This window comes from Asparagus officinalis, chromosome 5, assembly GCF_001876935.1.
Source record: "Asparagus officinalis chromosome 5, Aspof.V1, whole genome shotgun sequence".
In the NCBI taxonomy this organism is placed as follows: Eukaryota; Viridiplantae; Streptophyta; class Magnoliopsida; order Asparagales; family Asparagaceae; genus Asparagus; species Asparagus officinalis.
The window spans coordinates 106,640,159-106,708,957 of NC_033798.1; the positions used below are offsets into that span (position 1 = coordinate 106,640,159).

Genomic DNA, 68,799 nt, shown 5'->3' on the forward strand with positions numbered 1-68,799 from the left:
CTAACCTAAATTCTCTGTTTGATAACTGACATCAACAGTGTTCTGAAAAGTTATAGTGTTGAATGATGATAATCTTTAATTTTTATGGTCTAGACACAGCTATGTGTCTTTATATCTTTATGGTCTAGACATAACTATGTGTTACTATTCTTGATACCATAAGTTCTGTGACACACCTATGTGTCACCACTTTCGACGTATATATGTGTCGTGAATCGTGTGATACATTCTCACATGTGTAAAAACATATTCTAACCACACTTTTAATATGTGTTGCGCTTTATTTGTGTGATACAAAAAAGATATCGCATATAGATAAAAAATATATCATAGTTTACGACTTTTGTTGCAGTGGAAGTAGTAGAAGTTAAATTAGAGCTTTATTTTGAACTTATTGTCTCTGATTAATCCAATCCCATCCTTTATGCATGCGACCGTGAAGCGCATATAGATACAAATCAGGACAATCAACTGTTTATATATGTCCCAGCACTTTTTTGATTATTATTATTATTATTATTATTTGAGTTACCATTCTCTTGTGTTCGTGGATGTTCTTATGTGATCTGCGCATGGTTTTTTTTCTTGTAGAGTAATTTAAGATATGTTAGTAACAAGTTGAATATTAATTATTATCAATTTTTTAATGATATAATATGCTATGACATATTTTATGCTACTTCCTAAAATTTATTTTTTTTCACTTGCTATCCAAATAGAAAAGGTGAAAGAAGAAATAAGCATAACTACTACTTCTTCTACTTCCATAAACATATATTAAAAAAAAAAACTTTGGCTAGCTATTTCATACATAATAATTATTAATTACGGACCTCACTTTTTTCATCTACTCTTTTTACTTTCACCTATTCAAAACGGTAAGCTGCACGCACAACTCCGTTGCCTATAAATACTCCGCGAATTGTACTCGCAAACTCATACCATCTCCCATTTCTCAACATGGAGCTCTTCCTCTACTTCCTTCTCCTCACCCTCACCTTCCTCCTCACAAAAGTCCTCCTCAAACGCGGAAACCCTAACCTCCCTCCGGGCCCATCGAAACTCCCAATCGTCGGAAGCCTCCATCACCTCCTCGGCGCTGAGCTCGCCCACCACGCGCTGCGCGACCTTGCCAAACTCCACGGCCCCATAATGCACCTCCAACTCGGCCAAATCCCCGCCGTGGTCGTCACCTCGGGCATCGTGGCCCGAGAATTCTTCAAGAACCACGACATAAGCATCGCGTCCCGGCCCGAAAACATCGTCGCCGCCAACGTCATCCTCTACGGCCCCATCGACATGCTCTTCGCCCCGTTCGGCGAGTACTACAAGAGGGTCCGTAAACTCTTCGTCATGGAGCTCATGAGCCCAAAACGAGTAAGGTCGTACCAATCCGCTCGAGAGGTCGAGACGATGGATCTGATGGACGTCGTCGAGAGCCATCATCGCCAATCGCTTGCCGTCAACTTCACCGAGCTGTTTCACGCTTACACCAACAATCTGATCGCGAGAGTTGCGTTCGGGAAGCGGAGCAAGGACGGTAAAGATTTTTTGGACGCGTTTAGGGAGAGTTTGCAGTTGGCGAGTGGGTTTAACGCGGTGGATTTGTTTCCGTCGGTGGCGGGAATTATTGGGTATTTGAATGGGATGACGGAGAAAATAGACAAGTGCCATAAGAAAGTGGATAGGATATTGCAGGGGGTGATTGATGATAGGAGAGAGCAGAGGGCTAAGGAGAGGGACGATGGGATTTTGGGGGAGAATAATGGAGTCGAGAATATTTTGGATGTTTTGTGTAAGATTAGAGATGAGGGTGGTTATGATTTGGAGCTCGATCATACTAGCATGAAGGCAGTCCTTTTTGTAAGTTTTCTTTATCATTTTCCCTCCTCCTCCTCTTCTTCTTTTATTTTTTATTTTTTTTAAAGTTTTTTGCTTTTCATTCATGGTTTAGATCTTGTCTTTTTTCCCAATGCTTAATAACCATCATAATTAACTCATGACGTCAACATGACCAATTATGATTTATTATTGGCGTCAATTTAATAAAACCTCCCTAAGATTGGTCGATTTTAAGATAAGCCCCTCTAAACTCTAAAAATATCAGTTAACCCACTTAAGTTTTGTGAGGCAACCTCCCTAACACTGTATATCTGATTGTAGACCTAAAAATCATACGGTGCGTCCAAATGAGTAAAATGCCTTCCGTTTGGCAAAGGGTTAAGGAAGAGGGATTAAGAGGAATGATTAACATAGTTAGTCCATTTGATAACCCGAATAACTAAATTATTAACCCGTTATAAAAGTTTTATTTTAGTCATTGTGATAATTTTTTAGTGTTTGGTAGTAAGAATGATTTTGAGTATTTTTTTTTATAATTAGAGGGGTTAACTCTTAATCACTTTGAATAGGAGTATTAGTAAACCTCTTATTTTGAGGGGTTAACTCAATTTAATTCCTTTAGAATGGTTAGCTTAACTCTTTTGTATTTTTTGTGTTTGACAAATTATGGAGGGTTAACTCACTTTAACCCCTGTACAAATTTTTTGTGTTTAGCGGGTTAAGAAAGGGTTAAGTCTTCTTAACCCCTCACTTATCCCTTTGCCAAAGGATTCAGATCCTCTCCACTACAAAAAAATTTGTAGTGATAATCACAGCCATTGATTATCTAGTTGATGGTTATGATTTTTTCTTTTAGTGCAAATTAGGAATGAGTGCAATACACGGGGGTATGGTAAGTGTTAGATTTAGATTGTATCATAACCGCCTACTAAATAATCAATGTTTGAGATTAAAAGTAGTGGTCTCTCCACTACTTTTTTGTAGTGGAGAGGATCCAAATCCTTTGCCAAACGGCACCTAAGAAAAGCTCCTTGTTTTAATATAAATTTGAACGTACTATTCATGAAAACTTTCTATTTCTCAAAGTAAATAAATAAATAAATAAAATCAAAACTTATTATGATTAATTATGCAACTTAGTTTCATTTACGAACATACGTAGAACTCTTAAACAAAAAGTTTTCCTTCATGATGTACGCAGGATATCTTTGCCGGGGGCAGCGGAACCTCAGCCTCCTCTATGACATGGACAATGTCCGAACTCATCCAAAACCCTAGAGTCATGAAAAAAGCTCAAGACGAAGTTCGACGAGTGGTCGGATCCAAACCCAAGATAACCGAATCCGACATAAAAGAACTCCACTACCTCCGACTAGTAATCAAAGAAGCACTTCGTCTCCACCCTCCTGCGCCTCTCTTAGTCCCTCGACTCACAACAGACTCCTTCCAAATCCAAGGCTACGACATCCCCAAAAAAACCCTAATCATCTTCAACGCCTACGCAATGGCAAGGGACCCTAACATGTGGGATGACCCCGAGGTTTTCAAGCCCGAGAGGTTCGAAGAGAACTCGGTGGATTTCATGGGGACTAATTATGAGTTCATACCGTTTGGAGCGGGGAGGAGACTTTGTCCCGGGATTATGTTTGGGCTTGTGGGGATGGAGATTGCGCTTGCCAACTTGCTTTATTATTTTGAATGGAGTTTGCCGGAGGGCATGAAGGAGTTGGACATGAGTGAGATTGGGGGGTTAGGGGCCAGGAGGAAGTATGATTTGTGCTTGTGCCCTTCTACCTTTCTTCCTTTGCCAGTGGATGTGTAGTTGAGTGCCGAGGTTGCATGCGTCAGTCTAGTGTGTAATATTGTTGACATATTGTAATGTATTTGGTACATTTCAAGTGTCACCGTATTAATTTCTCATGTTTTCAATAAATAAATGGCTTGTTTGCAAACATATATCTCTGCTATGTATGATCGATGTGAGCATGCCGGTTGTTATTTTTAAATTTTTTTAATTCGTATTTAGATTGTCCATGATGTTTTAATGGAATTATCTATCTTTTATCTTCAATTGAGATGCGGATTTGTCGTCTGACATGGATTTGCAGAGATTCACTAATATTTTAGTGTAATATTCTTATAGACGTTGAATATGCAACCTCTACAGTAATTTGGAGTGAATCCATTTTTATGTAGATCATCTTACTGTCACCCATACAAAATTCTCACATTTTACCAATAATAATTAGCTTTTTCCTCTGACATTAGCTTTTTCGTATATACACTAGGGTCCTGAAAACAAATCCTGTCTTTAGATACTTTGCCAGCATGATATCTGGAAATCACATTTCTCAAGATATGATGATTAATAATTACAATTGTTTTGCATCCCTAATTGATCCAACCCATGAAAGATAATGTTTTGTGGGCCAGGGAAAGCTCACACGAGCAACGTGACGTTAGTTAATTTTCAAGTGAGTGCCTAATATACCGTGATCTTTTCAGTAATTAATTAATGAATAATCCAGCTTGTTGAAAGATTCTTCTTTTTTTTTTCTTCTTGCTTTTGAATCTCTGTATAGTATATCTGAAGTGTTTGTTAATCAAGACGAACATCGGACAAGCTCATGGACAGTTGAGCATGTTAGCCAATGCTGTAGCGTACGTAGTAGGATAAGGAAATAACACTCATGAGAAGATAGTTGACATCCGCCATGCGAAGATCGCAGTGGGCTTAGGTCATGAGCTTCTTAGGCAGAAGGTTGCACTTCCGACTAAAGGCTGTTTTGTCTAATTTTCACGTTTTATGATAGTTTGGTGCAGAACTCCCAAAGTAATATCTAACCAACAATGTGAAAGATTCAAGGGTTAATTTCTCAAAACCCCTTGGAGATTTTGCACATAACCCTCTAAACTAGGTTATCTCACGTAACCCCCCAGTAACAGGAAACTAACCAATGTACTTTAAAAAAAAACCCTAGTCTAGTTACTACTTCTCTCGAAGAGATTTAGTTATTTGCTAATTGAGGATAGATGGTTCCAATGAGAAAAAGCTGAGGGTTTAGGATTTCCTGTGAGAAAAGCAGAAGGTTCATGACTTTGTGACATTGCGAAGTTAAAGGTTTAAAGGGTCATGTAATTAAAGTTTAGGATGCAAACCCCTAAATGTTAGGATCGTTTGTGAAATTAAACCAAAATTTAGGAATATATCTATATTTATACCAAAAGAAAGAGAAGGATCTGATACTTTCTCACTTGTAAAAAGGCTAAAATATCATATTAGCCTAAAAAGTGACGCTCATTTACAAATTTAGCCTAAAAATTGCAGTCGTCTATAGTTTAGCCTAAAAAGTAATAAACACGATAAAAAAAATAGGCATTTTCGATGCAGACGATAATTTTTAATCTAAAGGTAATTTTTGCATATAGGCCCCTAACTCTCTCATATTTTTCAGATTAACCCCCAAAAGGTTTTCTAAATTTTGTAAAAAAACTCTCCCTTCCCATCATTTCTCCCTTCTTCTTCTTACCATCTCCTCCATTCTCTTCTCCTAAAATCCCCAACTTTCCTTCCTCTCTCCCACTTCTTCTCCATCCTTTCCTATATCCATTCTTACCTTCCCCTTTCCAACATCTCCTTCATTCCCCTCATAATCCCCAACCTCCCCTCCTCTCTCCCACTTCGTCTTCACCCTTTAATCATTAAAAAAATCTAACATTCTCTTCCTCTCTTAGACACAATATCAAACATTTTATTAAACACCTAACCTCCTTCTCCTCTTCGTCTCTCCCATTCACTCTCCCTCTCCTTCCTTGCTCTACCCTCTCTCTATTCACCCTCCAATCATCAAAAACTAAACAAATCTCCTCATCCTCCTCTTTCTTTCTCATACCCAACATCAAAATTTTACTTGAAGCATTAGGATAGATGAAGAATAGGGGAAGAGAGAAAGAAGAAGAGAGATGACAAAGAAAAAAAGAGAAGCGAAAGATGTTAAGAAAAGATGAATTTAGAGAACGAGATAAAGACATAAATATCAGGAAGGATATGTGAAAGGAGGGAGAATAAGTGGGAGGTTGGGGATACATATAAGAAAAGAATGAAGGAGATGGTAGGAAGGAGGAGGGAGAAGATGATGGGAAGGAGGAGAGGGAGGGAGGAAGAGTGATTGAGAGAGGGAAGGAGAGAGGTTTTTTATATATATTTTAAAACTTGAGAAGATAAATTCGAAAATAAGAGAGTGAGGGGCTTGTCATAAAAATTAGTTAAATTTTCACTTAAAAATTGTTTGTCACCGAAAATACTTATTTGCCATCCAACTTTTCACTTTTTAACTAAGTGGCTGTTTGGTTGGTTTCCTAAAATCAAAGAAAAGGAAATAGGTCCTGGGAAATCAATAAAATTTAATTTTTATCCATTTTCATCCTTAAAAATCACCCACACCAACCAATAATATGGTAATAACTCATCTCATCTCATCTCCTTTTTTTACTTTTTAGGGCTGTTTGATTCGTTTCCTAAAAACCAAGAAAAGAAAAAAAAACATGGAAATCAATAAAATTTGGTTTCCATCATTTTCCACCCTTAGAAATCTCCCACATCAACCAATAATATGGTGACAACTCATCTCATCTTATCTTATTTCTTATTTTTAAAAATAAACTAAACACAAGAAATGAGTCACATCAATCATCTCATCCAACTCACCTCACCTCATCTTATCTCATCTACTATCATCTTTAAAAATTACTCACATCATCCAATAATATGGTGACAATTCATCTCATCTCATTAAAATTTTCCTTCCATCCATTTCCTCCAAAAACAAGGAAATTGATTTTCCTAAGTATGTGTCACATCATCCAATAATATAATGACAACTCATCTCATCTCATCTATTTTCTTAGCTTTAAGAATGAACCAAACACAAGAAAAGAATCTAAACAAGGAAAGTCTTTTCCTTACTTTTTTAGCCAACCAAACACAAGAAAAGAACCTCAAAATAAGTTTTTTTTTAAAATCATTCACATCATCCAATAATATGGTGACAACTCATCTCAACACATCTCTTTTTTACTTCTAAGAAGTGAACCAAACACAAAAAAACATCCAATTATGAAAAATATATTTCCTTTTCTTTAATTTCCATGTTTTTTTAGCGAACCAAACAGCCCCTTAAGAATGAACCAAACACAAAAAATGTGTCACATCATCAATCTTATCTCATCTTTAAAAATTACACACATCATCCAATAATATGGTGACAACTCATCTCATCTTATTAAAATTTTCTTTCCATCCATTTTCTCAAAAAAAAAAGGAAATTGGTTTCCTTAAGTATGAGTCACATCATCCAATAATATAATGATAACTCATCTCATCTCATTTATTTTCTTAGTTTTAAGAATGAACGAAACACAAGAAAAGAACCTATTATATGAAATAAGTTTCTTATAATTCTTTTCCTTATTTTTTTAGCCAACCAAACACCCTCAACACAAGTTTTATTAAAAAAATCACACACATCATTCAATAACATGGTAACAACTCATCTCATCTCATTCCTTTTTTTACTTTTAAAAATCAACCAAACACAAGAAAAAACCTATTATATGAAATATGTTTATTATTGGGGAAAATTGTGTCTAGGCCCCAAAGAAATAAAGGAGATGTGCCCCCCCCCCCATCTTTTTCCCTTACTCTTTAACCCTTAAGGCCCCAAAGAAATAAAGGAGATGTGCCCCCCCCCCCATCTTTTTCCCTTACTCTTTAACCCTTAAAATCCCAAAAAATTTGTTCAGCCCCTTTTTCACACACTCCCATGAATACATCCCAAAACATTCCTGTTTGGTGGAAAATTTGCAGTAAAAAGAAAATGAAGGAAAATTAATTTGTATTCCTTTAATCTCAATTACAATTGGATTTTCTAATTACAAAAGAGAGGAGAATTGATCTGAATTCTCCCATTTGTTTAGGTCTGGGTTCTTCACGGTGGCGATGGAGTGCCTCCCTCGAATGCTCGCATCGAGTTTGCTCTCCGTTGACGATCCGAACGTCTTGTTTCACTGAAACGTGATCTTCTCCTCACGATTTGACGTTATGGAGAACTTACGTGGCAAGTTTGAAAATAACTCTTAACGAGTTAATAACTCAGAACGAGTTTTAGAAGAACTTGCAGAGCAAGTTTTGAACTCTGATCGAGTTGATAACTCTGAACGAGTTTGAAACTCTATGAAAGAGTAGATTTAACCGAAATCGGTTTATAAGCCAAGGATGAAAGCTCTCTATTGTTGAACGATGCTGAAGGACGAAGTCGATCTTCCCCTCGCCACCAAGCCGAAGATCTCCTCTTCGCTGTCGAGTCTAAGATCCAAAAAGCCAGCCTCAACTCAATTGAGTTTCCCACTATTTATAGGGGATTTAAGGGTGTAACCGCCCCCTTAAATCTCTCCTTAATGAGGGTTTAATAGGGTGTAACTGCCCCCCATAAATCTCTCCATGATAGGATAGTGATCCCCTCAAATCGTGGGGAGAAAACGGTTCTGGAACCGTTTAAATCGTGCATGAACGAGTCAAACGTTGAAAACAGTGTTCTGGGTCCGAACTCTGCGTTTTAGACCTGAAACGCAGAGTTGGGCCTGTTTTAGGCTGAAAACGCATAGGTCGCGCTGCGCAGAGATGAACTCTGTGTTTTGGACTTGGGACGCAGAGTTAGGTTCTGCATGAACTGTGTGTTTTGGACCTGGGACGCAGAGTTGGGTTCTGCATGAACTGTGCGTTTTTTGGACCTGAGACGTAGAGTTGGGCTCCGCATGAACTGTATTTTTTTTTGGACCTGGGACGCAGAGTTAGGCTCCGCATGAACTGTGCGTTTTTGGACCTGGGACGTAGAGTTGGGCTCCGCATGAACTGTGCGTTTTTGGACCTGGGACGCAGAGTTGGGCTCTGCATGAACTGTGTGTTTTTGGACCTGGGACGTAGAGTTGGGCTCCGCATGAACTGTGTGTTTTTGGACCTGGGACGCAGAGTTGGGCTCCACATGAACTGTGCGCTTTTGGATCTGGGACGCAGAGTTGGGCTCCGCATGAACTGTGCGTTTTTGTCGTTGAACGCAGAGCTGGACTCTGTGTTTTAAGTCCACGAACTCTGCGTTTTGACTCTGTAATGCAGAGGCGAACCTTAGGCGGGCTTGGTGAGCTTCAGGCTAAGTCCAATGTTCTGACGAAGTCCAGTCTTGCAGACGGACTTCAGAACATAACTTGCTGCGAAGAACAGGTCATAACTTTCAAACCGTAAGTCGGAATTGGACGAATTATATATGAAAATCGGCTATCTCGACGAGACAGAGCCGACCAAACCAACCCCATTGGGTTCTATTTACTCCATTAGTTTTGCCAAATTCCTTACGGTTTGAGAGATATCTGCGTTTTGACTTGAAGAGACCGTCGATTTGTAGTCTCTTTTGCTAGAGCGTTGCAAAGATCGTCATCTTGTAATCTTCGTCTTGGCTCCTTGAAAATATGAGAGCCGTCAGATTGTAACTCCCGATGTTGATTATGAAGGCTGTTAATTAGAGCTTTCATCAATTGTTACGAAGGTCGTCAGATTGTAACCTTCATCGATCCACGTGAAAGTCTTCAAATTATAACCTTCTGGAAGTCGTCAGATTGTAACTTCCATCATCGGTGTTTCATGGGGATTGGCTATCTGTTATGATTTTTAGACAGCCTACAGAACCCCCTTCAAAGTTTTCGAAAGTTCGCGGTTGACTGGGATGAATTTTCGGAATACTTTGGATCTCAACTCTGATCGTGGGGCTTTTGATTCCTTGTCACAAAGGAGTTGTTCTCTGCACTCGCTTCGAAGGTAGCTTGGTTGAAGGGATTTGCTATGCAGGATCTGTATGAAGGTATGCGTCATAATCCTGCTTCTGGAATACGGGGGTAAACCAATGCATTTTGAACTTGAGACGCGGAGTTGGCTCTCATGTATTTTTGACTAAGTCTTTGAGACTCGTCTTTAGCTCATCTGTTTTAAGTTTCGGCTCACATCCATTAAGCTGATGGGCCTGCAAACATGCATAGGATTTTTGGCAAACCCTTAGCCATCAACGGATTTGATAAGCCTTTACCGACTGCCGTTTGAGTCGGGCTAGCATGTGAATTATTTAAATCTGTCTCACACGTAACGTTGTGCTAAGAGAATGAACCCTCTTAGACTTGATGCTATGATTTTGAATACATAGACTTTGTCATTTTCACGGGAAAAGACTAACCGGCAACGCGTGTTAGGCGTAGGCTTATCTCTAATTAGGGATCGAGATAAAGTCCTCCATGCGTGAAAGACATGGATTTTGGTGCTACGATGTTGAATACGTAGGCTTTGTCACTATTTCTTCCTGTGCTATAGTGCCAGAGGTGTAGTATTAACTTGGCATGAATTTTCACTTAGAGTGAAATTCAGAATTTTTCTTCACTATCACTAGGATAATTCCAGAAATCTTTAATCCGCTAGGGATTTTATAATGAAAACTTAATATCCTTATTGAAAAATGATTAACAAGTTCATTGGGGGGTTTGATTGTTAGAGGTGTGATGTTAACCTAACAGTATTTTTTGGACCTATTGCTCTTTTGAAAAGAGTCGATAAGTTAATTTGGTCGTCAGAGGTGTGATATTAACGTGACAAGAAGAATATTGCGATCGGGGTAATTTTGAGTACCTATCGCTCTATTGGAGAGAGTCGATAAGTGAATTTTGTCAGAGGTTTGGTGTTAACATGACGTGAATTTATGTTGCGATTGGAGCAACTTTGTAGACTTATCATCCTATTAGGGAGGATTGATAAGTTGATTTTGTCAGAGGTTTAGTGTTAACGTGACAGGATTTATGTTACGATTGGAGCAACTTTGTGGACTTATCATCCTATTGAAGAGGATTAATAAGTGAATTTGTCAGAGGTTTAGTGTTAACGTGACAGGATTTGTGTTACGATTGGAGCAACTTTGTGGACTTATCATCCTATTAAAGAGGATTGATAAGTTGATTGGTTGTCAGAGGTGTGATATTAACTTGACAGGATTTTTTACTTGTGACTTGCACAAGATTTTAGGAATTAGAGTCTCGCTGGGGAAACTTGCTAGGTGAGTTTATCACTAGAAGCGATAAATTTTGATACTTGTGATTTGAACAAGACTTTGAAGACTTAGTGTCTTGTTGGGAAAGATTACGATTTGAGCAATTTTGAGGACTTATCATCCTATTGATAAGGATTGATAAGTTGATTGTTGTCGGAGGTGTATTGTTAACGTGACAAATTGGGAGTGATGCAAGATGTATTCATACTCTGTAGTGGTGATGATTGTCAGAAGTGTAATGTTAACTCGACGATGTGAAAGATTCATTACTCTTAATCCAATGGATTCTAAGTAACCAACCCCCAGTCTTAATTAAGACTTAGTAGGGGAATAAAAAGAGGTAGACAAGGCACATCGCCCAGTGGGGCACTATCCATGAAGTCGGAATAGAAGCACATCACCTGGTAGGCCGTTATCTGATGGGTTTGACTATCAGAGGTAACGGTTAACGTGATAGTTTTGTAGACCTACCATCCTATTGAAGAAGATTGGCAAGTTGATGAACTATCAGAGGTAACTGTTAACGTGATAGTTTTGTGGATCTGCCATCCTATTGAAGAGGATTAGCAAATTGATGGACTATCAGAGATAAATGTTAACGTGATAGTTTTGGTGGACCTGTCATCCTATTGAAGAGGATTGGCAGATTGATTGACTATCAGAGGTAGATGTTAACGTGATAGTTTTAACGGATTTCGTGGTTGACAGATGTATTTTATTAAACGTGACAACTTAGAAAATTTATTATTCATAATCCAATGAACTATAAATAAACCAACCCCCAGTCTTAAACAAGTGTAGGGGAAAAAGGAGCAGACATGACACATCGCCTAATGGGCCACTATCTAACGAGTTTGACTATCAGAGGTAATTATTAACGTGATAGTTATTGGAGACCCTGACATCCTACTAAAGAGGATTAGCTTCAGTGGTCGTAGTATCTTCCCTTTCTGAGACTGAGAAGATTGGGCTAGGTCCGATTGCTCAGGCTGATCCTGCCTATTTTGTTCTTCAGCTTTAATCCTGACAATAATCTTTTGAGCCTGTTCGCCTTAAGAGATTAGTTGTCTCTAAGAACGGCATTCTGTAACTCCTATTCGGGCTAGGAGGTCGGTCTGCAAGTTGTGTCGACAGGTATCTACTAAGGTAGATTGTGTCATACCTGACGAACACCGGAGAGCCATGGTTCGGAACCTCTTGACGAAGGCTTTAACGGACTCCCTCTTCTTCTGATTAGTGGCGAGAAGGGTATGGATGGAGACTTCTGTATCCTCTTTAAAGAATCTCGACAGGAAAAGTCTCTCTAGATCCGCCCACTTTTGGATACATCCCGCAGGCAGTTTCTTGAACCATTCAAAGGCAACTCTCTTGAGGGTGCCAATGAACAATCGAGTCAGTATGGCATCGTTTGATATCACATTCCCAGTCTGTAATTTAAAATGATAGATATGTTGGTTCGGTGATCCCGTGTCGTCAAAAGTTTGTAGCGTCGGGACTTCGAATTTTGGAGGATAAGGGGCTGCTTCCCATTCGGCAGGATAGGGCATGGTAACTCCCTCATCTTGGAACTCGCTTCTGTTAGCAATGGTTTTGACGCGGGCTTCCAATTCTTCCATTTTGGCAGACTGAAGATTCTGCGCGTTCTCCGTCTCTCTTCCTTCATCAGAGGAAGATTTCAGGTTGTGGGCTTCTTAATCAGAAGCAGCACCATCAACCACTTTTTCCTTCCCTTTGCTTGTGTGAAGTTGGGATGAAGACGTTTTTCCTCTCCGGGAAGATTCTTGCCTAGGTGGCGAATCTATCTCCTGAGATTTGGCCTTGTCTGCGACGATTTGAGTCAACAGGGCCATGAGTTCATTGATGGCCTCCTGCTAAGATTTGAGTATGGCCTCCTGCTCGTCGAGTCTCTTCGCGAGATCTTTATGGTTTCCCGTCATATAAGCGGAGCTCTCATGTTCAACAAAAGAGCTTGATGATTAGGACTCTGCAATGGCTGAGTGTTCATCATCGAAATTGGTTCCTCTGGCTAACCTCCGATAGTTAACAGAAGGAATGGCTCCTGTTTGCATCCGAGTGCGTTGGTAGACTCCTTCAAACTCGTTAGCAATTTCTCCGATGGTCGGTGAACGACTTGTCTCAGAATCATCGGAACTAGGACCTGAGGCTTTCCCTCTGTCGATCACATTGATAGTGACCCCAGGATATTTGGTCTCTGGAGACTTCTTCCTGTGAGAACGTCGTTGTTGGTTGGGCAAAGAAACGTTCGTAAATTAGTCGAACACCAACTATTTGGCCGCATATGAGCAGCATTGACATCCTGAGAGGACCGCAGGAATCAGTCGTTCATATTGGAATGAACGAATGACTTATTACATCGATCTTTCTCTCGATATGAACTCTCTCAAGTCTGGCGAGAATTTCTCACTGATCGTGAGGTTTGAATTGGAACCCCCAGTCTATGATTGGACAGGACTGGCTCCTGGTGAACATGGATCTTGAATCCACGTTGATCTTTTTGAACACGACGAATCGCATCGTGTTCTGAAGAAGAAACACGAGGGTCGTGTTCTGTTTTACTAACGCTAGACCGAAGTCTGTGTTTTGTTGATGAAACGCACCTTTGCCGGTTCGTGTTCTGTTTTACTAACGCTAGACCGAAGTCTGTGTTTTGTTGATGAAACGCACCTTTGCCGGTTGCATTTTTGTCGGTTAACGCAGTTCGTAAGTCTGCGTTTTGGATCTTGAACGCACTCCTGAGAGTTACGTTTTGGTTCTGGGACGCACTCCTGAGAGTTGCGTTCTGCCAGATCAACACGGTTTTGAGGTCTGCGTTTTGATGTTGGAACGCACCTCTAAGGGTTGCGTTTTATTTGGGAAACGCACCCTTGAGGGCTGCATTTAGCTTGGCTTATGTAGAGCTCGTGTTGAGGCTCACAAACGCGGAGCTCGCGTTGATTGGAGGGTCGGCTTTTTTGGAATTGTGCCGAAGCTAAGTCTTCTCCTTTAGAGAGGGGACTGTATGAACAGTGCAACCCCCAGGGGAGATAGTCTTTAGATGAGTCGGCCACAACTGGAGCTTTAGTCTCATTAGAAACTTTATGGATCTTGCGCATAGCCTTGGGGCTAAGGGATCCAGAGGAGAGGGCCTTCTCAAACTCGGCTTGATCAAACTCCATGACGAGAGTCTCACCGTTGTTCCAGCGAGCTTGACGTCGGATTGCGCCACCACTTCTTCATCAGAAAAGCTTTTCCCCAGCTGATTCGCCATCTTTTGTTTGGTGGAAAATTTACAGTAATAAGAAAATGAAGGAAAATTGATTTGTATTCCTTTAATCTCAATTACAATTGGATTTTCTGATTACAAAAGAGAGGAGAATTGATCTGAATTCTGCCCTTTGTTTAGGTCTTGGTTCTTCACGGTGGGGATGGAGTGCCTCCCTCGAATGCTCGCGTCGAGTTTGCTCTCCGTTGACGATCCGAACGTCTTGTTTCACTGAAACGTGGTCTTCTCCTCACGATTTGACGCTATGGAGAACTTATGTGGCAAGTTTGAAAATAACTCTTAACGAGTTAATAACTCAGAGCGAGTTTTAGAAGAACTTGCAGAGCAAGTTTTGAACTCTGATCGAGTTGATAACTCTGAACGAGTTTGAAACTCTATGAAAGAGTTGATTTAACCAAAATCGGTTTATAAGCCAAGGATGAAAGCTCTCTATTGTTGAACGATGCTGAAGGACGAACGTCGATCTTCCCCTCGCTGCCAAGCCGAAGATCTCCTCTTCGCTGCCGAGTCTAAGATCTAAAAACCCAGCCTCAACTCAATTGAGTTTCCCACTATTTATAGGGGATTTAAGGGTGTAACCGTCCCCTTAAATCTCTCATTAATGAGGGTTTAATAGGGTATAACTGCCCCCCATAAATCTCTCCATGATAGGGTAGTGATCCCCTTAAATCGTGGGGAGAAAACGGTTCTGGAACCGTTCAAATCGTGCATGAACGAGTCAAACACTGAAAACAGCGTTCTGGGCCCGAACTCTGCGTTTTAGACCTGAAACGCAGAGTTGGGCCTGTTTTAGGCTGAAAACGCACAGGTCGCACTGCGCAGAGATGAACTCTGCGTTTTGGACCTGTGACGCAGAGTTAGGTTCTGCATGAACTATGCGTTTTGGACCTGGGACGCAGAGTTGGGTTCTGCATGAACTGTGCGTTTTTTGGACCTGAGACGCAGAGTTGGGCTTCGCATGAACTGTACGTTTTTTGGACCTGGGACGCAGAGTTGGGCTCCGCATGAACTGTGCGTTTTTGGACCTGGGACGCAGAGTTGGGCTCCTCATGAACTGTGCATTTTTGGACCTGAGACGCAAAGTTGGGCTCCGCATGAACTGTGCGTTTTTGGACCAAAGACGCAGAGTTGGCCTCCGCATGAACTGTGTGTTTTTGTCGTTGAACGCAAAGTTGGACTCTGCGTTTTAAGTCCACGAACTCTGCGTTTTGACTCTGTAATGCAGAGACGAACCTTAGGCGGGCTTGGCGAGCTTCAGGATAAGTCCAATGTTCTGACGAAGTCTAGTCTTGCAGACGGACTTCAGAACATAACTTGCTACGAAGAACAGGTTATAACTTTCAAACCGTAAGTCGGAATTGGACGAATTATATATAAAAATCGGCTATCTCGACGAGACAGAGCCGACCAAACCAACCCCATTGGGTTCGGTTTACTCCAACAGTTTTGCCAAATTCCTTACGGTTTGAGAGATATCTGCGTTTTGACTTGAAGAGACCGTCGATTTGTAGTCTCTTTTGCTAGAGCGTTGCAAAGATCGTCATCTTGTAATCTTCGTCTTGGCTCCTTAAAAATGTGAGAGTCGTCAGATTGTAACTCTCGATGTTGATTGTGAAGGCTGTTGATTAGAGCTTTCATCAATTGTTACGAAGGTCGTCAGATTGTAACCTTCATCGATCCACGTGAAAGTCTTCAAATTGTAACCTTCTGAAAGTTGTCAGATTGTAACTTCCATCATCGGTGTTTGATGTGGATTGGCTATCTGTTGTGATTTTTAGACAGCCTATAATTCCGAAAAATACCCCTCCCTTTTCTTCTTCTTCTTCTTCTTCTTCTTCTTCTCTGTGGTTTTCTCCTCCTCCTCTCAATCTCCTCCCCCTCCTCCTCCTCTCAATCTGGTTGCAACTCCTCCCCTCCTCCTCCTCTCAATCTCCTCTCAATTTCCACCTCCCCTCCTCCTCTCAATCTCTTCCCCCTCCCCCTCCTCCTCCTCTCAATCTCCTCCCCTCCCCCTCCCTCTCCTAGTGGTGGTCATCCACCACCGACCTCTACTTCGACCAGACCCTCTCCAATGTCACCCGGCCCTTCGCCATCCTCCTCTCAATCGTCGGGCAACGATCGCCCATCGTCTCCTACTCTACTCTCATCGTTGAACATCTCAAGCCTCTCGAGGAGAAGACCCTTCACACTATGATACGGCCGCTTTCGAGCTCTACCAGTGCGTCGAGGCGTTCTACAACGGAGTCTGGTGGAAGGGAGTGATGACCAAAGTGTCGGGGAGAGATGGAGACTTACTGTATTCAGTTTATTTTTCGGCTAGCAGGGAGGAGTTTCAGTTCAAGGCATCGGAGATTTGGAGGCAAATGAAGTGGGCGAAGGGGGAGTGTATTAACGTTGAAGATGATGATCAAGTGAGTGATTAATTATTTTAGTTTTTGAATTTTATTTTCCTTTGAGTGGTTTTATAAGTGCAGGTTCATGACGTAACCCACTTTCCTATGATTATATATGTGTGTTTGATTCTTGTGGCTCTTTTGTGCCCTGCACACCAGTTGTTTGTCATTTTGCTTCACTGAAGTAATAAGAATAGTATCACACATAAATATGTAAAATTTTGTTTGGGAGTCTTGACACTGTGGTATGACCAATGTAAGTCTACGTTCCCAGGACTACAACCCTCTAAGGAATTAACCACCATCTCTTCGTTATTCATTATATATGAGAAGAAAAAAACCATTTGTTTTGCTGTGCCCATTTGTTACTTTGAGAATTTGCTACTAGTTTTCTCTTTTGGGTGTGTTCTTAACTGTAAGATTGTGTTTCGCAATGGGTTAGAATTTTTATTTTACCAAGTTTTTTATTAGCTGACGTTACCTTTGTGAATCCAGTGCTGCAACATTTATAACATCTAAAAGCTCCAGCCGATAATTGTGCTATTTATCTAACCATACGGTTTGGTTGTCTCTTATTTGTGGCAAAATAAGTGAAATTTTGATTAATGTTAAATCTCATGAGAACATAGAATGTCTGTCAAATCTCATGATCAGCAAGAACATGATCAACAAGAACATGACATGTATCCTATGTTAACTTTAACTGGTACATGTTAATTGTCATCATTATATGTTAACTCTCCTTGTAACATGTTAACTTTCCAGCTAAACATGTTAACGTTCATCATAATATGTTAACTTTCACTGTTATATGTTAATTTTTGTAATAATATGTTAACTTTCTTCATAACATGCTAACTTTTTCTCAGAATGATTACTTTTTCTCATCTTATGAATGTGTTGTGTTTTGAGAGAAGCTTGTTTTTGTAATGGATAGACATACACCAATGAACTGGAGATCAAGGTCTCACGACTTGAAGAAGAGAACGATATTACATTCTGCGCCGTCACCAGAACCAAAGCATCAACTGCGAAGATCAAGCTCAGCTTCTTTCTAAAGATTGCCTGTATACTAAAATTTGTAGATTTGCATGGAGATTGGAGTGATTTTTGTAAGATATTTGTATAAGAAAACATATCTGAACTTGTGAGAACTTATGATCTGTTAGTTATTTTTTGTGGTTGTACTCGAAACTGAGTAGAAGAATGACCCATAATTGTCGGCTTGAACGATTTACATATGTTTAAGATATCATGAGAAGTTGTAGCAAGTTTTACTTTAGTGGGTTTTTTCTTATTCTTGAAGTTTCAATGCGTCGATTCTAATACACGTCTGTTGGTACAATGAGGCATATGTTTGTCTCCATTTTTGTATGTTGTTTTAACTTTGGATTAACATGTTACGAGGAGAGTTAACATATAATAATGAAAGTTAACATGTAACAACTAAAGTTAACATTCAAGAAAGTGGGTCTGCTGGGTCTAATCTCTGCTTTTCCTAAATTCACAGCTGAACATTTTTCTTTCCCTTTTCATTCACTGACATTCTGTATTCAAATGAAAGTTAACATGTTCATCTTAAAGTCAACATGTTAGAATAAAAGTTAATATATATAGCAGAAAGTTAACATGTAATAGTGAAGGTTAACATATTATGATGAAAGTTAACATGTTCAGCTGAAAATTAACATGTTACGAAGAAAATTAATATATTATGGTGAAAGTTAACATGTTACGAACAAAGTTAATATATTATGATGAAAGTTAAACATATGTAAATCGTTCAAGCCCACAAGTATGAGTCATTCTCCTACTCAGTTTCAAGTACAACCACATAAAATAGCAAACATATCATAAGTTCTCACAAGTCCAGACATGTTTTCTTATACAAATATCTTACAAAAACCACTCCAATCTCCATGCAAATCTACGCAATTTAGTATGCATGCATTCTTTAGAAAGAAGCTGAGCTTGATCTTCGCAGGTGATACTTTTGTTCTGGTGGCGGCGTAGAATGTAATATCGTGTCCAACTCTTGGAAAAAAAACAAATGAAAAAACTGAGTTACTTGGGCATTTCATCAAACACCTACAACCCTCATCTCCTCCTCGTAATGTTTCTAACAAAAGGAAGAACCTACAAGCTTTGTGAAGAGCATCAAAAAAGAAAAGATGCAGGGAAATAAGCAAGCAATCAAGGAGAAACAACTAAATTCATTTGAACATACTTGTAGACTTGCGTATTCATTTGAACATGCCCTTATCTTGCTCCGACTAATTCAACACATGATTTAATCTGTCTTTTCAAATACATATCTAACCAATTATTCAACAAATTAGCACAATCCATAGTCACACTGGATAGGCTCTGAGAATCTACTATTCTCTCCATATGCATTCTCAAATCCTCGGAATCGCACAATTCACCATTATCAAACCTACTAGTGATAGAGTCTGAGGTCAAAAGCCTTCGAGCTCCGCCAACACTTGGAGGGCAAAAAGGGATACCCCCGCCTCTGCTTCTTCCTCCACGACCGCGTCAACGACGGGGAGGACTCCCTCCACCCTGGCTCCGTCGCCCCGTCCACCCCAGCTAAACAACTCCTCCTCGAACAGAGAAGATGAATTATGAGCCTACTCTCATTTGTAAAACATGTGGCTAATGCAAGTGACACATGGCAACTCATGAAATTGGCGTTAGTCAAAAGCCAACCTTTTTAAATCATACTCTGAACTAGCCCCATGTCTAAAATGCCATGTGGAATTCTCACCATTGGTATGAGACTGAAAAGACAGCCTAACTCTACATTGAGTGTCATATATCAACCCAGCTTAAACTTCACACCAACATGGCGCTTGCAGCAATGGTAGACCAACTTTTGTTATTTTCTTCAACCTCGAATGCCTCAAACAGTCTCCAATTTGGACCCTACAACCATGGTAGACATTAAATTTGTTTGATAAAATGTATTGCAAATACTTGAACACCTGCCATAGCTAGGGCAAATCTGAAGATATTCATCTATTTGGTATATGACTATACCCCTTCTAAAGTAATCGAACCAAACATCAAGCTATTGAACAATATCATTTCCAACAAACCGCATCACAATTCCGAGTCCACCCCAACTAAACAACCTCCTCCTCCCCAGCACGCCAAGATCTTCACTGCCGCTGCCGGCCTCTGCTTCTTCCTCCACGGGGGGGAAAAATAACCTGCGTCGGCTGGGGCAGGACTCCCTCCACCCTGGGTCGAAGCCCCCTCCCCCCCTCTGCCCACCTGCCAACACGCCAAGAGCTTCGCCGCCGCTCCCGTCTGCGAGGATAGGAACGCTTCTCTGAGGTGATCTGCTTTTAGCGTGAGAAGAGAGAAGAGAGAAGGGAGAGAGGGCAGACAAGTTTTTGGAGGAAATGGTTAAGAGTATTTTAAGGATTTGACATATACTCTCTTCATGTGCTATCTTGGAAATATAAAAGAAGGCTGAAACATAACTACTTCTTAGGGCTGAGCATGGTTCGGTTCAAATCGAAAAAACCGACCGAACCGAACCGAACCGACCCGAAAAAAGCGGTTTTAAGAGTAAGGCGGTTCGGGTCGGGTTGACAACTTTTCAAACCGACCCGACCCGAACCGACCGAATATATTCCCAAAACTTTCAAACCCGTTCGCGTTTACCCGACCCGTCCCAAACCCTCAACCCTAACTTCATTTCCTCTCATTCCCAAACCCCCCCCGCCGCTACTCATTCCCAATTTCCCATTTCGCTCGGCCTCAATCCCTCTCTCTCGCTCTCTCTCTTCTTCCAAGACCCCGACCCTTACTCTCAAGGTACATAGTATTAATTTTTCTTCAATTTCCTCTGTTGTTGTCTTTGAATTAAACATGAAGTAGGTGGAATGAGCGCTTCTTGTTGGAGTATGTTAGTGCCATTTGAGTTGGATTTTCCCCATTTAATCACTCAATTCAGCACTTCTGTGTATGTTGTCCCTTGGGTTAGTTGTTGATTCAAGTGTGCACGACGCTTAAGTATCTTAGCCATGGCTCAAATGATTTGCATTTGGGCGCATATGAAAACAAATATATACAAATTATCTCTTGGGACAAGCAATATTTGTGCATTTCATTGTTATACTTGATGAAAGTTAGAACCGAACAAACCGAACCGAACCGCACCGAACCGATTTGCAACGGTTTGGTTCGGTTTTGAATTATAGGTGGTTCGGTTCGGTTGTTCAAATTTTAGTAAAAACCGACCCGAACCGAACCGTGCTCACCCCTACTACTTCTTAAGTAAGGGCTTTGTCACCCAAAAAATAATACGAGCGGCCTGACCACATTCTCTTTTTTTTTTCCTTTTTTTACCCAAACAAACAGCCCAAAACTATCATTTTAGGCGTGAAAAGGTCCGACCGGAACCCAGACCCCATACTCTCCGCTGACCTCCGATCATCTCACGGCTCTCGTAATGGCTGTCGCGTCCACAACCAGACGCGGAACTCCTCGACGTCCTCACCAAAACCGTGAAAAGACCGCGTCTTAAGCCTAGGTACCACACCCACACACTCTCTCTTCTCTCTCACTCCTTCATAAAAAAACCTATATTTCTCACAATCGATCACCAATTTCATCTCTTTTCTTTTGGCTTCGTCAGGGATTGGTCTCATAGGGACAGGAGATACATACTGAGCGGGGTTCACGTTGGATCTACTCGGAGAGCACGCAGGAGCTTCTGCTTCAGAGGAGGGCCGATTGCAAGGACTCGTGGCCGGGTCAATGGGATATTTCTAGCGCCGGCCATATCTCCGCCGGCGATAGCTCGCTTGTATCCGCGAGGTTCGTCAAAAATTTACCGGTTGTTTGCATTTGAACACCCTGAATTTTGGTACCCTGAACTTAATTTTGTTCTAGGATATCATATCAATATAAAAGAGTAAATGAGAAACAAATTTCCTTTAAAGTATTAAATTGCCTGAATAGGACTTCGGAGTATTAAAGTGTGAAATAAGCCATGCTTTTCTATATTTGACGCTAACGGATTATATGTATAGGACTTAGGTTCTTGATCTCTACATGAGAGGAAGTGTTTATGGCTAAAATTAGGCAGGTGTGCGATTTTTATTTTGTTTTCTAGGTTAGTATAACCTTGCATATGCTAAATTTTGTTGAGCTAGAAAGTTTTAAGCGGTGAAAGGTTTGTTTAACCTTTTGCATACTTTGTCTTTGCATTGTTGGTGTAATCTTGTTAAAAGTTGTTATATATGGGGTGATTTGAGTGATACAAATGAACTCAATGAAATATAACCTCAAACAGCCATTAACTATCAACTAAGGTTAGAAGTACTAAGTTGATGCTGAAATATTTTGTTATATTATAGGGTGACAATGTACATATTTTGGAGTTCTTCTCAGAATTAGACCATGTGAATATCATGCCACTGTTTTTGAATATTTAAACAGAATGCCCCCCTCGATTCTCTTTTACTTCTTTCTTCTATTTAAGAGAGAATGTATTCATGTCATCTTCTCCATCTGAGTTCTTCACCTAATTGGAACACACAAAAAATTAAATCTGGTAAGAAACTCTATGGGGAAGTTAACATGTGCAGGTATCTTTGTCAGGAGAGAAACTCTGTGGAGAAGGCTACATACGAGGTATCTAGCTACCTGCAACCAGTTATGTTCTATATGCTTCTTCAAAACAAATTTTGTATAGTCATCATCTTATGTTGTACCAGTAATATGTCACGAAAGAAATGGTATCTTCATTTCTGAACTTAAGTTGCATTAACAGCAACTTCTATGTTATATGATGCTCGAATTTATTTCCTTTCTCTTATACTTTTACTTAATAATTCAATGCTTTCTCAGGCGGGAGCTCCATGAAGAGCTTGGCATCAACCTTCCAAAAGATGCATTTGAGTTAATTTTTATTTTCCTTCAAGAATGGTGAGCAGGCTCTTTTTGCTACAGTCACTTCCAAGTTTAATTTTGTCTGAAATGCTGAATACATTACACCAAAGTATTTATCATATTGATCTGTAAACTTATTTTAATCTTGCTCGGAAGTCATTTCAAGATTCATGTTATTCGGTCTTTCCCAATAAGATGTACATTATTTAAGATTGACCATTGCTGTTGAGACAATTTCAGCTTTTGAAACTTCAAACTAATCACCATCAAAATAGTAGTATTAACTGTACATATAGACTTGCATTTCTTCACAAAGTGAATAATCCAATAACGTTGCCTGTCTTTCTAACTTTAAACTGAGTTTTACTTCTAATCTTGGTTGAACTATGAGCAGTCTATAATACTCAATAATCAAAAATGATTTCACAATAAGTCCCAACGAATATGTCATAAAAATTTTGTTAGCATGCAAATATTCCTTCTTAATGTTGTCTCTAATCAAATGATCACAGTAACTTATCTTTTTTTATATTTTCTTCATCCTCTTAGTACAAATGTGTGTAGAACAGCAAATTTTCTTCCCTCGGTATTAGTTATGTTCTGCTAATTCTTAGAGCATTTCTAGTTCCCTATTGTTGGTTGTAGAGTCAGACCATTATTCTTAAGATAGTTTCCCTTTTGTGAGAATCTGAATAATTCGTATATAAATGGACTCATCCCATTTTGTCTTGCAGTGTTATAAATGATGGAAAATATATAAACAATGAATTTAATGATGTATATCTAGTCACGACTTTGGCGCCAATTCCTTTTGAGGCATTCACTCTTCAGGTGAGAGATGAAATTTGTCTAATATGAAATTCAGTTTCTTAAATGTAGTATATTCATGTTTCTTTTCAGTCAATAAGGTATGCAACAGTCTCATTAATTCATATAAAGAATAAAGTTGTGTTTGAAGACAATCATTTCGCAAGTAAAACACGATCATGGATTCCATATGTCTAATTGCTAGTGTTACATAACTATGTCTTTAGAAAGAATCGTTGCACTATGATTGCCCTGGTGAATAATGGAGGAAGAAAGAAAAGAATTGAAACAGAAATTAGAGGGCACAAGGTGATTCAGTGGAGATTGAGCTACATCCTCTAAGATGTTGACTTTGTGCAAGTGGACTGGTGGTAAGTTAGGAAGTGGCCTGGGGTGGGTATGTTAGCATCCCCAAACAGATAAGAACACCTTTCCTCAGAAAAAGTAAGAAAACGAAAAAAGGGTATCCTTTTTGGCCACTAGAAAGATTATTCATACATCTAGGAGAAAAACTCGCTGAACTCAGCTTACATGCTCCACCCTTGTTTGGAGTATACCAAGGAGCTTTGAAAGAAGTAGGGAGAAGAACATTGACAGTGCTTTCCATGTGGAGGAATTTACCATTGAGAAATTCAGATTGGCAATACTAAAGGAAATAGGCGTGATAAAGCTTGTTTTCTATGCATATGTTTTCAGATGTCTATCTATATAATATACTTTCATATATAGTCTCCATCAAATGCATTAGCTATAAACCTCTAATACTATAATAATTGTGGTAACTGAAAAGAAAAGCAAAATAACAGGCTTCTTATTTGTAAAATTGTTCCTTATTGGAATTGGCTTGTCTGTGAGTCCTATAGACAACTTAGCTAACTAGTTTTGTGTTCTAATTTAGCGTGTAAATACTAATTTGATATGATATCATGTCATTTTACAGGAAACTGAAGTCTCTTCTGTTAAGTATGTAAATTGGGCAGATTATAGAAGTCTATTAGCCAGCGGCAACCAAGAATATGTTCCTTATGATGTTTGTGGGCAGTATGGTAAACTTTTCAACATTATCGAACAACGGTGAGCTAATCAATACAATAAGGGAGATGATTACAACTCTCTTCACATTTTTCCATGGAAATCAATGTTCCTACTTTCTGGTGTCTGGTATCCGTGTCTCTTCTGTTCCATTTTATCTGGATGTACTCTTTATTTAAATCTATTTGGTTGTTACTGATCATCGTAGTTCAAGCCTTTCCCATCTAAGTGTTAATATATTCAGCTGAGAAGTCATGTTGTCATGATTCATGTCTTTGTATACTTAGAAATAGATATTATAGTCAAATTTGGCTATCATAGGTTCGGATACGTGCTGCTCTGAGGAAATAACAAACTGATATAATTTTTATTATTGATACTTATGGAGGTGATGGGCTGATATTTGATGTTTAAAGGTTTATAGTAAGTTCAAGCAAACTATGTGTTGGCCTTTAGTAAGACAACTTAGGTCTTTTTGGTTTTAGATTGAAGAACATGGGGTATTTATAACTCCAAGATAATCCCAAACAATTTTGAGCTTGACAAGCCTACTATAATCCATATTAGAAAGTGAAAAACACTTGGAAGTAAGATCAGTGGACTGTATTAAGTAGACTAATTCAGTTAAAATAGAAAGCTTATAGGGATAGGATTCAGTGGGAGAAGTAGGGAGATTGGATATTTTAACGAAGGTGATAATTAAAAAATCAAAGGGAACAGATTTGGTTTAGCTACATTAAATCTTTTTTGGTCCATTCTTCTTCCAGATTAGCTACCAACATGATTTTTATGTCCTTGATACTTTTTTGTCCTCAGCCGCTGCTAGTCCAGATGCTCTTGCTGCAACTATGAAACTTCCAGTCCTATGTGGCATCCTCAGTAGGGATTTGAGTAACAAGCTTGCCTAATATATAACTCCGTAATGAACTTGGTGTAGTTTTGTCCAAGAATGAATGCATTATAACTAATTGTAGTATGAATCCAGTGCTTGTTTTTGGCTTATCATAATCAGCTGGACTTCAGTTACTCTGATTCTCTATTAATTGGCAACCTCTACTTAATCCGCAGTTTACCTTCTTGAGCCATTTGGTTATGACAATTTGTCATTGTTGCAGGTACAAAGAAAATATGGAGTCTCGCAGTCTTGCGTTGCAAAAGCAGCTTGGTCGATATGTTCCTGTTAATCTGGACACAGAGGTAATCCTTAACATCATTCATTCTGATTTTATGAGGTAACTTCTTCCGCTTAGAACTGCTCTGAGCTAGTTACTTAAGAAGTCACCTTAGAAACTCTTTAACCTACCATAGAGGCACTTGAACTGTTGAACATAAATTACATTCTTCCATTCATGTCTTGATTTTTTAAATTACTTTTGTAGTTGACTGCACTCTCAAAAGCGGACAGGGAAGCATTATCCTTCATAATTAAGGCATCAGCAGTTGTTGATGATATATTCTTTGATCAGGTAACGATCTATGAATTACCTCTTTAAAATCTAACATTATTCCAGAACCTTTTCTCCACGTTTAGTTAAATTGTATGACATGTTTCTCTTATTATAGTTTTCGATTTGGTTCTTTTTATCTTGCATAATTGTAGAATCATTAGTATCAGATCCATCACATGCACAGTTGTGATGAAACATATAAATTTTGTAATGGCTCTGTTTCTCATTGTATTTTCTCCCCCAGGTCTGGTATAGCAATCTTATGCTGAGAGATTGGTTGAAGAAGCATTCTGATGCCTCCAGCTTGGATAGACTAAAATGGATGTATTACGCTATCAATAAGAGCCCATGGTAAAATTTCTTTACGACTTTAAGTTACATATCTAGCCGAACAACACATTTTCCCAGTAAACTGTACATGGATTTGTTCCTTATAATTTGTATCATCCAATATTTTCATTCTTTTAGCTAAACTATGTTTTCAAGCTTCTTATTCTTTTTATTTTTCACTACGTATAAATAACAACATTATGCTTGGTGATTTCTTACTCATCAGTCTTTAGTTTTATAGCCTTCTTCTACATTTTTATTTCCTTCTCAGTTCAAAAGCATTCTGCATTGATGTGATTGGAGTATGTTCTGCATTGATGTTTCCTGTAATAATGTGCTGACGTTCTCCAAACAATTTAATTAAGTTCTTTTCAGCTTCTTACCATTAATACTTCTTCTTTTCTTAATGGACAATCTCGACCAAATAAGATTTACTGTTTAAAAATAATAATAGTTAGAAAGAACTCCAGAAAAAGTTTCAGTTGAACAAAAGTTGATCTTGGACATTTGGCCATTGAGTAGACCAGAGCGCCAAATTAACCAATTGATTCAAGCTTGTGACTCTTGTTTATGCATGTGCAGTTCTTTTTCTCTGGTTTGGTAAAGAGTTTTTTCGTTGTACTAAATGTTGCATTTTTATTGTCTTGTCATTTTTTCTTTATGGATTTATTTTTGTACTATAGTACTGTTCTACTTTCTTGTTTTGGCTCTGATTAGTTATTACTTATTAGCTATTACCATGTTGTATGTTACAACTTACATTGTTTTAAATATCCGTGACATGGCCCGATATTTCGTCTGATATATCCTTTTATAGGGCTTGCCGCAACCGATGAAGTCTCTAAATATCATTTACATCTTTTGGGCTATTTTGTGCGATATATCTCTGATTTGGCTGATATATCACCCGATATGTTGGCCGTTATGTTAGCCGATATATCCTTTTTATATGGTTCGTTGCAAAACAACATACCATGTTTGGCAATTTTGGGCAAGGTATCGTGATTTTCCCATTATATCAAATGACATTTTCGCCTAAAAATTCAAACGAAATGTTGCAACACTGATTTGTACTTTTGCTTGTTTACAAGATTGATTAGTGATCCTAAACATATATTATTATATTTTGTATGATTAGATTTCATTACGTATGTTGAGATCACATTTTAGTGCATTGTACTATATATGCAAATATCCTTTATGGCATTCCGATATTTAGCACATATCCCTGATATTTTCTGATACTCGCAATCAGATATGAATTTTGGCCATCCGATATTTCCCCGATATCCAATATTTAAAACCTTGATAGCTTGTAATGGCTTTTCTTTTTCCCCCTCATGATTGGAGCATCATTTTTTTCTAGTACATCTCGGACACTCAAATATAAGAGCCATCCTGTAATTTTTCTATGTACTATGGTCGTTAAAACCACTCCCTGAGTTGACTTGCCCTCTGGGGATGTTTAGAAAATGTGCTCATATGTTCCTGATATAGTAAGATTGTCTTAGAAGGTGATATACTTTCACATTACAACAGATGCAATGTAGGTATTCCAAATATTTTCAGAATGACATTAAAGAATTTCAAAGTTAAGCGGCACCAATGTAACATAGTACATGGCTTGCTATACAGAATCAGTTTTAAAATCAATCAAAAGATAAATAGTAAATATAATGATACATTGGACCCATTTCTTCTTCCAGTTCATAGGGTCATTTCAGAAGTGTTTGATTATGGGTTCCTACCCAATGATGCAGAATGAATGATAAGTCATGTAGCTGTTTTTCTGTTCTTTAGTATTTATCAGCATTAAAGATTGGCTTCACATCACAGGTCATGTCTCGATGAAGAGAAGGCATTCTTGACAACAGCAGATTCTGCTGTCAGGCTGCTCGCTGAATCCACCAGGCGAGTTCCTGGTTGGAAAGGAATTGAATATAGAGCTGCATTTCCTATGGTGAAGCCACCTGGTGCGAACTTCTATCCTCCTGATATGGACAAGACGGTAACTAACATCTACTGATATTAGCCATCACGATGCAAACGTTACATAAACAATTTTAAAAACAACATTGTCATCAGACTGGTGCCAGGTATAAATTGATCCTGAAGCAATAAACAAAACTTAATTTATGATATTATAAGAACCTATTGAACCTTTAATCGAAGAGAAAAATTGCATTACATGCATGAGAAGTGTTTATGTGGCTTGGGGAACAAATGTCTTGGAGTAAATTTTAGAATCATCGCAGCTAACAACAACAAATGTCTTGGAGTAAATTTTAGAATCATCGTAGCTAACAAAAATTTTTGCCTTACCATCATTTTTTTTCCTTTTATTTTTGTTCTTTTACTACTAAGCTTTCATTATAGCAAATGTTGTGTTTGTGGGTGTACTTTTCATACATCATGATCAAATTAACGCGTACAATCTGTCTAAAATATTTGCAATTGTTAGAAGAGAATATTAGTTTAGCATTAGTTTAGTCCCATATTGCCTGTGAGACTAACTTGTAACTAATCCATCTTTATAAGTAATAAAGTATAGAGTGAGGGGAGAACTCTCCAAGAAACTCTTTTCTCTCTAAATCTCAGCATGGTATCAGAGCCAGGTTCCTAACCCTAACACTAATACTAATCCAAATTCCTAAACCTAATCCTAACCCTAATTCCCGCCGCTAGTTCATCCAGATCCAAGTCTTCGCTTTGTCTTTAGATCCGATCTTCCTCGTCCTCGTCTTTCTCGTCCTCGTCCATGTCCTTGTCCTTGTCCTCGAATGAATTGAAGAAATCGACATCAAGCGGAGGCCTCTCGAGCTCGCTGAGGAAGTCGAGGGCGTCGTTGTCGTCGACCTCCATTCCCACCATCGACACGATCCCCTCGTCGACCTCCTGATTGTACAACGAAGATGACGACGATGGCTTCATCACTGCTGACCTCGTCTTCTTTTTTATTTTGATTTCCTTCGTCATCCGATCCAGATCTCCAAAAAAATTATTATTATTATTTTTATATTTATATACATATATTTATTTATTTAACCTTTGGGTTAAATAATAAACTTTCAGGTTCCATCTTAACTTTCGGGTTCTTGAACTTTAACCTTCGGGGTTCCATGTTAACCTTCGGGTTCTTGGACTTGTTCAGCCTACTGGTTAATTCAAGAATTATTATCTTGAACTTGGACATGCTTTGATTGTTTTTATTTTAGAGTACAACTTGTGGAGGGTATTGTCTTGAACTCTACTCGTCTGTTTCATGATGACCGAATCTGAGGAACTCAAGAATTCTAAGTTAACGGTCCAGACGAAAGTTTTGAAGATATTTTCTAGTAGAATCACTGACCGAAAACTTGATGGAATTAACTATTTCCAGTGGAAGCGTGTTATTAAAATCTACGTGGCAAACCGAGGCAAAACTGATCATTTGTTGACGGACCCTCTTACTCCGACACCGGAATCTTAGACATTGGACGATAGTGTCCTCTTGTATCAAATTCTTAATACTATGGAGCCTAAAATTCAGGATTTAGTTCTTCATTATATGACAATGAAGGAACTTTGGTATTTTTTGCAAGATCTCTATGGGGATAGCAACAATATTAATCGGGCATATGAAGTAATTCAAGAGCTGTTTCATAAGAAACAGGATGATAAACCCATAGATGATCATTATGGTGAGTTTAATCGTTTAGCTGAGGAATTCGTCAGATTTTTTCTATTACTGGGGATATAAAACAAATGCAGAACCAATAGAACAAACTTATGGTACTCACCTATTTGGGTACACTAGATTCTATTTACTCCTTTGCTCCGACATCGGAATCTTAGACATTGGACGATAGTGTCCTCATTAGAGAGTGAGTCATGTCAACTTGGCAAACACCATCATGTTTCTTATCCTAATCGAGTCAATAAGACGGTTGCTAAGCCATTTGATCTTGTTCATTTTGATGTCTGGGGGCCATGCCAATAACTTCTAAATTGAAATTCCGATACTTTATCAGTTTTGTAAATGATCACTCTCATGTTACTTGGATTTATCTTCTCAAGTCTTTTCTACATTTAAAGTCTTTTATTCTAAAATAATCAATCAATTCAAGACTAATAAAAAATTTTCGATCTGATAATGCAAAGGAATATTTGGATGTCAACTTCACTAGTTTCCTTTAACAACATGGAATCCTCCATCAGTCTTCTTGTGTTTACATTCCTCAGCAAAATAGAGCTGCTGAACAAAAGAATAGACATCTCATTGATATTGCTTGGACCTTGCTATTCCATCGTCGTGTTCCTAAATTTTTTTAGGGAAAGCTATCTTAACAGCATGTTACTTGATTAATTAAATGCCCTCTTTTTTTCTGCAAGATAAAATTCCCCAAAATAAAAGATCTTTAGCTCTCTGTGCTTTGTTCATAATCACAGTCCAAATAAATAAAAGTTGACTCTCGGTCTATTAAAGACATTTTTCTTGACTACTCCCGAAAGCATAAATGTTACAAGTGTTTTTGTCCGTCACTCAATCGTTTTGTGTTATCTGCTGATGTAACATTTTTTGAAGATAAACCTGATCATTCTAGTTCTCCATCTCTATTATCACCGGATGAGTATGACTATTTGATCCTGCAAGAGTCGTTTAACGGTGATGGTTCATCCGCTGATAATACTATTTGTGCTAATGGTAAAGACTCGGTTCGTTTTAACGATCTAATTCAAGTTTATCATTGTCACTCTGCTCCTGCTCCTATGCTAACGTCGTCCTCAACACCACATCCTCCGTCCGAATAACTTGAATCAGTAAGTGCAAATTTACCCTATTCTGCGAAAGACCTTCCTATTGTACTTCGAAAAAGGACACAAACTTGTACTCAACATTCTATTTCTAACTTTGTCTCCTATGATTGCCTCTCCTCTACCTTTCGATCTTTTGTTACTTCTCTCGACTCATATTTGATTCCCAAGAATGTGTCAGAAGTCCTGTCTATTCCAGGTTGGAACCAAGCGATGCAGGACGATATAAGGGCATTGCGGCAGAATGAGACTTGGAATTTGGTCCCATTTCCATCAGGAAAGCGGCCCGTCGGTTGTAAGTGGGTGTACACTGTCAAGTTGAATCCTGATGGAATTTTGGCACGCCTGAAAGTCCGACTGGTTGCTAAAGGCTATTCACAGGTGTATAGTTTGGATTACATAGATACATTTCTCCAGTGGCAAAAATGACATCTGTTCGGATTTTTGTTTCGTTAGCAGCGACAAATTACTGGCTACTTCATCAGTTGGACATCAAGAATGCATTCCTTAATGGTATTTTAGATGATGAGTTTTACATGGAGCAACCACTAGGTTTTGTTGCTCAGGGGGAGAATGCGAAGGTGTGTAGGCTGAAAAAATCACTATGGTCTGAAGCAATCTCCGAGAGCCTGATTTGGACGTTTTGCATCGGTTATTCAGGAATTTGGGCTTTGTCGCGTACAGAAAGATCACTCCGTCTTCTGCCGATTTCAGAATGGGAAACGAATTTTGCTCGTTTATGTGGATGACATTGTAATTATAGGGGATGGTATTGACAGCCTGAAGAAGCATTTACAGACACATTTCCAAATCAAATATCTTGGTTCCCTAAAATACTTCTTAAGCATTAAATTTGTAAAGTTAAGGAAGGGTATTCTTCTGTCACAAAGAAAGTATGTCCTGGATATGCTCTCAGAAGTCGGGATGTTAAGATGCAGAAGCAGTAATTCTCCAATGGATGCGAACTCAAAACTACTGCCAGATCAGAGGAAGCTTCTTGAGGATGTTGGGCAGCATAGGAGATTGGTGGGAAAACTGAATTATCTGATGGTGACCAGACCTGACATCACATTTGTAGTCAGTGTTGTGAGTCAGTTCTTGTCCGCACCAAGAACTACTCACTTGGATGCAGTAATGAGAACTTTGAGGTACTCGAAGAAGGTTCCAGGACGAGGAATTCTCTACTCAGATCAAGGACACCAGAATTGTAGGCTTTTCTTATGCAGATTGGGCTGATGTCCTTTTGATAAGAAATTGACTATTGGATATTGTATCTTTCTCGAAAGAAATCTGGTGTCATGAAAAAGTAAGAAGCAAAGTGTTGTGTCTCGATCCAGTACATAATCAAAATACAGAGCTATGAAAAATGTGACACTAGAGATGGTTTGGATCAGAGACCTATTGACAGAGATTGGTCTCCCTTGAATGTCCCATGAGTCTATATGACGATAATAAAACAACAATTCACATTGCTGAGAATCTCATGTTTCATGAGAGAACCAAACATATTGAAGTCGACTGTCATGTAGTCCACAAGAAGCTCGAGGACAAAATCATCACGACAAAACATGTATCGATAGTACATCAGTTGGCAAATATTCTTACAAAATCACTTCGTCGAACACGGGTTGACTTTATTTGTGACAAGCTGGGCATGCATGATATATATGCTACAGTTTGAAGGGGAGTGTTAGAAGAGAGTATTAATTTAGCATTGGTTTAGTTTCACATTGCCTGTGAGACTAACTCGTAGCTTATCCATCTCTATAAATAATAAAGTATAGAGTGAGGGAAGAACTCTCCAAGAAACTCTTTTCTCTCCAAATCTCAACATCAATAAAATTGGGCCTCATTCAAGACGATTCTAACTGAAATATTTTTTCTTGAACAATTTAAAGAATAATGCCCCTGATTAGCATTTTACCGTTTACCTTTCTCAATGTTTAGAAATAAATCTGTAGCTTACAGCTGCAACCTTGTTTTTCTTATTAACTGGCAATTCTTACATAGTCCGCTTTCTTAAAGCATATTCACAATCTTCTAACTATACAATGATTTTCAAAGTTTTTTATTTATTTAGATATAGTTTTCTAATAGTTAGCTGGGTGCCACATGCTAGAAAACTTCAATATAATATCACCTTTTATGGGTCCGAATATCAATCTGTGAAAATGTTGGGACATATATAAAAACCAATATGAAAGTTATGTTACTGGACTAGACCAATTGTCCAAGTAGTATCGGCATGGATCCATGCAGGCTTCCCTTAATTCGAAGTTCCCAACTAATAGCTTGTGAAGTGATATTCTTAGGTCATATACTCCACATATATTTGAAAGTTCTTCGAGTCCAAGCTACAGATTCCTATTTTAATGTTATAAAGACTCTTACTGCTGTAATGTAATTATACTATTGAAAAGTTATCATATAAAATATGGTTGTAAATTGACAATACTGACCATTATGTCTCAAATCCCACTTTGGTCTGCATTTTTGTGCCTCAGAGTTCAATGAGGTTCCTTGGGGTATTGTTATCATTTTTGTGTTTGTTTAGACCCTCTCTTTCTTAATATAGGGGGTTTTGGATGGTTGCACGTTGGTCGGATATGCTTAAAGTCTTAAACTGGAAAACTAATAGGACCATCTACCTGCTCGTTGACCCTCTATGGTTTATGGTAAGGTCTGAAAGTACCCTAGGGGGTGAATAGGGTAATTGCTAATCTAATCCGATATTAATGTCAAATTAAAACTTAGTAACAAGTATATCCTAACAATATGATATACACAAAGATATATACACAAAGATATAAGGTAGGATATATGATAAAACAAAGGGCGATATAAACTATGAGACAAAGGCGATATATGATAAACAAAGAACACAAGAAAATACGCTAATGCCAAACACAAATACAAAGCAAATGATCACGAAGTTCGGTTGACCCACGACCTACGTCTCCGCTCCTCACCCTCGAGGAGAATATTCACTAATCACCAAAATAACTACACATTCGGTTTTCCAAGTTCACTAAAAATTTTTACAACTCACATGATGCAATCACACAATATACTCCTCTAAATGTTGACCTAGCCCGTGTCACCTTCCTCAAGTGCTCGAAACTACAACCTCTTACCAGGAATTACAACCGACGCCACTCTTTTTGGAATCGATCCCGTCTCTCCACTTTTCTAAGTGTCATTGTGTATTACAATGTGTTCTCTCAACAATTTAGCTCAAAGTAAATTTGTTTGTTCTCTAATACAAGGATGAGAACTTAAGTGTAAGCTCACTCAACTAATCACACTCACAATCCAAATGTACTATGTGTGAAAAATATTTAAGCTCAATATGGGTGTGTGTGAAACAATAAGTATAATAAATATATATATATATATAAGAATCAAAATGACAATAAGCTAGATTAAGGAGTCAGAAAAACTTCTCTAAGAACAAGAGTGATGGAGGTTTGAAGATTGATGCTCAAAATCGAAATGATCTCCTCCTCTTGTAAACACTTTTGCATAAACCAAAACACTCTTGATTTTTCTTAAAAAACCTTTAAACAAACTTGCAAAACTTTTTTTTAAACATCCATAGTTGTTCTAAAGTGTTGAGGGCTAAGGGGTATTTATAGACACTCAAAACAATAGTCCAAAGCCAAAGAAAAGCACAAAAAATGAGGTAAAACCTACAAAAAATGGAATTTGGAAAAACTAGCAGTTGTTGCAACGGCTCTCTGGTCGGTCAACTGATTTTCATGTGTCGGTCGACCGATTTGGGGTCATCGGTCGATCGGTCGATTGGTTGAGAGGTGTCGGTCGACTGATTTCATGCACACGGTAGATATGTCAGATTCTAAATTTTTTGCGTAGCTGGCTTTCTAAAATCAATTAAAAATATCAAATCAACTCCAAAAATCGTAAAATTTTGAGGAAAGTTTCTACACATGTAGATAAACATGTTAGAGAAAGAATTTCCGAAATATCACTTCCCTTTTGTGAGAAACCACAGTTTTACAACAGATGTTCTAGATTCTGAAAACTGCTGAAACACTTGATTTTGTAAAATCAATTTAACATAGTAAATCAACTCTAAAAATGATAAAGTTTTAGTACATGTTTATAAACATGTAATAGAACATGTTAGAAAAAGAATTTCTCAATTTGCATTTCCTATTTTGTGAATACTCATTTGTTTTGTAAACTGTTCAAAAATACGAAATCGTCAAAACTTGATTTTGATGAAATTTCTTCAAACAAGTTTCGAAACACTTTCAATAGATTTGTAGATTTGAGAAAAGATATAAAATGTTATCGTTAAGTCTATAATCCAAAACGGTGATAAATAAAAAACAAGTGTGTATGAATTTTGAGCTATAAGTATAAACACACAAAGTATAACAACTAGGTGATAAATAAAAAACAAGTGTGTATGAATTTTGAGCTATAAGTATAAACACACAAAGTATAACAACTAAACTAGACACTATATACCCAATAAGTATAAACACACAAAGTATAACAACTAAACTAGACACTATATACCCAAGCTAAAAAATCTTCATTTAAGCTCGATCTTGGTAGTGAGGATGAAGCACGATATTGTTTTTGACTGGAAATGCGAATGACTTCATTCCTATATTTGCCGACCTCCTTTAGATATCATCATGAAGGCGCAATCCAACCAACCTGTGACTAGGATCTTTGTGTAGGATTCCTAACAGGCAAATATAAACACTCGACAATCGTTGTTAGGATTTGTTTGTTAATCATTAAAACTTGATTAGATAGTAGACTCATAAACATGAGACCTAACAAGGTCATCTCTTGTGCATGGATTCCTTATCAGTGGCTGTAATTCACCATGAACTCGTAGTATTAGGTCGATAGCCGGCTGTAAACTCTTGGTCAATTTTTTGTTGAGCTTATTTATGTTGAGTTTTGTTCATGGTTGATTACATTTGATGGGAGTGGGCAGGATGATAGTGGTGGTGGTACTATAGTTGGAGTCTTTTACAGAACTTGTAGGCTCTTACAGATTTACTCTATAAGCATTCTTGAAATATATCTATTTCTATGTAGGAGTTTGAACTGTGGAAGGGTAGTCTAGGCGATAATGAAAAAGAAGCTGCAACAGGGTTTTTCAATGTCATCAAAAGGCATGGTGAGGTTGAACTGGATAGTGTATTATCCCCTTTAGAATCTGGTACTAGCAGTCAAGCTAGGCAAGACCAGCATGCGAATTCAGATGATCTATTTGTGGTTCCATTTTCTCAAGAATATGGAGATCGTCTTTTAAAAGCTGCTGAGTTTCTGAGAGAAGCATCACAATTAACTGACTCACCCAGGTACGATGCATTACAGGACATGTTTATGTCATTCCAGACTTAAAATCCCCTCTTGGTAGTTATTGATCTTAAATTGATACGAAAAATATTTCCTTTTTCTTTTGAAGCCTGAAGAAGTTGTTAAAAACCAAAGCAGATGCCTTCCTGTCAAATAACTACTATGATTCCGACGTAGCTTGGATGGAGTTGGTGAGCATGCTTCCACCTCAATATCTTCTTAGTAAAGTTTCATAATTATATAGTTAAATTTACCTGATAAAATTTCTTGATCTATGTATATCTGTTCCCATTTATCATATTCATATATCTTGTCTCCTACCTTAAGCATGCTATCTCTGTAATGAACTCTTGCCTAAGGATGACTGCTAGAGAATATAGCTTATGAGGGGAATTAAATTAGTCCCTACCCCCTTCTTTGTTGAAGTGGCACATTATATGAGCATTTCTTGAAAATACTGAGGGGAAAGAGCGCCTCATGCTCTTTCTCAATTGTCCATGATTTATAGGTCAAATTTGGATCTTGTTTCAAATCTCCACGGACAATAAACATGAAAAATTATCTGTGCAGAGAGCTCCTTATAAATAGTCCTAGGTTCGAACTAGACTTCAGTTCTTTTAGCAATATTCTGGGAACCTTGTAGTCATAATCTGTTAGCTTTAGTGCTGATTTATCAAATCCTACATTTTCTTAGAAAATTTTAAGAACATGAACTCATGGAAGATGTAAATGAAAAAGAGGCGTCAAAATTTTAGCTAAATTTAGCTACTAGAAATTTGAGTCTTAAAATCAGTGTTTTGGAATATAATGTAGGAAATTATTTTTAATAATGGATGCTAGAGTTTTTGATTGCTTATTGTGCCTAAGCTGCAAAGCTTAATCATTTAATTTTCCTTCCTTTAACTTGATATTAAATACTGTAGTACTACTCTACATGACTTTTCAGTTGTATTATTGTAGGATTCGAAACTTGATGTTACTATTGGCCCATATGAAACATATGAAGATGGACTCTTTGGATACAAGGTACTTGTAGCTTTAGTGTGGTCTATTTTCATTTCTTGCTGTTTATTTCATATATTAGAGAAGTATGATTAAGAGCCATTATCCTTTAGGTTGGACCTGAATGTTCTTTCTTTCCAGTAGTTGCTTTGTTTATCTTCATTTGTCATGTACATAAATGGAAAATTTTGCGGTTTGTTAGTTCCTCATCACTGTTCTGAATGGCTATAGATATCTTACTTTTAAAAAATCACTTCATCTCCTCTCCACTTTTGATATCAAGAACTTTTGCAGTATGTAGCACAAGCATCAAACTTTAAGTAGTTATTCAGTATTTCGCATAAACGAAAAGAATTTCTTTAGGATCACATAAATCTCCAGTTCCATAATTGACTATCTGCTCAGGACAACATGTTACCCAATTGTTAACCCTTCATCTTTTTTCTTCTTCTGTGTTTACCAGGTTCAGCTTTTAAAAATCTCAATGCATCTTCTCTTCAATGTTTATATGGAAAGGCAGTAATTCAGCGCAAGTATCAGACTTATAATTAGTAATTTAGTAACTTGGCAAAAGTGAAAAGGAACTTAATTTTTTTTAGGACCAACTATCAAGTTATGCCACAATTCGCTATCTCCGGTGGATAAGTTATTCCCGAGGTGCATGTACACTCTAATTCTTCCTCTATTAGTAATGTTCTCATACAAAGAAGTACTTTTTTCTTAGTTGATTGAGAAGAGAGTAAAACAAGTTAGTCAGTCTAGAAAACTCTTGGGAAAAGAACTGAAACCTTGAGTCAGACAAGTAAGGTGAAATATGAAAAGAAGTTGAGAGAAGTTCTCTCTTACTAGGTGTCTTCGACATTTTTTTGCTTTCCACTGAGCTAGTCATTTACAAGCACAATGCTGTTATTTACCAAGTACTCCTTAAGCATTAGCAGTCGAACAATCTCCACTCAAGAAAACTAGGTTTTGGTTGTAGTTCTTCTACGGGAAAGTCATACAATAAATGCCACTTGTTTCGGTAATGCCCACATTTATTAAAGAATTATAATAAAAAGAAATGAAAATGAATAAGCAATAGAGCACTTTTTTTTAAAGCAATAGTGCACTTGTTGAAGTAAATCTATTCTAATATTCTTGTAATGTGCATTTGAAATGGATGTTGCTTCTCCTAATGAAGGCTACTTTTGAGGCATTTGTGGGAATACGAGATGATACTGCAACTTCTCAAGTTAAACTCTTCGGGGACCATTTAGAGGTATATTTTAAACCTAATATTGTTGTATGGATTATCGTCATAGACTCATAGTAATTTTAACAATTGATATTCTAAACCAGGATTTGGAACAAAATCTTCCATTGGACAATGTCTACAAGTCAAAAGATGTTGTTGCTGCTCCAATCCGTGTAATTCAGCTCATTTACAATGCAGGGGTGAGTTTTTACAGCCAATTCCTGTTGATTATTTTAGACTAACCAGTAGCTATTTTCCTGAGTTTTTGAAACATTAATTTAGTTATGGTTGTTAAATGTATTTGCCATTTATAGATATGCATCCTATCAAGGGGTTGAGATCTGCAGTTGCTTTGATTTATCTGTGTTGCACTCTCCATCTGTTATCTTAGACTAACCAATTCCTGTTGATTATTTTAGACTAACCAGTAGCTATTTGCCTGAGTTTTTGAAACATTAATTTAGTTATGGTTGTTAAATGTATTTGCCATTTATAGCTATGCATCCTATCAAGGGGTTGAGATCTGCAGTTGCTTTGATGTATGTGTGCTGCACTCTCCATCTGTTACTTTATAACCAAGTTCGATGTTCATGTTATGGTTCTTTTCTTAAAATTTAACTCTTAATCTTTGAAATGACTTCGTTAAGTATAAACCTTTTAGATTTTGTTTCGGTGTTCCTTCATACTTCATTGACAACAAATTGCAACAACTTTGGAATTCACAACTTATGTTGAAATTTAGCTGAAAACATCCAGTAGAAGATGTCATTACTAACTTGCAGACCAGTCAATTGGAGGATTCTCCATCTTCCTTCATGTTATTCACATCATTATCATATCATCCATGTCTAGTCACATTTATCATATCATTCTCATTATCTAAGCCTTTTCCCACCTTACTTGTCCAAAGAGTGTCACTAAAATTTGAGAAATCTTCATAGAAAATTAATATGAAGTTTTATAAGATTTGTTGTAGACTCTTGGTCAGTTTTTACTAAGTGGCAATGAAAATATGAACAAGTGTGCAATGAAAATATGAACAACTGTGAATTCTGTTTGGTGAGGTAGCAGATAAATAGCCTCAATGTTTTGATGCATTTCTGCTGTACCATTATCTCATAGTGTTGTGAGTTGTCTTTATTGCCATTGGGGAAGATCACCAATTTATGATAGAACCGTGTCTCTATATAAAATATTAATGAAGCTCACATGTTTCCATCCCTCGAGTTTTACACAATTTCCTTTTATCAGCCAACTTCTCAAAAGAACTGTTACACCCTTGGTTTTAGGAATTTCTTTTGGAGCCCTGAGTTTTTTTTTTCTATATAATACTTGCTGTTTCAACTCAGAAACACACTACTTTTACAACCCTGAAGAAGTAGCGAGTTTTAGATTGAAATAGCAAGTTACAGCAAAGAGCAAAGGTCTGGAAGATATTCTGAAAGGAGCAAGGGTGTAGCATTTCCTTCAAATAGTTAGTGGTTTTTAGAAAACCATTTATGATAGTGGGTGCCGCAATCTTCCATACCTGACTATGTTCGATGAAGATATGTTGTGCTGTGTCTATTTTAAGTATTTAGCGTATCAATTATTTTTCATAAAAGCATGAATGTGGAAACCCATATCACATTTCCTAGATAAATCCTGCATACACCTGACCTAGATATTACTCGTCATTGCTGTATACGACTTAAATTTGTGTATTCACATACTAGCGTGTGCATATGAGATTTCTTATCTGTCCGATTTGCTGTTTCTTTCTTCTTTGTCAAAATACTGGGATCATAATTTGATTTTATTATCGTGATCGTTGTCAGCTTTTGAGTCTTGTCCTATATTACGACTGCTTTACCACTTGCTACCTGTTAGTATGTGTTTTTCTTGATCACCAACTGCATATTCCTTTGAAACCAATAAGAAACTAAGAATGTGATATATTGCATGGAAAGACCACCATACAAGCTTGCCTGTTGCGGGACTTTTTTAATGGAAAGTATTGATACTGTTTCTTTGGAGAGTAGAATTAAATAAGTAGATTATAGAAACAACTTATAAAAGATCTTCCCTACTCCACTCTGAATTCATGCATAAAAAGTTCAGGGCTAAATTTTTGTTCGTCCAGCCCCATTTAAAAAAGTCAAGGGTTAAAAACCCCTTGACCAAAGTTTTCTACCTTCTACATCTCTCCTTTTAAGGTAGCATGTATCCCCAAATTGCCCTCATCTTCATCCTCATGTTCATCTTTGATTTTTTTTCTTCCTCCCTCCTCTCTTCTCCTCCTCCCTGAAGGAAATCGTGCTATGTCTACATGCATAATACACAGCGAAAGACATGTATGTACAAAAAATACTAAGCATGTAGAGAGCATGTAATATTCATATGGATCGTCTAATTAAATCTAACATGATCCTTATTATTAAGTGAGCATACAAGGTTTGAAAGTCATACTTTTGTAGTGTGATTCGATAGTGAATCGAACAACCCTTAGGTTGCTCTCTTTGATGCAGAAAGCTCCTCGTAGTGGATCTCCAACTCTTCAAGTAAACCCGAAAGCTATTGGATGCTGCTTGAGACGCGAGGCAAGATATCCACCCCGGGGTTCTTAAAATCCTACTACTTCCTCTTACTCAAAGATTGCTAAAGTTTAGTAAGAGGTATAGCTCTCTTTCTTTCTCTTATGAAAATTTAATTTTCATTAGCCTTTCATGAAGAGAGAGCTCATATTTATAGAGTGAAATGTGTTCATGACATGAATGACTCATCCTATGAGGCATGCAATGAATCATCAAATATCAATGATTAAGCTAATGAGTCATGCAATGAATCATCTTATGAATCATTACATTTTAAAACCATGTGCTAATAAACCATGTGCTCAAACCATACCACTAAATGACTCATCTCATGACTCATTATTACATGGCATGTGTATTTCATAAATAAAAATATCAAATCAATATTACTAATACAGTATTTCATATAGTACGGTATATAGTATTATTCTAATTTTTAACTAATTAGTCACTATATGATCAAATAAATCAAGAATTAACCAAAAGTCAACTGTTGACCAAAAAGTCAACTGTTGATCAAAAAGTTAACTTTATGGGAAAAATACTGGAATTCATTTCCTAAGCGCATAGCATTCCGATTTTACCGATATACATAAGCGTTTATGTGTATCCGAAAAAATCATATATGCGTATCAATCATACGCATCACTCCATAAATTGTGTTTCATAGGATTCAAGTACGCGCTTGGTGTGACTCTAGAGCCCAACTTAAAAAACTCGGTAGTGGATCATATCCATAAGTACAACAGAGGTGCTAGCTACACATGAAGACCACCCGGGTATAAGTTGTGATAAAGGTCTGCAAGATGCTTATCCAATTTTATCAGGACCACTCAATGATAATACCGTACAGTCCGGTCTCTTCATCAAATAATGTTAAACTATTGAGCCTAGGGTATGACAAACTGTCAAACCCTAATAGCTTGATTAGTGTTTATTGATATTAAACTCATAACCTATAAGATCAAATTGACACTCAGTTATCTTATTCATCTTGGCCAAGGATTTTCAGGTTATAGTTATATCAAACAATCTTATGACATCAATCTCTATACTGTGAGAGACGAATCCCTTCTTGGCATCTCAATATCTACTTATGTCTCGGGATGTACCCAACAAGAACCGTTATGCACAATTCAATAAGAACTGTGATTAGGTAAAAGTCTAAATACATCTTTACTGACATATAAGATATTGCACTCATGCCTCAGGTCAAGAGACTACTATGTACTATATCACATGAGAACTTCTATTTGACAGTTAAGTATATTACCAACTAGATATTCTCGGTGAGTCGTTCAGTCAACTCATTCACTAATGAGTCACCTGTATACTGTATCTTGATGTCTCACATCAATGATCTAAGAGATTGATCATCTCATTCAAAAGGAGAAATAAAGCATACACTAGTCTAAACCAAAGTGATGATGTCCTATCTCAATACTTCATCAACTAGGAACATTTTAGAATATACGTTACCGACTAATCAGATCTCTTCATTACGATCACTATCCGAAATGTCTGATAGTCTAGTATTTATTCTAAGGACATTATCTGTATTTTTAGAACATCAGATAAATCTGACCAAAATAGCATACTATCATTTTGAACAAGGATGTTATATACATATAGGTCCTGTTACAATATACAATAATTGCCTGTAGGGCACCTATATCTAACACTCCCTCCTTCCTTCTTCCCTTCATCCCCATCTTCCTCCTTTCTCGTCCTCCCTCCTTCCTCTCCTCCCCATCTTCCTCCTTTCTCCTTCTCCTCCCCCCTTTCTCCACCTCGTACCTTCACCCTCTTCCTCGCTCCACTTCCTCACAACCACATTTCATCTCTCCTTCATGAACCTATGAACCCTTCCTTCTCCACAGCCGTTTCTGCCACTGCCTTCCCCCTTCATTGATCCCGCCTCTGTCAAAGGCACGCCGAAGTTATCACTTAACATTTAGACTTAACATTTAAGCTTTAAAGTTAACTTACAAAAGTAACCACTGTATCCAGTCATGGGATAACAAAAGAGTGTTATCTACATTATATTATATTATGATCTATGCAAGAAAACAGGCTAGGGAAAAAAACAAAACAAAATGCTAGTGTTACTTAAAAAACATGCTACGTCGTTGTCAATTCAAAATATTACAAAATATATAAGAGAACCCTACATATTTATTTGATTATTGGAAAGTAAATTTTGTTTTTTCTTGTTCTCTTAGTTTTGAAACAGAAATATATACATAAAACTGCAATTGTTAACAAGTTCCGTACTAGCTTAAATTTGGGGTTTACGTTGAGAGCTTCATCTCATCTTACTTGGTAAACATACCGACTTCTCTTATGGTTCTATTGATCACAAAGAATTTGAGTTGTTTTTCTGTTACATTTCAGGATGTAAAAGGTCCCCAAACTGTTGCTTTTAACTTGCCAAATGATGAACTTATAGTAAATGAGCGTGGAACATCAATGGTCATGCTGAAGAATATCTCAGAGGCCAAGTATGTGTCGCTTTTGTTATTTCTGTTATTCTTTTCTCTTCTTTAGGCATTAAAATCCTAAAACCTTAATTCTTATTACTATATATTAAAATTTCATGAAATTATTAAGCTTCAACTCTGTACTTGTCAGGTTTAAGCATATTCTCCAACCAATAGCTGATGTATGCATCAACATGGAGCAAAAGGAGTACATCGACTTTGAATCTTTCTACACGCATACAGTTTGCCATGAGTGTTGCCATGGGATTGGTCCTCATTCAATAATACTTCCAAGTGGTCAAAAATCAACAGTTAGATTGGTGTGTATACAACTTTCATCTCTTTTAGCCTATGTTAATTGTGTGTAGCAAATTATCTGTCAGTTACAGTTCATTTTATTCAACTCTCATAATTCTAGTGTCTATTTTCAAAGTTTGTGATTAACATCTGGAGTTTCTGTGAAAGGTTGCTTGTGTACATTTGAGAATAGAAAGAGCACATATTTGAAAATCATGAAAAAGTCCCGTGTGTTTTATCCATACTAATTAGAATCCCATTTTGTATTTGCTTCTAGATTTATTTGGTCAGTTGTGGCTATTATTTCTTCTATTCTTTTGTTCATGTACAGAAAATGCGTGTGTGTTCCTTCTCATGAAAAAAAGGAAAAAAAAGCAAGAATTATTAAAATCTTACACGCAAATACACTAGCAAACACCAAATTCTTAAATACATATATGATACATGTCTTGTGTGACATGGCTTCACGGTACAAGTACCCATGTTACATTGTTAATTTCTACTGTAAGTAAATGCCATGGATCTCAGCTTGTACAACTGTTTTCCCTTTTCCTTTTGTGAGGATCGCCTAATGTAACATCTTGCAGGATTTAAAGCAGTGAAGCCCTACTTTTGAAAGCTATTTTGCGATAAGCTTTCACTGCCAGAATTTTGGATAAAAGAAAGAAAATACGCAGACAGTTCTTTTCTGTAAAATTTCTTTCAGTTCTGATTAAAAGAATTCCATATCATTTTATCTTGCCTGAGTATCATTTGGTTTCGCTATTCATGCAGTGTCATATATTCAAATATATATTCATTGATAGTGGTGAAACTTCTTATGCATAAGGCCTTCTAATTTTATCTGATATCTGGCGAATTTTCTTTTTGGTGTTAAGGAACTACAAGAGGTGCATTCAGCTTTAGAAGAAGCTAAAGCAGATATTGTTGGTCTTTGGGCTCTAAGGTTCCTAATCAATCAGGTGGATAGCTCCTTATGCATCTTAATTTTGCTTTGTATCCTTCACCTCTTTGGCCAGTGGCATAAAGAGCCACCTAGAAAAGGTTTTCATTTTTTTTCTTCTTTAATATCTTCCTTGTTGAGATATCTACTTGAGAGTTAACTCTAGAATCAACGAGTCATGTATTTGGTGATTTCTGATCATTAATGCATGGCTGTTGCATTATTGGAGCATAGATGGAGGGGAAAACATTAAACTTGCATATTTTAAGTAGGTGGTTAATTGGGAAAACTTGATAGTTTAACCTAAAGGACATCTATGTAGTGGCTTATGGTCCATGTTTTCCTGCTAACAATGAATTTATTATGTAGGATTATTAGTATGATTAGGGTTCTTTACTAAGATCGTAGAAGTTATAGTAAGTATTTTCATAATACAACTGACTTATCAGATCAAGAAAGCAGGTTAACTAGTATCAGTGATATCTATTAGAAGTGATTTATAAACTAATAGAAATATCGAATTTTCTTGTGTAAGGTGTCAAGCTATAATTTATTTTGCTGCAAGACATGTCGTGATATATTAATTAAAATTTTGGAAGAAGCTGACTTACTGCAATAAGATCTTAAAAGGCAAATAGAAATAGCTTTGGAATCAGATGATGCCTTTAAAAAAAATTCTTAATGGTCATGTAACGGAAGTATTAAAGTGTAAAATGCGTGAAACTTTGGGATTCATGGAGGCATATTTAATTTCAGGGTATGAAAGTTAAAAATGAGTAAAATTTTTAGGGTATTAAAGTATGTTGAGTCATTGACCTCAATTTATAGGAATTGTTTTTATTTGGTTTTGTATTACCACATTATACAGTTGGTAGATCTTGTGCTATAATATACACCGCTATATCCGAGTAATTCGAGTTCAGGTATCATCAAATAAATTTGTGTTACATCATCCTATGCTACTAGATGATAGATGATGTGTCAGCCTGTTTTTGTGATTTAAATGTATCATGATGCTTAGTCTCTCACAAAAGCCCCTGGTGAGCGCTACTTTAGACATGACTCGCAAAAGCCCCTGGTGGGTGCTACTTTAGACATGACTCGCAAAAACCACTGGTGAGCGCTACTTTAGACATAACATGAGTCGAGTCTCGTGTAAGCCTTTTATTTCCATGTATTTTTTTACTCTTAATAGGTTTTCACTTTCCTCATTCTATGCCTGCTTCCTTCTGTATGCATTCTATATATGGACTTTTTTAATTATCTTACTTTCTCCAATTTTGATCAGGGATTGCTCCCAAAGTACTTATTGAAGCCTATGTATGTCTCTTTTCTTGCTGGGTGTTTTCGCTCAGTACGGTTTGGACTAGAAGAAGCTCATGGGTACTGTATTATCCTGCACTTTTTCAGGACTTATTCTTGATAGAGTATGCACTGACAACTTGGTACATATTTAACTCCCATACAGAAAAGGGCAAGCATTGCAATTTAACTGGTTATATGATAAGGGAGCCTTTATTTTGCACTCTGATGAAACATTTTCTGTTGATTTTACCAAGGTAATATTGCTCCAAGATTTTCTATTTGTGGATTCATTCATTCTTTCTTTCTTTCTTCTTCTTTTGCATGAAAAGGGAAACTCATTAAGACATGTGTATGCTTTCTTGTTAAAAGGTTGATGGAGCTACTGAGAGCCTTAGCAGGGAGATTCTAACAATACAGGCAAAAGGTGATAAATCTGCTGCAAAGTCTCTTCTTCAGGAGTATGCAAAAATGTCACAACCATTGTGCACTGCCTTGGAGAAACTAGAAAGATTTCAGGTCTGAAACCCTTTCTCTTTGTCAATTTAAAGATGTATGTTTGAATTTAAATGGGTATTTGTACATGCAAAAAGTGCCAATTCCTTTCCCTTTTAATTACGTGATATAATGCTCAAATATAAAGCCCCCTCCATAAAAATAATCAATTAGAGTGCTTAAGACCTAAAAATCGGTTATGTTTTTTATTTTCTTTTTTGCTTATGGAAAAAGTGATCACAAAAGGAATTTTGTGAGTTATTAATTTCAGATCTATAATCTAAAACATCTAAATCCAAAATAAACAAGGTCCATAAGGGCTTTACAATGTTTAAATCATGTCCAAATATTTGAAATTAACAATTCAAGTGCCGCAAAAAGTCCAGGCATAGATCTTAATGGCTGCTGGCCATTTTCAGTGGTCTATTTATCTGCTAACTTGATGTGGGTAAGATAATTCAAATCTACTTTCCTTTTGTTCATGAGCAAAAAGTGATTTAAATCATCTTAAACAGAACACATTTCCATTTCTGAATAATTTGCCGTTTACTTTGAATAAGCACTATCTTCTGTCTCTAGGTTTATTTCTCAGATTGGCTTACTTCTGGAAAGATAGAGCAAAATAGTATCTAGTCAAATAGGATAGAGCCGAATTAGATTCGCATTGTCAAAGTTAATTGACATCATTAAAATTGTCTACAACCCAAAAATACAATATTAGCTTCTGTTTTGACCATGCATCAACTCGGCACAAAGAATGGTCAAAGTAGCGTTTTTGTTAAAACTGCGATTTTGGACTTACAAATTCTAGATCCAAAACTTACATCATGATCTACATACTAAACACCCTCAGATATCAATTTTTTAGAGGACTCAAATACCATAGATCGTTAACTTGGTGACTCTCTCTTTATATCATTCATTTGTGACCAATTCACGAATAGGCAAGAAAAAGTTTTGAAACACTCGAAATCAACTTGAATGGAGTGGATCTTCAACTAGGAACTGTACTTCTAGGTTGTCATGAAAATTTGATGGAAATAATATTTTTTAAAAACTCTTGCAGCATAATCAACCTTCACCTGCCGACAAGTGTTAGCAACTTAGCATTATAAACTAACTCTTGGTATGTTAGGATAATTCAAATATATGGTATAATTGAAAAAAAAGGTTAATTTCGGATAGACCCCTTTTTACTATCCCCTAATTGCAAATAAGACTTCCTGAGCTTCTTTTGTTGCCAATAGACCCCCCTGGATTCTCAACTTCGTTAAATTCATATTAGGATTGGGCTTTATAAACTGAAACATATGAGCTTCATATATTGATGTATTTATGATAAACTTGCATAATGATCACTATATATAACTTAAATGAAGAACTAACAGATTTGAAAATCCACGGGATCTATCTGCAACAATAGAAAGAGGAGGCGGAGGAGGAAAAGGGGGTTTATTTGTGATTAACCCTTTGAACAAAATATATTATTTCATTTTCTTGGGTGATTATTCTATTTTCTTGGTTCTTTGGTATTGTTTGATGTCATGTATGTTGAGAAGCATCACATGTATAATTTTGCTATTTTCTCCAGGTACCTGTTGATATTACTCCCATATTCACTGGTAAGTTATCTTTGGTGTAAGATGGACAAAAACATTCAGGGAAGGATACTTTGACCAAGGAAATAAGAACTGAGAGAAATGCAACATACATAATTTATTGTGTTGATGGTTTAAAATTCAAATAAATTGCTATTGTACTGCAAACGAACAGTGGAGCTCGCCACTACAAAGTGGGGAATTGGATTGTGGAGAGTTCCGGATTCAAGAGCAAGTTATGACCTCTGTTCCAAAATGAGACGAATAAAACATGGCAACTCAACTACAAAGAGGGGAACAACGTTCTTTCGCTTTGGCTTGCCTTGAATTGTACTTTATTATTATCCATTCATGTCGGGGATAAATAGTATTGATGTACTCATCATATTCTTGTTATGATCTTCTTGTCAAAGTAGATGATGACATTATCTTTTTGGCAATTTTCTGGCCAAAAAATATAAACAGTTAAATAATGGCTAAATTATTAGATTAGTATTTTATTTTGATCCCTTTATCAATAGGGTATTTTAAAATGCTTTGTGGCGACATTAAAGTGTTCTATTTCTCCTTTTTACCAATGAGACTTTTTTTTTCTTTGTCGCTGACTGCAATAATTCCAACAGGTGATGTAATTTTTTATTAGATAAATTTCTTCAACCCTCCTGAGCTCTCAAAGTTATTGAATCTATTTTCAACCCTGTAGTGTCCCGAAAAAGACGAAACAACTGATTCTCTAACTGTTTTAGTTGTGAGAAGAGATTTTACCGCCCGATAAGAATCTTTTTACAATCGTTTTTTTTTCAAGTACAGAATTTCAAGTACAGAAGAGGAGAAGATTGATTCGACTTATCTTTTGTTTAACGTTGGCTCGATGTGACGATGAAATATCTTGCTCGATATTCGTGTCGAGCTTACTTCTCGTTGACGATCAAAGCAAGATTGCTTTAACTCGAGGAGAAAATAGCCTCTTTCGAGTGCTTGAGCCGCTGCTTGTGATTGCTGGTGGTGCTTGAGTGCGTCTAAGTGCTCTCTAAACGCTCTCTAAGTGCGTTCCTCCGCGTGTGCCCCAGTTGGCCTTTTCCTAGTTGCTCATGGTTATTTATAGGCTTTTAGCACGTAACTGACGCGCTGATCGTGGGATCAGAAGCATAACTGACTCCTTAGATTTAGCCCATTGCGCCTTCATGGCCGTTAGCCTTCTGGCTTTGAGCTTCGCTTGATGAGACAAGCCTCGCTGGGTGGCGAGGTTCGTCTGATGAGATGAGCCTCACTGCGTGGTGAGGTTCATCTGGCGAGACGAGTCTTGTTGCGTGGTGAGTCTCATCCTTGAATGAATTTCATCTTCTGAAGGAGTTTCGTCTTCAATGACGAGCCTCGTTTCTAGGCGAGCTTCGTCTTCAATGACGAAGTTTGTCTTCTGAGGGGTGAGGTGTTGCTTGGCGAGGTTCGTCTTTGATGACCTTCGTCAGATGAACTTCGTTTTTTGAATGAGCTTCAGTGACAAATTTCATCTTTTGAGTGATCAGGTATTATGAGTCTCATATTGGCTAAGACGAGCGTCATTGACTGAGACGATGTTCGTCGTTGTTACGATTCTCGTCATGGTTGTAGTGAGCTTCGACCCTCCTTTGTCTCTTGGCATTTTTAGTGCCTACAAACCCACCATAATTTTGGTAAGAGAGAGGGGGTTTATGTGAAACTGACCTCTCCATCATCCACCCATCTCCTCCCTCCTTGCCCTAACCCATTGATGGCTCCCGCCATTCTTACCCTCTCCTTCCCCTTTCTATTTCCACCTTCAAAGGCGCCACCTCTCCCCATCAAAATCACCCTTGGTGTAGGGTTTTTCCCTCCGTGTATATAATATAATGAAGTGCGGTGCATTTGAAACTGGATGTAGTTGCTAATTTGACTTGGGAAAATTAAATAAGCAGGTTCTTTTTCAACTCGTAAAAAACCTTCCAACTTAAACCGGAAAAAAAAAAAAAAATTCTGCGTCTCATCCTGTGATCTAATAAAATAAAAATCTAGCCATGAAATTGTGCATATAGATGAAACTTTAAAGGGCAACAGTCTCCAAATCAACTAGGAAAGCCGTGACGTTTAAGTATAATCGTTTCCTCAGCGTAGACTCGGTGTAATCCAAACCGGAGGAGGCCAATTCAACCTGGGGATATCTTCAGGACAACAAGGTGCCATGGTCCCATCTTCCAAGTTGCATACTCCGATATCTCTCGTTTCTACGGGAAAATGTACGGCCTTCTTCCAGATATCATCAGTGGAGTAGATGCAATTCCTTTTCAGCTTGGGAAAAGCTCGAGTGGACAAAGACCTGCAGCTATTGCTTCCAATGAACAAGGTCTGATCCCCTAGGCTCTGCATCCTCATCCACCTCGCACTTCTGCCACTTTTGTCCAGCCTATAAACTTCGAAACCAGCTGTGCGGTACTCGAACTGATTCTCGTGATCTCGTACCCTCTTGACCAGCAACAATTGTTTCCCGGGAGAGGAAGGGGACATGGCCAGGTATGGATATGACCGGCCAAGGTCAGTTCTGCTCTTCGCTACTTTAATCCGAATAGGAGTAGGACGAGCGGCTGTGAGATCCCAAGTCTCAACAATATAATGCGTGTGACTCGGCATCAGAGCATAGAAGAGTCCGTCGTGCAGGATAAGATCTTTACAGACACCATGATCCACAGCGGTCCAGGCATCATCTCCAGCCCTGGCATATGCAAGCCGTTGACCGCGCATGAACAAGAGCATCACGGTCCATGAGTTCTCTTCGGACAAGGAAACTGCGGCCTTACACTTAGAAAAGAGATAGTGTCTTATTTCCTCTATATTGTACTCCAACGAGTATCTTCCATCAGAATGAAAAGGTATGAGGTAGCTATTAAGATTACCTTCATGATCACGCGATCCAGCGGTGATCGAAGGGAGGGGAAGTATGGAGGGGAGAGGGATTTGCGTACGGGTTATCGGATTCAGGAGGTAAAGGTCCGAACATTCGTCTGCAATGACCAGCCATCCACCAGAAGATCCGATCCACATGTAGTTGCGGATATCAGGAAGCGGATCCATGTTCATGCGATACAACTTGTTATCGGCTACGCTGTAGAAATTGCAACCTTTGTTTGGGTCGGCAAACATGAGCCACGGTGACTCTGGTGGTGGTTGTCGAACTGGTTTCTCTTGAGCAGCCTTTCTCCAGGATTTGCAGACGTAATGGCAACTGACTCGGTCGAAGACGGACAATCTGTCGATGATATTTGAGAAGAGTTCAGGTGGAAGCCATGCCCAGTTGGAGGTAGCCATGGAATCTGATTCCCTTAAGTATCAGCGACCAATAACATGTATGCGTGGTTTATAATAGGAGCGGATGAAGAGCCCCAATATGACCAGGACTACACGTTATCAATAACCTAACATGTGAAAATGCTCAATCCTAATCGAGATCCATGACCACTTGAAACATAAATCTTTAATTGACAAGATTATTCCCCCGCATATAGATATTAGTAGAAAAACGATTAATTTCAAAAAAGTCCCCTCAACTAATTACCAGAATCGAACGACCTCTGCCAGTTTTCTAATGAATCATTTACAGTTTCAACTTTTCTTCACATCCATTCTTCCATTCTTCTGTTAGTTTGGATGGGGAAAATATGTATATAATTTCATAGAACAATATACCCCTTTATTCTCTTTACAATACAATAACAAAGTCATAACCAAACAATTATTCCCTGCCAGCGTCCAGAGATTAACCTTCTATAAAAAATTTAGATTTTAAAAGAAGCAAGACTTATGAATCGAAACTACCATAAAAGGAGAGGGTATGAGCTTTGCCATCTTTCATAAACTTGTGAGCTGGTGACGAGAAGCAAGAAGGGAATAAGAATCAGGGTTTGTGATATTTTATCTTTAAACACGTCTTCATAAATTACTAAGGGCATGGTAGTCCTTAAAAATTAATAATTAACACCTTTAAGCAACAGTCCGCTCAAATATAGAAATAAAACATTAGAGGAAGTGCAATGATGAATTACAAACTTGGGGGATATTTTTTGAATCTAGGTTAGTTATAGGGCGGTTTGCTGAATATAAACACATGACAAATTCCAGAGTCGAAAAAGGGGCATGCAGTGCTATTTTAGTAATTCTGCTCAAATATGATTAATCACAAAAAAAATTTAGGTGCTCCATGAGCGCCAAGTGGCATACACCACACCAATAGGATGAAGATGTGTAGCAAAAGAAAATCATTTAATTTCATCACATTCTTATTTGCAAGTGGATTGTGCCGCATTGTCTACTCCTGTGGGGTGTTATATGCCACATTGGTGCTCATTGAGCCCTTAAGAATTACAAAGTACTGAATGAGCAGAAATGAAATGGTGATTTTTTTTTAACTTACGCTATTCATCCAAGTAGTTTTTTTTAGATTATTGAGATTATAAATTATCTATAACAATTGAGATTATAAAAAGACGCATTGTAACGCCCCGCCCCGGAATCCCGGAGTCGGTACGCTATTAGATCTGATGGACTGGCCTCACAAACCACCACATGTATTTTCAGCACGTTTTGTCCTCACTTACGTGCTCCCTGAAAAACTTCCCAGGGGGTCACCCATCCTAGAATTTCTCCAAGCCAAGCACGCTTAACTTTGGAGTTTCTAAGAGTTGGGTTCCCGAAAAGAAGATGCATCTTGGTGGTATGAGTATTCCAATCAAATCTATCAATACTAATCACATCACCCTCTCAAGGGTTGGGGTATTACATACTCCCCTACTTAAAGTCACAAAGTCCTCGTTGTGCCAAACCATGTCATCCAAGACCGTACCATCCGTGTGAGATTCTAGAGGTGGCTCCTACGGCCTCAAGAGGTGGCTCCTGTCCTTTCGACGTAGCACTTTGCGCCGCATAGCACTTAGCTCTCACAATTCCGGTTGGCTTGGCTCTGATACCATTTGTAACGCCCCGCCCCGGAATCCCGGAGTCGGTACGCTATTAGATCTGATGGACTGGCCTCACAAACCACCACATGTATTTTCAGCACGTTTTATCCTCACTTACGTGCTCCCTGAAAAACTTCCCAGGGGGTCACCCATCCTAGAATTTCTCCAAGCCAAGCACGCTTAACTTTGGAGTTTCTAAGAGTTGGGTTCCCGAAAAGAAGATGCATCTTGGTGGTATGAGTATTCCAATCAAATCTATCAATACTAATCACATCACCCTCTCAAGGGTTGGGGTATTACACGCATCAAATTCTTTTTCATGTGAAAATGGATGAACATAGCTCAGGGCATGTAAGGAAAAAATTAGAGCAAATACTCTTTACAGAAAAAGGAAAGAAGAATAAAAAGCAGCAAGTAAGCAGTTCAACTGAAATATAGGAACAGAGGAGTTTGAAACTTTTTTCCCCAACAATTTTTTTCTGCCAAAAAGTTATCCTGGCCGAAAAATATAAACAATTAAATAAGATGGCAAGTGATATAGGAATCAGAGAAACAAGTAAAAACATTCCAAGCATGCAAATGTTAATTCTCTTTCTCAGAGCATAAAATTGAACTTACCGGAAAAGATACACAACATTATGTAACTTTAGAAAACTTTACACAAAACGTTAAATATGTGGGTCTTCCACCATAGAGCCGAAGGCAATACAACCTTTAAAACACATAAGTTTTGGATATTCACATTGGGATTAATCCGATCAAATAATTAAGCTCAATGTAATATGAGAAAAACACTTGCCAACGGGTGCTGCTAAACCTTAATTGTTCCGCACTATTGCCGAGAAAAGTATTTGATTGATATCCTCTTCACTCTCCTTCTCATCCCCTAAACGAGTGCACATAGTATCTCTCCTTAGTATCAACTTTATTCAGACCAACAAGCAATGGCTCATTTTAATAGGTAAGGAACTATAATGACACTCTTACCTTTTTTTCCTCTAACGTGATCTGCCCATTCGTTAATAACCTGCATCATGCAAGTACAAAACGTAAACATGATAAATATTCTAGTAACAGAATGCAGTGAGATCATTATTTTCCTATTGCAAGTGTATCCTGATTCAAGAAAAAAAAGTTTTGAGAAAAAGCATACATATATGAGGCAAATGGATGTGAGATATCTAGTTTAACAAGTACACGTCTCCACTATTCAAGCATTCAAAAATCCAGATATCTTCTGCAAATTGAGCTTAACAAAACGCTGAGGAGTATAAATAATCCTTTGAAAATTTCTAAAAAATTTACAAAACTCACAGGGAAGGTAGCATATGCATGCGGATCTCTAATCACACCAGTTACGTATGCTAACTACAGCTATACACAAGTACCCATGTACTAATAAAATATTTCATTGTTACTATAAAGAGCATTCGTTTAAGTTTCATAGAGTCCAAGAGACATATGCAACAGATCTTGTCATAACTACCTTGCATGCTTTCCACGGCCTTAATAAGAATATCTTTTTAATTTGTTGTGTGCGATTGTGGTTAATTATCGGAAGCAATATTTCAAAAGCAAAAACTTGCATCTGTTAGCACAAGCCTAATGTAAGTTTCATAAGGTTGGAAAAATCAAATCCCTGTTGATGATGATGTCTTAATGAGTAAAACAAACATCTATGAAAAGAAGATGATACATACAATATAAAATGTTTTTAAAACAAACATCTATGAAAAGAAGATGATATATACAATATAAAATGTTTTTAAAATCTTGAAGCAGGCTAAGACATTCCAAAAGCAGTATAGTGAAAGAGGGGCTTAAGCAGAGTTTAACGAGCTTAGTATAACATTGGCCATTACCAGGCCCACACATGCTTTTCAAGGCGCAGGCACAGCAATAGTATAGATGGACTGATCTCTAGGGTCATGTCTCAACACATTGTTAAAGGACCAACCTACGTTTCTTACGGGTTGCTTTTTATGCTCAAAATTGTGCTTACATTGGGTTGGCTTGAACATGCTAAAATTGGTTCCGTTTTGTGAATTAATCCAGTTTAATGCTTTAAAGAAACTTTGTACTGAAAAACAAATAAATAAAACATATTATGACAAATCTTATGCTGTATTGTCAAGCACAAAGATTAGGGAATAATACTTTTTAACAATTCTTTTCTTCGTTTTTACACTTGTACACTAGACCTCAAGAAATATATTAATTGCGTGAGCTTTGGTTTTGTTCCTGCCTTCATGTGCACGTGAATCATGATAGGCCTTAAAGAGTACATAACTGGATGCACATGGACTTACCTTATGCTCCATTCTTGTTATATCCTAGCTCATATTCAAGCTCAGTTTAGGTCGTTCCATGATCAGTACCATGCTGGGTAAAGTAAGCCCAACCACAGCCTATAAATTATATGAACCTTCAATGTGCTACCTAACAATGTTATAAAATGCTAGAAGCCTTGATTTCATCTCCAACACCTGGCACCAGATGGATCTTCCTTTATATATTTAGTGTGAAATGGAAGTCGAAAAATACAGAAAACTAAAAAATAAATAGAAAAGAAGAAAAACATTTTAAATGATATAATTAATACTCAATAGTAGAACAACAAAGAAAGTAACATGACATGACCAACGAATAACCCAACATCCACAGTAAGTGTGACATATTCACAATAAATATCCTATTACTTATAGCCTATTAAAATATAAGCCTGAGATAACTAAGTCCTTATAATTTGCTAATTAAGTCTTGCATTTCAGTCCTAAATTCTAGTATAAATTGACTAAGATCCCAATATTCTAAATTAAAAATGACATGCAGTTAGGGTACATGATAATAAAAGTACCAAGCAAATAGAAGAATTCTCCAAACTTTGTAGGAACTCCATGGTGGACTATTTTTTCAGCAATAGGTGCCATTCACTTTGACGTATATAATCTAAATAATCTAAGAAACATATACTGAGATATTTCCAACTTTTTGTCCATGCATCAATCACTATCTTTTTGCGGTTGAAATTGTGTGCTTTTCTCAATTAACTTTGAAGATAAATTCTCAGACCTTCATCCTCCCTTCATAAACTAATAGGATGCATTAAACAATGTTACCAATGTGGATCCTCCATAAGATGGTCTGTCATAAAACTATTACGAGAGTTCTCATCAAGGATTCTTATTTGAAAATTTACACATGTTAATGGGGCGGACACTCATTTAGCAAATAAGAAACTCAGAGATGAGAAGAGGCTCATCCTACTAGTCAAATATAACGGAAAAAAGTAGGTTGTTCTTGTCTTTTACTATCTCTTGATAGCTCCTTCCAGTAAATAAATTGTCACCTCATAAACATTATTCTATATCCCAGATGTGTATGAATGTACAGTTTTCTATGTTTCTCTAATATGTTAAATTAATAATTGCACTCATAAAACCTCCATTGTCCATCGATGAAATGGTTAAACCATCACTAAATGAAATGTACATGGTGACTTGAACCAGAAATCTCAGCAAAACAGATTCAGAGACAAACAGTTTTCGTGAATATCATCAATAAGTATTCCACTTGAAATTATTTGCATGCAGATAAGGTTAATTATACAGTAATTACATTTTCATCAAGTGTGCTGAAGTATGATAACAATAGTGGGCTTTGATTCTCATTTTCTGTGACATAGAGAAGGACAAGGTAAAGTAATCAGGGAGAGAGTAACAATAATGAGTTGAAAAGATTAGCACCTGATTTAAATGTGTATATGCCATCTCATCAGAATCGTCTATAAGTGGAAGACCCGAGGACGCTAGCAGACGTTGTAGAGAGTTTCTTTGTGCAACCAGAGTTGTTGCTTTGTCGATCAAATCCTGAAAATCATGGTAAACTATTAGACTATTAGTCATCTACTAGTAAAAAATTTACATATCATCATTCTGATTTTTTTTTTTGAATAAGCAAATATCTCATCATCTAAAGGAAATAATAAGTTCAAATATTCATTAGCCTTAACCTACACTTCACTGGATTAGTTTCATAGTGCAAAAAATTCCAACTCTGAGAATGAAAATGATTTAAACTTACGGTTTCCTGATTTCTTGAGAAAATTGATGACAGAATTACATGTTGGATTTGATCTAAGAATCGAGATACGTAGCTCATCTACGGAAAAACAAAAGGAGAAAAAAAATAAAAAATCAAAGCACCTGCTTCTCTTTGAGGAGATCTCGGCACAACTCCTTGAGCGACACCAAATCCTCTTGGATCTTCTTAATCCGGGCAACAAGCTTGCAGGGATTCGCCTAACAAAACGAAATCAATCTCATAAATTGACCTCAATTACAAACCCTAAGTTCAAACAACTGGGGATCTAGGGTTTGAGAGAGAGAAGGACTGAGTACATGTTCAGGATAAGTGGCTTGGAACTCCTGATCGAGGCGGCGCTGGACGATCGAGAGATCGCGGTTCGCTTTGATCATCAGATTCATCACTTCGTCCACCGCCGAGTGCTGCTGCTGCTTCTGTCGCCGCCGGCGATCGTCCATTTCCTTTTGCTTTTTGCTAAAATTTTCAACTTTTTTGCCGCTCTTTTTTTCTGTTACAAATAGAAAGGATGTGGAGAATTTTGTGCCGAATCTGAAGATGTGCGGTCCCTATCCGAACTGTTAGAGCATCTGCTTCTTCATTTTACTGGTATTCTCACTTTTAAAAAATTTTAAGCTTTTTTTGGTCCAACAGATTCCCCATCTCATTCCCCAAAATAGGGATGGAGGAGAAAAAAAGAGGAGTTTTCCCCAAATCTGGGGCATTCTTCAAATATTTAGGGAGAACTTTGTCATAAATACAGCACGTTTTTCAAAATGGGTTGGAGGAGAAAATAAATATAAAACAAAATCCGTAATTACAAAAAAAGCCATAGGGGAAGTTCCAATGCATAAAGAGCATCCCAAAATAGGGATGTAGAATATTTTTATTATTGTAATAAATGCAGGATTCTTCAAAATGGGGAAGCTGTTGGAGTTGAAGCAAAAATAATTTGGAGAATATGACTTTTGTTTCCCCATTTTGAAGAAATTTTTGGGAAACTGTTGGAGATGCTCTTATAAGTCGTTTCGGTATGGTTCGGTTCGTTTAGTTCGGATCAAAATAAAAAACGGAACAAATATATATAAAACCATCAAACCTTTACCTGACTCTTTGGTCTTTCGATATTGGCATGTTCATCCCATCGAACCTGAAAAATGTACAAACATTTAATATTAGGGCCTGGATGATGAATTGAAAGTATGCAGTGTGAGAAGAAGTAAAGAGATTATTTACTTTCAAAGATCCCCACTTATAAATTAGAATCAACCAATTGAGATGCAGTATCCCTTCAAATAATTGTACTTGCAAACCTGAGAGATTGATAAGAATCGAAATTTGAATGCATGATCATAATATAGGCACAAACAAGTTATGACAAATATGATTGATTTAGAAAAATAATTATTCAGAGTTATGAATATACCTTATTTCTATTTTTAAATATTCTATTTAATATCGCAAGTCGTGATCGGAATGGTTGGTTTTAATTTCATTGATAATTTCAGTAACTAGGCTCTTGGTATGTTTCCTATTATTTTATTTTATTTTTAGAAAAAGGATGAGATACCATAAAGATACCCCAGCCAGCTAAATAACAAAAGAGGTTGTTACATAATGAGTACACATCCCCAACCTAGGATATGTACCTTAGTTCAAGACCAACTACATACCAAGGATATACAAGTCCCATACTCTAACCACAAGTTAGAGAACAACCCAAAACTAACAAGATTGGCGCAAAAAGAAAATATAAAAGCTGCTATTGTTTTTGAGCTTAAGAAACAGCTATCACAAAATATTTCACAAACAGCAATCATTCCAACTGAATGACTACCCCTGAGCTTCTGTTATCATTTCCAGCAGCAATCTTGAGCCCTGCATCTAGCCTCAGACCAGCCATTTTCTTCTTCCTCCTTTCCTGCAGTCTTGTGGTTCTGGCAGATACCTTTTTCGAACCTAGCCAAAAGGTTGAAAAAATCATGACTTTGTGAAGTATCATAATATAACTCCTTCTCTTGTTAGAAAACAATCTATCATTACGTTCTTGCCAAATGCACCAAATGAGACACCATTATGTTTCCTATTAATTAAATATTAAAATTTATTTCAGAAATTTATGTATAAAGATTCATAAATTCGTGGTTATGTTATAACTTTCATGATCCGAAACATTATTTGTGGTCATTAAAATTCAAAATTTATCAATTATTAGTTATTCTCGGAAGCATTTTTAATTTTTAGTTCTTAAGATTATAATTTTATTTTATGGTGAATTTTAGAAATCTCTTAAAATGTAGTTTTATTCGAATTTCACAATTACAATAATTTCTATCCATGGTAATTCTGATATAATATTTCCACCAAATATTTATTTTGATTTGTGACTATAGCTTATTTTTAATTTTGAATATTCTGTTTAATATTGCAAGCTATGATCGAAAAATATTCGGATTGAATTTCAAGGATAATTTTAATAACTGGGTTTAGATATTCTTGAATTTCCTTTTAGTTTAATATTAGAATTTACTTTTTCAAAGTATAATAGATTCAAAAATTCAATTATTAATTTATAACTTTCACGATTCGAAATATTATTTGTGGTTTTGAAAATTCAAAATTTAGTAATTTTTAGTTATTCTGCAAAGTAACTTTTATTTTTAGTTTTTCAAAATATAATTCTTTGGATTATAAATCTAAGACTAATTAATATTTTCAAAAATATTTATTCTGATTTATGACTATAGCTTATTTCTATTATTAATATTGTGTTTAATATTGCAAGCCTTGATTGAAAACGGTTGGATTGAATATCAAAGATAACTTCAATAACTTAGCTCGGATATTGGTAAATTTTGTTATTTTTTAATATTAGAATTTATTATTTTAAATTTTGGTTTAATATATTTGAAAATTTCGTGTATTGAAATAGTAATAATTAATTATTAATTTTTGAATTTTTGCACAACAACAAACAACAAATAATTATTATAACTTTCATATATCAAAGCGTTATATTTGGCTACACATATTCAAAAGCTGATACTAAGCACTATTTATAAGGAATATATCATGATTTACTTGAATTCCTTGAATTCCTTGAATTCCAAAAATAATTATTTGGAATTATTATTGTAGGTTACTTAAATTATCGGATGTCCATGTAATGGTTCGACAATGTGTGCATGTAAATTTAGCAATTCGTAAATATGATTCATGGTTATAATTCCTCTAGTTATGTTAAATATAGATCTTAAACTTTTGCTTTCATGATTAACCTAGGTCTCTACTAGATAATGGAAGATAGAGAAGCCAGTATGCTTTTAGCCAAGGGCCGATGTATGCATCGTCTTGAAATTATTTATACATTAACTCTTTTAATATATAATATTTTTACGTTAAATTTATTACTTATTATGATGTTTTATATTTTGCAGAGATGAATAAAGAACTAGTTCTTTCAACTTTGAAGAAGAGGATTAAGACGGAGAAAAAATGATTGAAATTATAGGAACTTTTCTTAATATTTTTCTTATTATATCCTATGATTGATTAATTGATTGAGAATTATTTTTTTATTTTGGGATGCATCAATTGCGAATAATATTTTTGAATATTAAATTATCTTATATCTTAATTATTTTCAAGTTGCATTTAGATACATTTTGATTTTCTTCGGTTTATTCATTTCATATGAAACTTAGTTTAAATGATCTTAATTTTAATTATAGCATTATATAATTTGTTCATTATCATGTTTTCTAGGTAGTCACATATTCTACCTAATCGAGGGGGTGGGGGGGGGGCGCTTCCCGTTGCCTTCGAAGGAGGAGCTGACTTCGGTTAAAATTTTAAATTCTATTGGAATGCAAGTGACTGGAACACATTGAAATGTATGTGAATTGTGATAAGACCATGCTTAACACGCGCTAAAAGACTAGTTAAACCTATATCAAAATCCTAATTATAGTAGATTTAAAATAGAAATTTGGTAGGCTTAACAAATAGTTTAACAAAAAATAAAGGTTAAAATATCCTTAAAATAGCATGTGAGTGTCGCATGACCGAAGGTACTAAAGTTCAACTTTTAGAAACTTTATGGTATTTAAGTGAAGCCATCTATAACTGAGAGTATTTATATGCAACTTTGGGTTAAAAAAAGGGTATTTAAGTGTAATTTACCCCTAACAAATCGAGTCAATTAGGATCCATGATGGGTAGAATTAGTTTATATCAAAAGATGATGTAATAACGAGAATAATGGTTATCACTGACATATGAGGCGATTCTCTTAAAGTAAAGTCAAACAAATGTTGTTGTTAAGTAGTAAAAGAACCCCTATTACCCTAGCTAGGCTAGACAGGTTCATGGTTTCATCAGACTTCGAATCACAATTCCCATCCTTGGTCCAATACTGTCAACCATCATCTTGTTCAGACCATGAATTTCTGATCTTGGATACCACTAGCCCCCAACCTAAGCCTCCTTTCACGATGGAAAAATCTTGGCTGGCCCACCCATTCTTTTCTTCCTTTATCTCCTCCTCTTGGCTCAACCTTACATGTAAGGGTGACCCTATTCAACAACTTCACAACAAGCTCAAAATTCTCAAACGCAGGCTCAAAAGGTGGAAAAAGCATAACTATGGATCTATCAACAGAAACAAATCTATAACTCTTCTCGCCATCCAGAACCTAAAATCCATTAAAGAATCCAGACCCCTGGTTCCCTCAGAAATCTCCCTGAGGACCTCCCTCATTGAATCCCTTTCCTCCCTAAGAATCCAGACCCCTGGTTCCCTCAGAAATCTCCCTGAGGACCTCCCTCATTGAATCCCTTTCCTCCCTGGCTAATCAAGAAGAAATCTATTGGGAATCCCTTTCCTCCCTGGCTAATCAAGAAGAAATCTATTGGAAGCAAAGATCTAGGCTTCAATGGCTTCGTGCAGGAGACTCCAACACTTCTTTCTTCCACAAAATAACATCCCACCACAGAAGAAAGAATTTCATTCCCCTCCTTTCTATCGACAACTCTGTTCTCTTCTCAGAGCATGATAAACAATTTACTTTCTTCCATCACTTTTTCAATCATTTCAAATCTCTATCCTCTTCCTCATTTCAGTTAGACTGGGACCACCTATACCCTCATCCTTGCTCTGACATCTCCTCTCTGGACAACCCCTTCTCAGTTCAAGAGATCAAGACAGCAATTTTTGGACTTCATCCAGACAAAGCTCCAGGGCCAGATGGCTTCCCCATCTTTTTTTACCAGACCTTTGGGATGTCCTCCAGCCAAACATCTTATCCTTTTTCTCTCATATCTTCATTGACCTCTCCAACCTCAACCTTATCAACCTCTCTTATATATCCCTCGTCCCCAAAACACTCTCCCTGATCACCCCTCAGCTTTCAGACCCATCAGTCTCCTCAATGGCTTGTTCAAAATTTTCATTAAGGTCATAGCCAACAGGTTAAGCCCTTTCATGTCTTCCCTGGTTCACCCCACCCAATCGGCCTTCCAGAGGGATAAATCCACTATTGATTCCATTGTTCTGGGTCATGAGATGATTCACCAGTGCTTCTCTAGGAAAATAGAAACATGTATCATCAAAATTGATTTCTGCAAAGCTTTTGACAGTGTCAGCTAGGATTTCCTTATCTCCCTCCTCAAGGCTAGGGGTTTTGATAGCAAATGGTTATCATGGATAAAATCCATTCTGTTCTCTTCCTCATCATCAGTGCTAGTTAATGACACTCCCACAAACCCTTTCACCTGTCATAGAGGTCTCAAGCAAGGAGATCCGCTGTCACCCATGCTTTTCCTCCTTGTTGCCGATGTCCTTTGTAGAATGCTTCATAATAGCTGCAACCATGGAGACCTTTCAGAGCTACACCTCAAGGGTGTTAGACCCTAGAGGGGGGGGGGGGGATTTGATTAGGGTCTTATGCTAATCTAATCCGATTAAATGCCAATTAAAATATTAACAAGTTATATTCTTGCAAGATAGATATACAAAGAGTTAAGTGCAAGAATATACAATATACACAAGGTGATATATCCTAGCAAAGAGGTATACTATATGATATATGCAAGGATATATAAACTAACACAAGGGGAAACAATCTAAACTAGATAGTGGGCCATATAAACAACAAGTAATATACAAAGGCGATATAAGATATGAATATGAAAACAAGTGCGCCAATGCAATCACAAACAAAGAATATGTTTACGAGGTTCGGTCCCCACGACCTACGTCCCCGCTCCTCACCTCGAGGAGATACTCCACTATCACAACCGGGTTTTCTATGCTCACCCGAATAACGTTTACACCTCACAGTATCGGTTTTCAACGCTCACCGATCAACGTCACTCCTCACAATCGGTTTTCTAGTTCACCGAAAACTTCACAACACACTCTCGGTTTTCTAGCTCACCGAAAACCTTACAACACTCACAATGTAACAAATATAAATTTGTTCTCTACAATAGATGAGAACACAATAAAGCACAACTCAATGTTACAATCTCTCACAACCCTAATATACTATGTATGCAAATACAATAAGCTCAAGTGGGTGTGTGTAACAATGAGATTCAATAAATCAAAACTAAACTCAATTAAAATCTAGCATATAGAAATTATAAACAAAATAATAAATAGCTAGAAATGAGTTTAGAGATTCTTCTCTGAATAACAAGATGGAGATATGGAGATATGAGCCCAAACAAGAAGATAATCTCCTCCACTTGTGTAAACCAAAACAGCTTAAACCAAACCCTTAAACAAGCTTAGACAAGCTTAAACTCTTTTTAAAACCCTTGTTTAAAAAACTTCTTTCAAAACATTCTAGGATTCTTGAGAAGAGATCAGCAATTGGGTATTTATACCCTCTCACAACTCAGCCAAAAACCCTAAGCAAAAAGACAGAAAAGTCCCCAGAAGACAGCTCAGAAAAATAGCCGTTAGTGTCTAACGGATCTATTGTCGGTCGACCGACAGATCGTTCGGTCGACCGAAAAAAGAATTCGGTCGACCGACGAAAAAATCCGGTCGACCGCGAGCATCCAAAAAATGTAAAACTTTGGGGAATGATTGTAGACATGATAATAAACATGCTACAGCGACTCGTTATCAGAAAGGACCTCCCAAATAAAAAATATCATCATTTTGCAAAATAGTCCAAAACATGAAAATATGAGATACTTGAATTTTGATGTTTTGACATAAACCAACTTTTGAAACTTTGTAAAATGTTTTTATAGACTTAGTAAAACATGTATAAACTGATATTGAAGTCTACAAACTAAGAATACAATATTTTCATAAATATAATAGAAAATGAAACCTATGAGTATGTATATGAAAATATATTTGTTTCATATCTATGTAAATAAACCAAATCACAATAATAAATATGAAACATGTAATTTCATATTTATAAACATGAAAACCAAAACTTGTGTTGTATATATATGTGATTACATATATATACAAGGAAACTAATAAAGTGTGTGTATAGATAATTGAGCTTAGAGTACTTAACACACATAATATAACACCTAAACTAAAGTTACCCAAGCAATGATCTTGATCTTCATTGTAGCTCAACTTGGCACACGTTGCGGATGAAGCTTGAACTTGATCTTTAACTTGAATTGTAAGGCTTCACCGATATTCCGCCAACCTCCTTTGGATATGATCGTTGAAGCTCTATTCCTTCCATCCTCCAACTACGTTGTTTGTCTACAATACATAGGAATGCACAAACACTAGACAAACAATATTAGTAGTAAATTGTTTATAAATCATCATCAAAACAAGAAGGCCAACAATCTTCCCCTTTTTGATGATGATAAACAATTTATAAAAAGGATATATGCATGAAAAGAAATGAATATATAAATTACAATTCACATGCATATAAACAAGAAAGGATATACATATACTCATAATATTTTCCCCCCTTTGACAACATCAAAAAGGGGACAAAAAGAATAAGAGAGCGAAAGCTCCCCCTATCAATAAGCATAGGTGAGTACAAAGCAACTATAGGGAATAGCTCCCCCTATCAAAAAGTCATATGAAATATAAGCAATAAAAGATCATGGCAAACATGTGAGCAAGCATAAATAATATGCCAAAAATCACTCACATTCAAGAGATAATGAGAACACATATAAATATATCAAGATGAACATATTGTCTCATATCATAAAAGCCAATGTATAAAATAGATTTATGAAATCAAAAGAAGAGAAACATGAGAATCATGTAAAAAGTTTTCAAATGAAAATAAATCAACTAATTGAAATCATAAATCAAAGTTTAAATCATAAAACCAAATCATCATTGATTTTTAAAAATCAAGAGAGGCAACTCTATCTAGCTCTTGAGCTAGTATTAACCCATATGAACATTTTAGCATCCGGTAAACATGATTTGGGAATAAACACCCAATAAATCCGGAGGGTTATATAAGTACAAACCTCAAAACAAAACTAGGAATTATGAAAACAAAAGAATTTGACCAAAGAAAATTTGTTTTCATAAAAGGTTTCAAAGCATAATTTTCAAATAACCAAGAAAAAGGAAAAATAAGAATACTAAAATTCTTGGTTTAAAATTTAAATTTGTTTTGGTACCCAAGAACTCTTGGTACCAAAAGATTTAGGGACATGACCCCTATCATTAAAGCTCAAAGCCTTAGGGTTATGAACCCTCTTAGGCACATATGGTGCACTAACATGGTCAAAACAATATTCATTCAAATGACCCTTCCGATTGCAATTTGTGCAATGAAAAGGTTGAAATAATTTGCGTTGACCGAATGGTTGTGCACGGAAAACATTAGAAACATTTGCAAACATGGATGGTCTTTTAAAATTATTTTGCAAATGCGAAACCTTATCAAAACAAAACTTTCCTAAGTGGCCATATCTACCACAAACATCACATTTAAACTTTTGTGGCTTAATAAAATCATTTGGCAAAGAAAATTTCTTTTTCAAATCATAGCAAAATTTTGCCAAATGGCCAAAACGTCCACAAAGATCACATTTGAACACATTAGCATGTTTATGATGTGCATGATAAGCATATGCATGTGTATGTGATGAAGAAGCTACATGAGATGCACAAGGAGCATTAGAATTCTTAAGTTTGTGTGCATCATAACAAAACTTAGCTAAATGACCTTGACGACCGTAAATAGATCTAAAGATGAAATACTATTTTTCATAAGATTCAAATCTTCATTTTTAGGTACATATGCATTTTTAGAAGTAGAACATAAATAGTTATTTATAAAAGAAGCCGTATCATTTTGTATGTTTTTTACTTCTAACATGGCATTATCTCTTTCATGAGTTAAGCTAGAAATGGATGATGTTAATTTTTCATTTTCCAAGTTTAACATATCATTGTTTTCTTTAAGATTTTCATTTTCTTTAGCAATGATATCAAACTTGGATACTAGCTTCTCATGATCGGATTCTAAATTATCATGCTTGCATTTTAAATCATTAAAATCTTTATGTAATTTGTTGTAGGCATGCAATAATTTCTTAGATGCACAAACAAGTTCATCACTAGATAATTCATTATCGGGTTCGAACTTGCAAACCTCACTAGGAACTCGCAAACCTCACTAGGGCTATCGCCAGGTGGCCGTGTGCATGATGAAGCTCCAATATTACTTGAGGAAGAGTCCGCCGGAATCCTTTGGATCTCCTCCAAGTTACCATGATGTGCTTCTATGAATGTCCACAATTTGTAAGCACTATCAAAAGAAACAAGCTTGTTAGAAATAGAAGAATCAAGTGCATTATGTATATATTCTAACACAATCTTATTCATGGTAAACAATCTTTTGTCATTTTTACTCCACTTGGATTTCTCCATAGTGTGTACAATATAAGCATTATCAATAATTTCCCATAGATTAATATTTTTAGATTGTACAAAAAGTTTAAATCTAGAAGCCCATTGTGCATAGGGAAAGTTAATGAATTTAGGAGCAACATTGGATTCATAGCCTAACAAAGGTGCACAATTCATGTTCATGATAAATATATGTGTGCAAGCAAGACAAATGCAATCAAAACAAGATTAGCACAAAAAGATAACTTGGATCTTTAACTCAAGGTGATTAGACCTTAAATCAAAGAGCACCAAGCTCTGATACCAAGTGTTAGACCCTAGAGGGGGGTGATTAGGGTCTTATGCTAATCTAATCCGATTAAATACCAATTAAAATATTAACAAGTTATATTCTTGCAAGATAGATATACAAAGAGTTAAGTGTAAGAATATGCAATATACACAAGGTGATATATCAGATAGATATACAAAGAGTTAAGTGTAAGAATATGCAATATACACAAGGTGATATATCCTAGCAAAGAGGTATACTATATGATATATGCAAGGATATATAAACTAACACAAGGGAAAACAATCTAAACTAGATAGTGGGCCATATAAACAACAAGTAATATACAAAGGCGATATAAGATATGAACATGAAAACAAGTGCGCCAATGCAATCACAAACAAAGAATATGTTTACGAGGTTTGGTCCCTATGACCTACGTCCCCGCTCCTCACCTCGAGGAGATACTCCACTATCACAACCGGGTTTTCTACGCTCACCCGAATAACGTTTATACCTCACAGTATCGGTTTTCAACGCTCACCGATCAACGTCACTCCTCACACTCGGTTTCTAGCTCACCGAAAACCTCACTACACACTCGGTTTCTAGCTCACCGAAAACCTTACAACACTCACAATGTAACAAATATAAATTTGTTCTCTACAATAGATGAGAACACAATAAAGCACAACTCAATGTTACAATCTCTCACAACCCTAATATACTATGTATGCAAATACAATAAGCTCAAGTGGGTGTGTGTAACAATGAGATTCAATAAATTAAAACTAAACTCAATTAAAATCTAGCATATAGAAATTATAAACAAAATAATAAATAGCTAGAAATAAGTTTAGAGATTCTTCTCTGAATAACAAGATGGAGAGATGGAGATATGAGCCCAAACAAGAAGATAGTCTCCTCCACTTGTGAAAACCAAAACAGCTTAAACCAAACCCTTAAACAAGCTTAAACAAGCTTAAACTCTTTTTAAAACCCTTGTTTAAAAAACTTCTTTCAAAACATTCTAGGATTCTTGAGAAGAGATCAGCAATTGGGTATTTATACCCTCTCACAACTCAGCCAAAAACCCCAAGCAAAAAGACAGAAAAGTCCCCAGAAGACAGCTCAGAAAAATAGTCGTTAGTGTCTAACGGATCTATTGTCGGTCGACCGACAGATCGTTCGGTCGACCGAAAAAAGAATTCGGTCGACCGACGAAAACATCCGGTCGACCGCGAGCAGGTCTGAAAAACAAAAAACAAGCAGAGACTTCGTCGGTCGACCGGTGCGGTCGACCGATGGAGCTTTCGGTCGACCGGACCGGTCGACCGACCAACTCTCTGTCG

The 68,799-nt window shown here is 37.0% G+C and overlaps 4 protein-coding genes across 4 annotated transcripts; 2 read left to right on the top strand and 2 right to left on the bottom strand.

The window, feature by feature from the left end:
* Positions 947-3,794, top strand: LOC109840538 (premnaspirodiene oxygenase-like). Its single transcript, XM_020409216.1, has 2 exons — positions 947-1,863; positions 3,044-3,794. Exons 1-2 carry the CDS (start codon positions 961-963, stop codon positions 3,662-3,664), a joined length of 1,524 nt encoding a protein of 507 aa, XP_020264805.1. The 5' UTR covers positions 947-960; the 3' UTR covers positions 3,665-3,794.
* On the top strand, positions 19,504-48,785 carry LOC109842313 (nudix hydrolase 3). Its single transcript, XM_020411208.1, has 22 exons — positions 19,504-19,521; positions 21,322-21,488; positions 22,275-22,307; positions 22,524-22,601; positions 23,300-23,396; positions 24,313-24,446; positions 25,520-25,601; positions 25,784-25,870; positions 26,097-26,203; positions 28,019-28,190; positions 36,059-36,324; positions 36,432-36,513; positions 37,283-37,348; positions 38,505-38,582; positions 38,663-38,758; positions 43,526-43,632; positions 43,763-43,931; positions 44,787-44,870; positions 46,140-46,234; positions 46,320-46,410; positions 46,526-46,672; positions 48,240-48,785. The coding sequence occupies exons 1-22, from the start codon at positions 19,504-19,506 to the stop codon at positions 48,288-48,290; spliced, it is 2,307 nt and encodes a 768-aa protein (XP_020266797.1). The 3' UTR covers positions 48,291-48,785.
* LOC109843258 (putative F-box protein At3g25750) lies at positions 50,202-52,406 on the bottom strand. Its single transcript, XM_020412187.1, has one exon. It carries the CDS (start codon positions 51,562-51,564, stop codon positions 50,368-50,370), a length of 1,197 nt encoding a protein of 398 aa, XP_020267776.1. The 5' UTR covers positions 51,565-52,406; the 3' UTR covers positions 50,202-50,367.
* On the bottom strand, positions 53,789-57,861 carry LOC109840540. Its single transcript, XM_020409217.1, has 5 exons — positions 57,611-57,861; positions 57,416-57,511; positions 56,957-57,079; positions 54,198-54,237; positions 53,789-54,096 (listed from the first exon to the last, which is right to left on the bottom strand). Exons 1-5 carry the CDS (start codon positions 57,752-57,754, stop codon positions 54,029-54,031), a joined length of 471 nt encoding a protein of 156 aa, XP_020264806.1. The 5' UTR covers positions 57,755-57,861; the 3' UTR covers positions 53,789-54,028.

What these genes read in the sequence shown, in the direction of transcription:
- LOC109840540 (XM_020409217.1), bottom strand. Translation starts at nt 57,754, where the DNA reads ATGGACGATCGCCGGCGGCGACAGAAGCAGCAGCAGCACTCGGCGGTG. An exon ending in ATCTCCTCAAAGAGAAGCAG is followed by an intron (nt 57,080 to 57,415) that starts GTGCTTTGATTT and finishes CATGATTTTCAG; the next exon opens with GATTTGATCGACAAAGCAAC. An exon ending in CATATACACATTTAAATCAG is followed by an intron (nt 54,238 to 56,956) that starts GTGCTAATCTTT and finishes TGCATGATGCAG; the next exon opens with GTTATTAACGAATGGGCAGA.
- LOC109840538 (XM_020409216.1), top strand. Translation starts at nt 961, where the DNA reads ATGGAGCTCTTCCTCTACTTCCTTCTCCTCACCCTCACCTTCCTCCTC. An exon ending in GCATGAAGGCAGTCCTTTTT is followed by an intron (nt 1,864 to 3,043) that starts GTAAGTTTTCTT and finishes TGATGTACGCAG; the next exon opens with GATATCTTTGCCGGGGGCAG.
- LOC109842313 (XM_020411208.1), top strand. An exon ending in ATGATATATTCTTTGATCAG is followed by an intron (nt 25,871 to 26,096) that starts GTAACGATCTAT and finishes TTTCTCCCCCAG; the next exon opens with GTCTGGTATAGCAATCTTAT. An exon ending in TCTTCGGGGACCATTTAGAG is followed by an intron (nt 38,583 to 38,662) that starts GTATATTTTAAA and finishes ATTCTAAACCAG; the next exon opens with GATTTGGAACAAAATCTTCC.
- LOC109843258 (XM_020412187.1), bottom strand. Translation starts at nt 51,564, where the DNA reads ATGGCTACCTCCAACTGGGCATGGCTTCCACCTGAACTCTTCTCAAAT.